This window comes from Gymnodraco acuticeps, unplaced genomic scaffold (genome assembly GCF_902827175.1).
Source record: "Gymnodraco acuticeps unplaced genomic scaffold, fGymAcu1.1, whole genome shotgun sequence".
NCBI classification, from domain to species: Eukaryota; Metazoa; Chordata; class Actinopteri; order Perciformes; family Bathydraconidae; genus Gymnodraco; species Gymnodraco acuticeps.
Genome location: NW_022989865.1, coordinates 682,075 through 754,163, shown reverse-complemented (window position 1 = coordinate 754,163; position 72,089 = coordinate 682,075). Strand labels below are relative to the sequence as shown.

At 40.7% G+C, this 72,089-nt stretch overlaps 2 protein-coding genes and 1 long non-coding RNA gene across 7 annotated transcripts; 1 reads left to right on the top strand and 2 right to left on the bottom strand.

Moving 5' to 3' along the window:
* Nucleotides 1-35,859: 35,859 nt before the first annotated feature.
* Nucleotides 35,860-39,070, top strand: LOC117532424. 5 transcript variants are annotated; one of them, XR_004566859.1, is made up of 4 exons: nucleotides 35,865-36,032; nucleotides 36,785-36,884; nucleotides 37,413-38,143; nucleotides 38,396-39,070. XR_004566859.1 is itself a non-coding variant. In XM_034195756.1 (2 exons), exons 1-2 carry the CDS (start codon nucleotides 35,966-35,968, stop codon nucleotides 38,132-38,134), a joined length of 789 nt encoding a protein of 262 aa, XP_034051647.1. In that variant the 5' UTR covers nucleotides 35,866-35,965; the 3' UTR covers nucleotides 38,135-39,070. The 5 variants fall into 5 exon arrangements, 1 of the variants encoding a protein (XP_034051647.1); XR_004566855.1 differs by having other exon boundaries at nucleotides 35,860-36,032; nucleotides 37,413-39,070; XR_004566858.1 differs by lacking the exon at nucleotides 35,865-36,032 and adding an exon at nucleotides 36,056-36,250 and having other exon boundaries at nucleotides 37,413-39,070.
* An 863-nt stretch (nucleotides 39,071-39,933) lies between these two features.
* Nucleotides 39,934-40,744, bottom strand: LOC117532467. The gene is made up of 2 exons (XR_004566862.1): nucleotides 40,687-40,744; nucleotides 39,934-40,577 (listed from the first exon to the last, which is right to left on the bottom strand). It is a non-coding gene; the product is annotated as an uncharacterized LOC117532467 (long non-coding RNA).
* A 15-nt stretch (nucleotides 40,745-40,759) lies between these two features.
* LOC117532600 lies at nucleotides 40,760-44,938 on the bottom strand. Its single transcript, XM_034195956.1, has 9 exons — nucleotides 44,875-44,938; nucleotides 43,186-43,495; nucleotides 42,969-43,060; nucleotides 42,528-42,575; nucleotides 42,237-42,304; nucleotides 42,061-42,153; nucleotides 41,644-41,954; nucleotides 41,034-41,206; nucleotides 40,760-40,901 (listed from the first exon to the last, which is right to left on the bottom strand). The coding sequence occupies exons 1-8, from the start codon at nucleotides 44,932-44,934 to the stop codon at nucleotides 41,106-41,108; spliced, it is 1,083 nt and encodes a 360-aa protein (XP_034051847.1). The 5' UTR covers nucleotides 44,935-44,938; the 3' UTR covers nucleotides 40,760-40,901; nucleotides 41,034-41,105.
* Between the last annotated feature and the right edge of the window lie 27,151 nt (nucleotides 44,939-72,089).

Here is a 72,089-nt window from a genome sequence, read left to right as displayed (position 1 = left end):
TTAATAGTAGCAGTTTATATTAACAAGAAGCTGGAGAGATGAGAAGTGAAAACTTCCCTGTCAGGAGAAGAGGACAGAGAGGAAATACCCTTATATAGACATATGCTATAGGCAGCAGAGAGAAGGGTGTGTGTGTTGCAGTAAGCCATGGTCTGTATAATAACTGCTCAATTATACTGGTGCTTGTGTTTTTATTGATTTCTTTCTGTTTCATTCTTTCATGTTGTGAGTACTAAATGGCCACAACTTTGTGCAGTCGTTGGCTTAAATGTGTTTAAATTACTTATGTGAAATAAGGAGCAGGTTGGCATGACAGGAGACTAAGAAGATGTGGGGAGAGGATACATTCTTATCTAAACACAGAATGCCAAGTAGCTAGAACGATACATGTCTAAAATATATGTGTGTGTTTAATTACTTTGTATCAATAATAATAGGGAGTTGGAAATATGAGGAGTAAAAACCATTATTTAAAGTAAGATGTGAGCAGGGGAATGCCCTTATTTGAAGATAGCTCAGATCTCTGAAATGAGTGTGCGTTCTCTGTATATGTTATGCAGGGTTCGTGCAGGACACCCAATGTGTCTGTGTTACCTTAAATGGTAAAAGAAGGAAAATGAGTGTGCGTGACACGACCTAAGGAAAAATGAGTGTGCGTGACACAACCTAAAGGCATGGTCACACTGCCCAAAACGCATGAATTACGTAAAAATGTTGTTAAGATTTGGTTGTGCGTGATTGTTAGTGGAGAATTTGACAATTTTTGCTGATTTACGTGATGAAAAATCACCGATGAATTGCGCAAGAACTACGGAAATGTCACGTACAAATCACTAACAAAGCACGCACTTCAGCGCAAATCAGAGCATAGCCCCCAAACATGGCCAATAGGTGTTTGTGAACGACGAAAGCTCCACGCATAACCTGCGCTCTATCACTAATGAACTGCGTATAGGTCGCGCATGAATCACGCAGGAATCACTTATGGATCGCTCATGAGCCGCTAACAACGGGCGTCACTATCGCATCCGCTCCGCGCATATATAAGCTGGCACTCACGGGGGTGTGGCATTACCGTTTCAACAGTCGAAGCCACCACATCATACTATAGAGAAGAGACCATGCCTCCCAAGAAAGGCCGTCAGCCATCCAAGACCAGGGAGAAGAAGAGGAAGGCCCCAACTGCTCCAGTAGATGTTCCTGTAGATGCTCCAGTAGATGATGTGCCTGCTCCTACTGAAAATAATGCCGCTGAAGATGAAGATGAAGATGAAGAGGTCGCCAGGTCCCCGAGCCCTCCACCTGCTCTTGAAATCCAAGCCGAGGTGCATGCTCCCCCTGCTGCTGCTGCTGCTGATGACGCTGCTGCTAAATCTGGTGCTGAAGATAACCGTCCTGAACCCTCTGCAGGCAAGGGCAAGGGCAAGTCCAAGGGGAAAGCAAATCCCAAGCATAACTACTCCATTGAAGCAGAGAAGGAAGAAAGTCTGCTTGAGTGGATGGCAGAGCATGAAGCAGCGTGGCGGCAGGGCCATCGAGACTACAAGAAGCGCAGGGAGATCTGGGGTGCCAAGGCTGCTGAGATTGGTATGTCTGTAGAGCACATCATGGGCTGGTGGAAGTCTGTGAAGGACTGGTATGTCCGGCTCAACAAGGTGAAGTCTGGCCAGGCATTGAAGAAGTACACAGACCGGGAACAATTCATCATCGACAACTGCAAGTTTTACAAGACCCAGTTGCCATCTACCAAGTCAGCACCCATGGTCAACTTGCAGATGACCACGTCCACCCAACCAGCCCGTGTCAGTGACTCTGAGCCAGACAGTGACCAGGAGCAAGCACCGACTTCCCTTGATGCCAACCTGGAGGTGGTGGAGAGGATTTCAGCCGAGGCAGCCGAGGCAGGACACAGTTCCAGACCCATGAAGAAGAGGAAGAGGGAGAGGGGCGACCAGGAGGAAGAGTGGATGAAAGAGCTGAGAGACACCATGAAGGCGAACCAAAAACTGCTAGCTCAGCTCATACAAGAGAAACCGGCCCAGTCCTCTGAGCGTGAGGTGTTCATTAAATATGTGTCGGACAGCCTGCGTGCAGCACCAGCAGAGCAATACCAGCAGCTGAAGACCCGCATCTCTAATCTCCTTGACTCTGCTTCCCAGGACACTGCTCCAGCTCCTCAGCCTGCAAGACCTGCCCAGGCCACGTCTGCTCCACCTGTCTTCCACCAATCACAGCAGCAAGTTCCTCTGTACCAGCAGCAGCAGGATCCTCACTACCAGCAGCAGCCGGCTCCTCAGTACCAGCAGCAGCCTTTACAGCAGTACCAGCATCAAGGTCTTCAGTACCAGCAGTACCAGCAGCAGCAGCCTAGTCAATACCAGCAGCCTCACCAGAGCCAGAGTCACACTTCCTCTGCTGCTTCTGGTGAGCAGCGCTTGTCGGCATCCAGTTTCAATCTTCTGCAAACAAGCCAAGAAGTTCTCGATGGGTCAATAAACCTCTCTGCCTTCAGCCTTGACAGCCAGCTCTTGCCGACCCCCAGCTCCAACAGACCCAGCACACAGTCCCTGAATACACCTCCAGCTCCTCAGCGTGATGAGAAGGACAGTGACTCTGACTAGAACTAGTTGCAGCAGAAGATTGTTATTGTTATTGTTGAATAAATGAAATTTTCTTTAGCTACTAGTTATTTGTTTTGTGTGGAAGTTGGTATGCTTGACATGTGAATATGAATAGACATGGTGGTGTGAAGTGTTATCAATTTTGTAATAAATAGTCTTTAAAATAAATGAAGTACAGTACAAAACACTAGACAAAACATGAAAAAAGTTCTTCAACATACCACAATAAACATATACTACATATAACAGAAACATACAAAATAAAAATTATTTCATATTCCATTATAACAATAAAACATAACAGCCTCCTGACTCCAGGTTGTCTAGACGTCCACCATCCGGTCTTGCCAGGGGACAGCACCTGCTGGAGAGTTGCACCAATGCCTCAACAAGTTCCTTTGCCTCTTGCCTTCCTTGGATGCTCTGTTGGGTGCCTGAACAACACGCTTGTCTTCCAAGTTTCTCCCCTCTCGCCAGGCACCAGGTTGCATGTTGCCATTCGGGCCTTGCACATCGACCAGGCGATTCTGAAGCACAGGGTACCGAGTCCGCATGAGGTTGTGTAGGAGCATACAGGCCTTGACGATGAGCCTTACATTATCTGGGTGATGGTTCATGGTGCTCAGAAGAACTTGGAATCTGTTGGCAAGGATGCCAAAAGCATTTTCCACCACTCTTCTGGCCCTTGACAGCCTGTAGTTGAAGATTCTTGGTTCCCTGTCAAGGTTCCTGGTACCGTAGGGCTTCATCAGGTAGGTTCTCAGGCTGAAGGCGTCATCTCCCACCAGGAAGTATGGCACATCTTGAGTGTCGTGGGGCAAAGGCTCTGGCTGTGGCCATCCCATGATGTTGTTGTGCTCCAGGCCTTCACGCAGCTCGCTGTTGTTGTAGATATGAGCATCTGAGGAGGAGCCATTACCAGACACGTCTACCCACAGGAACTTGTAATCAGACGTCACCATAGCAAAGAGGATGATACTGAAGAAGCCTTTGTAGTTGTAGTACTCAGAACCAGAGTGAGGGGGAGCCTTGCATGCCACGTGCTTGCCATCAATAGCGCCGATGACGTGGGGGAAGTTCCATCTCTGGTACCAGTCATTTTCCAGTTCCAGCCAGCCTTCTTGAGTGGTGGGAGGTGACATCTGCTCATCTCGGTACTCCTCTATGATGGCCTCGCAGACTTCTCTGACAACATTGCTGATAGTGTTGTGGGGGACCCTCCAGGCATACTGCATGTCACGGTACTTGGCGCCAGATGCTAGGTGACGAAGGGTAAGGGCCACCTTCAGACCAGGATCAAGGGGAGCTCTCCAGTTGGTTGTCTTCTTGGTAATTCTGGGGGTCAGCCTCTGGACAATCTCGTCAAACATGTCTGGAGGCATACGCATGAAGTTCTGGAAGGATCTTGGGTCTTCATTGCGGAGCTCCACCATCAGTCGATCATACAAGCCCAGCTCTGGTCTTCTAAAGATCCACTCTCTCACCCAGATGTTTCTAGCTTGTCTTCTCCTCCTTCTTCTCCTTCTCCTGGCCAACATCTCATGAACATGCAGCAGCTGATCATTCTGGTTCTGGAGCAGGAATACTAGGACATCTCTCCTCTGGGGGTTCATGCTGATGAGATGTGTACCCCTTGGCAGCAGGACAATAATGGCAGGACTTGAAAAAATAGCCGCTTTTATATAGTGCCAATCATACGTGAGTTGTTAGTGATACATCAGTGACTCATCAGTATTTCATAAGTATTGCATGCGCTTATTTACGTGTTCTGTTAGAGGTATATACGCCAATAAAGATTTTTTTAAGTGATTGTCAGTTATTTTAAGTGAAATATACGTGTTACTAGTGCGGAACATGCGTGATATGTCTGTTATTCTTCAGTGAAAAGTCATCGATGAACGCGATAGCGGCAACATTTTCGCGAACAATCACTAATATTCTACGCATATTTCGCGCATTGTCCACGTAAGAACTACGCAACCTACGCAGAAATAACGTAAAAACAGCTTAAAACTGCGTAAAGTCTTACGCAAACCGATTTTTGAGCTGCTCAAAACCAGGAATCGTGTAAAACGATGATCGGGCGTACATCCACATACAACCACTGAGGTTCCACGTCAGAAAAAATGATGAAATACGCAAATGACAGATGTATCGCGTAAGACTAAAAATGTGTGCGAAATTCATACGTAATTCATGCGTTTGGGCAGTGTGACCATGCCTTAAGGGAAAATGAGTGTGCGTTCTTTATAGAAGCTGATATTCTACTATTTTACTGCTTGAGAGCAGAGGTAATGTTTCCCTCGTTATTATTGATATTAAAGTAGTACATATATTGTTTGTATTAGTCAACTATAACAAAAGTATGTGAAACTGTGTGTACATTGAACTAAGGGGAGAGGGGGGCCACAGAGAGGGAAGTCTCTGCAAAATGTGTGGGTGTTGCGTCTGTTTTACCTTAAATGGTAAAAGACTCTTGTTTCTGTGAGTCCTCTGCTGGCTCGTCGCTTTTATATCAACCAATGAATGGACTCTATGGGAGGAGAATCCGGCACACCTCCTCCCCATTCTTTTTGCATATAAGCAGGTTGTGTCTTTAGATCGCTCTCTCTTCTCCTGCTGGAATCTGAACAGCACGCGAACCAGGGCAGGAGTACTCCTTATTGTATTGTATTGCATTGTATTTTTACCTTTTATAATTAAAACAGATGATTGTTTAACTGGTATCCTGGTGTCTTCTGATTTCCTTCCTGTTTATGATTTTAAGCAGGCTCGCCAAAACGACACGCGGAGCCGAGGTGGGTTGTAAAAACCTCTCAGCTACAACAAGTGGTGACCCGGACGTTTGCGAGTGGGAGTTCAGAGGCAGCCAGCGGACGAAGTTGTCCAGGGGTGACACCTCGAAATACTTTCTGACAACTAAAAACAGAGCTCTATACAAAATACCAGGTAAGCACGGATACCCGTACTCAAAATCTGTGATTTGGCTATATTCAAATTTTTAGAGTTGTCAGGAATATTTCCCAGTGTCATAGTCTTCACGCTAAGATAATGCAATACATATTTTAATATAAAAGTGAAGCAGCATAGTATTTCAGCGTAGGGTATTGAGTCTCGGACGGCTGAAAGGGCACAACGTCCCTAGCTTAAGTGCTGGTATTGAGTCCACACAGGCTTTACTTGCTGACGGAAGTCAAGTGGAAGTATCGAGTCTCCATCTATGACAAATTTGAATAACAAATCCAAGGTTCATATGAACTGGAGGTGAGTTATAAGTACAAAGATCCAAAGGGAGATACGCAAATTTCAAAAAGCCATTTTGAAAGGACCGGAATCTCGTCATCCTTTGTTCTGTGGGGTTAATCTATCAGGCTAAACGTGACGATAAAGAGATTCTGTTGACCTGGGTTTTGACTCCATGTAAAGGTCACAGCACGGCAGACAACTATTTGTCTTGGGGTAACAATGCAGCAGACAAAGCAGCTAAAGCCAAAGCAGGGTATATACCCCAGTTTCAAATGCTGGTCTCAAAATCTGCTGACTTACTGCCTGCAGTAACATGATACTCTTAAAGAAGCTCAAGCAGCAGGGTCTCCTCAGGATAAAACAGTATGGTTAGACAGAGGAGCTACCAACAAAGACGGGATATGGTACTCCCCAGATGGGAGACCAGTGATACCCCCAGGATGGATAAGATCAATGCTTAAAGAAGCACACGGCCCAACACATTGCGGTAAAACTCAGATGAACAGACACCTCACTCATTGGTGGCACCCCTACCTACCTGACATGATAGCTAATTACCTGGAATAATGTGTAATTTGCCTAACCCATAACATCAGAGCCACAGTAAAACCACACCAGGGAAAGTTCCCTTTACCTAAGATGGCAGGAGAGGAAATCATCATTGACTACACTGACATGATTGACAAAGTAAGAGGGTTCAGGTACTTACTAGTTGTGGTAGATGCATACACAGGTTGGCCAGAAGCTATACCATGTAGGAGAGAAGATGCAGACTCAGTGATCAAGTTTTTAGTCACGCATTACATTCCACTACATGGGTTTCCTAGGAAAGTGAGGTCAGACAATGGCAGCCATTTCAAGAACCATGACCTACGCACAGTAGAACAGTCCTTAGGACTGAGACACAGTTTTGGAGCAGTCTACTATCCACAGTCACAGGGAAAGGTAGAAAGAATGAACCAGAACATCAAACAGAAACTCAGCAAAGCATGTGAGGAGACAGGCATGAACTGGCTAGATGCCTTGCCTCTAGCCCTCATGTCAATCAGAAGCTCCATTAACAGAGGGTCAGGTTTCTCCCCATTTGAGCTGACACATGGCCACCAATTCCCGGGCCCAGGAGCCTTGAGCGTAGGAAAGGAAGTAGAGGTCATGTGTTCGAAACCATACTACCGGCAACTTAAGGGCTTGGTATCAAGTTTCTCCACACAGGTTACGGATGCCAAAGGGGGACCCGAGAAGCACGAGGCCAACACAGCAGAGTTCGTCTGGCTGAAAGTCATCAGGCCTAAGTGGCTCAACCACAGGTTTTACAGCCCCTACAGAGTGACTCAGAGGACATCCCATGCCGTCCGCCTAGAAGGAAAGGGGGACAACTGGTACTACTGGAGCCAGTGTGCGGTCGGGAAAACACCTGCGAGGACCCTAGACGACATCAGGACAGACCTGGCCCTCGTCAAGGAAATCGACCCGGGAGGCATCATCAGCGGGCCGGAGGATCGGGAGGACATCTCTCCAGCAGTCGACCCGGGAGGCGTCATCAGCGGGCCGGAGAAGGAGGATCGGGAAGACATCTCTCCAACATCGACCCGGAAGCCGCCATCAGCAGGCCGGAGGAGGAGGATCCGGAAGACATCTCTCTTGCAGGCAGCCCAGAAGCCGCCGTCAGCGGATCGGGGGGACAAAGACACGGCAAGCCAGGACGGCACAGGGGACTCCACTCTCCGCTGAAACAGGTTGATATAGCCGGTGTGGAGTTTGTTTTAATATCCCATTTTTTGAGGAACTTTGTTTCAATATCCCATTTTTTTTGAGGAACTTTGTTTCAATATCCCATTTTTTGAGGAACTTTGTTTCAATATCCCATTTTTTGAGGAACTTTGTTTTAACCCATTTTTTGAGGGACTTTTTATTAACCCATTTTTTGAGGGACATTTTATTAACCCATTTTTTGAGGGACTTTTTATTAACCCATATTTAAGGGATTTTTTATGTTTTAATGACCTCATGTAAGGCTGACACAGAGACCAGAACATTTCAGAGAAGAATAGAAAATGTCTGAAGGAGCCCTGAATTTCCTGATAACCTGTTGGTCGCTACTACTATTGGGAATAATAGTGTATTTGTTCGCCCTACTGTATGTACATTCTAACGCTTAAAGAGTCAAGGTTGAATGACCCATTGGTCCACAGCACTCTTAATAACTTGGGTTTTAATACCATACGTTAGCATAGACGTTTTTTACTGACACTAGAAGAGTTGGAGCTAACAGCATAATCATGTATGAGAACTGGAAATGTTTCACAGGCTTAGTCCTGTTTTCTACTGTGACAGTTGCCATTATTTTAATCTTATGTGATTCCATTGACCACCCAGACTCCACTCCCCCGCCAGATGAATCCGTAACTAGGGTCAAACGGGCCAAATATGAGGTAGTAGTTACCACCATGTCTCCTAAACAAATCTTCTCTTTACAAGAAGGTAGTGATGGAATAATACAAATCGACCTGTGCAAAATTGCCCCCTGCGGAAACCTCGCCAGGACCTATTCCAACCTAGCCAAATACGTCTGCTTAGCCCCAGCGGTATGTAACAGAAGCATCCAAGATAAGGTCAAAGGCAGTCCTTACGTTTACCAAGGGAGTACAGTTAGAATCAAAGGTGATCCTCATGTGTTCGTCAAATACACCTACGGTTGCTCCTGCGAGTCCTGGGCCGGTGTCATAGTAAATTCGGGTCCTGATTGTAGAGGAAACTTCTGTGTAGCTATGCAGTGGGAGTCACCGACTCAGGAAGGAGACACGGGAAGAGCAGTAGCTTTGATGTCAAACACATGATGGTTTATTTGGAGTTAACGGCCGGAGGATTCACATCACAAGTCCAAGAGTCAGAGGTTCTGACTTCACGGTAGAGTTGCCACGTCAATTCTGGAGAGCCTCTCTCTTGCCAGCCCATCTAACTGGTTTCGCAGAGAGTAAACAACATATTTGAGGAGATAGCCTAAACAGTGTGGGAACACAGAGCTACTTGCCTCGGACACTTATGACCTCGAAGATTTTACCTTGGAGTCCACAAATACAGAGAAGGAAGTGTCCCAGTGTACCCACAACACAGACCATCTGTGACCCAGTATTGACCGGTCACAGAATGGGAACAATAACATTATTGGCTAAGCCGCGTCTAAGCCTGTGTCCTTAAAGAAGGTAAACAGACATCAAGGTATGTTACTAATTGGCGTCTTATGATAATTATTTCCACAACACTGATGACTGGGGATACATGCCACCTTATCGATCGGCGGAAATTGTTAGATCCCTCAAATATAGAATGAAAGTGGTTAGGAGAAACCCAGGCGTTCCGTGCTCCGCTAGGTTTTTAATCCGGTACTCATAACGCTAAAGAATGTCGTGCTCTCCGACGCTGGACTTTATGTCCTCGCAGTACATGCAGGAAGGGGTTCGCCACAAGGCCTCTTCGAAATTAAAGTTATACCAAAGGTAAAGCAAAACCTTCCTCAGGCAGGATCTAAGGTTAAATACCTGTCTAAAATTACATGCACAGATAAATGTACGGGGGATTATAGCCAACTTCAACCTCTAGACGTCATCCAAATGGCCACAGGATACACAGATGACAATCTATGGTTAAAATGGGTGGCTCGGACAGCCCAAGAATAAATGGCAGGGGATTGCCTAGCCTGTGCCACGGCCCGCCCGCAATTAATCACTGACCCTGCGCCCCTGTTTCCCACAGATACCTGGGGTTACAACTGTATGTTACAGCTGACCAAGATGGCTAGTCCTCCTAACTGCACCACCCTGGCCAAGGTTTTCCCTCTAATTGATAATGGTACTAGGACAGGCCTATTCACGCCTGGGTGGGTACACCTGTTTCACCATGGTCCAAAAATCTCCACATTTTGACCTAGGAAATATCCCTACGGATTGGTGTAACCACACCGTGTCTAGCACTAGTATAGGACATTGGGCCAGGGCTGGTCTCTACTATTATTGTGGGGGCCACCGCCTGTACACCCGTATCCCCGAATTATCTGTAGGATTGTGTGCTATGGTGCGTCTCCATGCACCCCTAATGTTATTAGGCGAAAAACTGGTGCCCACGGACCCTAAAGCCTCCCTACATGTACTGGCTAAAAGGGACACCAGAAACACGTTTGATTTATCCCTCAATTCTCCCACCTACATCGATTCCATAGGAGTTCCACGAGGGGTCCCTAATGAATACAAACTAGCTGACCAAATAGCTGCAGGGTTTGAAAGTTTTCCAGTTATCTCTGCCGTCTTTCCTGTTACCCCTGTCAAAAATGTAGAAAGGATCAACTATGTACATTGCAACATACTCCGATTGGCCAATCTCACTAGGGACGCGGTAGAAGGCCTGGCTGAACAATTGGGTCCAACGTCCCTTATGGATGTGCAGAATAGGATGGCGTTGGATATGCTTCTGGCGGAGAAAGGGGGTGTTTGCTCAATGTTCAAGGTTATGTGCTGTACGTTTATTCCCAACAACACGGCGCCGGACGGTTCCGTGACTAAAGCCTTAGAAGGCCTTCGTACCCTATCTAAAACTATGCATGAGCAATCAGGGATACACAATCCCCTTGAAGAGTGGTTTACTAACATGTTTGGTCAATGGAAAGGTTTAATAATGTCTCTTTTTATTTCTGTAGCTACTTTTTTGGCCATTTTAATAACATGTGGGTGTTGTTGTGTGCCGTGCATCCGCTCATTATGTGTCAGACTAATCAGTTCCACAATTGAAGGAAAAGCTGCTTCTCCCCCTCCGTATCAAATGCCCCTGTTGGCCTATGCCTCGGAGGGAGAGGACAAGTATGGGTGCTCAGCAGACAAGGACGCAGTTTTTTAACATGTTTTGGTCTCTCTCTCCACTGTCATAAGAAGTTGGTATGATGGGCTGTTCCCAAAGGTTTAAAGTAGCCTACTCTAGGTCTCAGTTTCTGATAGATATATACAAAGTTGGGACAGACACAGTACAAAAGAATGACTGTAGTTATGTTTCAAATGCCTTGTTTAAGTTGATCTTTGGAAATAAGATCAAAAGGGGGAAATGAAGAGAATTAAATTAACATATTATAGCAGGAAGTTTAATACAGTGTAATTTTTGGTATTTTCATTTTAATGTCCCCTGATATATAAGAAGTGTGTTTCTATATATTCATGTGTGTACTTAATTACTTTGTATTTAATAGTAGCAGTTTATATTAACAAGAAGCTGGAGAGATGAGAAGTGAAAACTTCCCTGTCAGGAGAAGAGGACAGAGAGGAAATACCCTTATATAGACATATGCTATAGGCAGCAGAGAGAAGGGTGTGTGTGTTGCAGTAAGCCATGGTCTGTATAATAACTGCTCAATTATACTGGTGCTTGTGTTTTTATTGATTTCTTTCTGTTTCATTCTTTCATGTTGTGAGTACTAAATGGCCACAACTTTGTGCAGTCGTTGGCTTAAATGTGTTTAAATTACTTATGTGAAATAAGGAGCAGGTTGGCATGACAGGATACTAAGAAGATGTGGGGAGAGGATACATTCTTATCTAAACACAGAATGCCAAGTAGCTAGAACGATACATGTCTAAAATATATGTGTGTTTAATTACTTTGTATCAATAATAATAGGGAGTTGGAAATATGAGGAGTAAAAACCATTATTTAAAGTAAGATGTGAGCAGGGGAATGCCCTTATTTGAAGATAGCTCAGATCTCTGAAATGAGTGTGCGTTCTCTGTATATCTTATGTAGGGTTCGTGCAGGACACCCACTGTGTCTGTGTTACCTTAAATGGTAAAAGAAGGAAAATGAGTGGAATGTGCGTGACACGACCTAAGGAAAAATGAGTGTGCGTGACACAACCTAAGGGAAAATGAGTGTGCGTTCTCTATAGAAGCCTATATTCTACTATTTTACTGCTTGAGAGCAGAGGTAATGTTTTCCTCGTTATTATTGATATTAAAGTAGTACATATATTGTTTGTATTAGTCAACTATAACAAAAGTATGTGAAACTGTGTGTACATTGAACTAAGGGGAGAGGGGGGCCACAGAGAGGGAAGTCTCTACAAAATGTGTGGGTGTGTGAAAGTACACCCAATGCGTCTGTTTTACCTTAAATGGTAAAAGACTCTTGTTTCTGTGAGTCCTCTGCTGGCTCGTCGCTTTTATATCAACCAATGAATGGACTCTATGGGAGGAGAATCCGGCACACCTCCTCCCCGTTCTTTTTGCATATAAGCAGGTTGTGTCTTTAGATCGCTCTCTCTTTTCCTGCTGGAATCTGAACAGCACGCGAACCAGGGCAGGAGTACTCCTTATTGTATTGTATTGCATTGTATTTTTACCTTTTATAATTAAAACAGATTATTGTTTAACTGGTATCCTGGTGTCTTCTGATTTCCTTCCTGTTTATGATTTTAAGCAGGCTCGCCAAAACGACACGCGGAGCCGAGGTGGGTTGTAAAAACCTCTCAGCTACAACAGTCTTCACAGGTCTCACTAAAAAATCTATTAGAAAGCTGCAGCTGATTCAGAACTCCGCTGCTCGAGTCCTCACTAACACTAAGAAAGTGGATCACATCACTCCTGTTCTGAAGTCTTTACACTGGCTTCCTGTGTGTCAAAGAATATATTTCAAAATACTGCTGCTGGTTTATAAAGCACTGAATGCTTTAGGCCCAAAATACATTTCTGACCTCCTGCTAAATTATGAACCATCCAGATCTCTCAGGTCTTCAGGGACTGGTCAGCTTTCTGTCCCCAGAGTCAGAACTAAACATGGTAAAGCAGCGTTCAGTTATTATGCTCCAAATATCTGGAACAAACAACCAGAAACCTGCAGGTCCAATGCAACTCTGACTACTTTTAAATCCAGGCTGAAGACTTTTCTTTTTGTTGCTGCTTTTAATTGAACTATTCATATCTTAGACTGCACTGTAACTTTTATCCATGTACTTTTTCTTTTAATGTTTATTTTATTAGCCTTTCTTTTTAATGACTGATTTTAAATGCCATTTTCTTAATGTTTTTCATTTTTTGTAAAGCACTTTGAATTGCCTTGTGTTGAAAAGTGCTATATAAATAAACTTGCCTTGCCTTGCCTTATGTACTATGCAGAGTTCAGATGAAGAACTCATTGATTACAGTATTATACACACCTTTTAGGTGTGTAAGGAGGGACTGTTAGAAATTCAAATCAATGTTTTGATAGCATAATGCACCTTAAACATACCGTCAGTTTAAATTATGTTTTATACTGAAAAACCAGAAGTTCTTGTGCACAACCAGTTGTTAAGCTTTTATTCTGAAAATCCTTCATCTCCGGTTAGCATGAGGCTCATATACCATTTACTATAGAGGTGAATTTAGCAGCAATATGATATGATGTTGCACACCGAAACCTACTGATTTCAACACTACAACTATAGACGTCGAGATATTATTATTGTTGGATATTAAATGAAGGTACAGTTTATTTGAGTACGTTATTGTTTACAGATGTGGGTAGCATGTGACAACATTCGGAACGACCGGAAACCAAACTGCTGTGAAGTATTTCCTGTATTTTTGGAGTATTGATTACAGCGTTTAGAATGTGTTAAATGAAAAGTCATGAAAGAGTTAAGGAGGAGAAAAGGCGTGTTTAAATATATATTGAATGTACAATGTCTGTATCCTCTGATATGCGCAACAACGGACATTAAAACGTGGAGAGCCGGCCCGCAGGGAGGAGCCAGCAGAGGATATATAAACAGCGAGACCTGAGGGGTTCGGGCTCTTTCTCTGCTAGCGAGAGCCAGAGGACAGCTGCTTTTCTGTCCGAACAATATTCTGTTTGTGAACATAACCGTGCCATTATTTTTTAATTAAAGTACCAATTTGAAACCATCTCAGAGACTCCATTTAGTCTCCTTTTTAAGCTTCTCTCCTGGACGCGAGAATAACCAACACAGATAACAATTTGCTTTAAAAACAATTTTTTTGGGGTTTGGGTGTTTTGTTTGATTTTAACCCTCCGGTATCATTCGATTGGACTACCCAAATTAGTCATTCGAGACAAAAATATCCACTGCAAAATGCTTTGATAAAAACATTATATTAAAAGGTTTTTTTCACAACTTTGTTGGGTTCAATCTTTAAAGCAACTTCCGCCCTAACAGAAAATACCAAAACAATTTCAGGATTTTAACCCTTTAAATGCCATTTTGAATACATGAAACCGCTGTTTTTTTTCATGATGAAAACAGAAAATTAGTTATTTTCCAAAAAATACATATCTGGGGACTGGCTCTTTTTTTTTTATAACAGTCTTGGATATATCAAAGATTAGCAACAAAATGGATTTTTTGCATTATTAGTTTTTGCACAAAATCAGATTGAACAAAAAAGTTACAAATTAGTCATTCGGGACAACAATTTCCACTTCCAAAAACTGCTCTAAAATGACAACAGATTAATATTTTTAAAAACTTTTTGGAGTTAAATCTTTCAATCAACATCAGTCCTGATCAAAAATACCAAATGTTAAATTATGTTCAGGATTTTAACCCTTTAACTGCCAGGTTGAAAACATGAATTCGCGTTTTCTATGAAAAACATGCACAAAAAGGCCGTTTTATCACAGTCTTGGATATGTCAAAGATTAGCAACAACATTGATTTTGGTGGATAATTAGTTTTTGCACAGAATCAGATTAAACAAAAAAGTCACACTCGCCACTCGCGGACAAAAATGTCCCATCCACTCCCATTATAACCACATATTTTGATCTCTCCGCCATACCGGTATAAAATCATGCATTTTGTAATGTCAGGGTTTTATATTGGAGGAAAATAGTTCAATTTGTCCTTTTTACTCTATATCACCAGATGTGACATTTTACCATTGAATTACATAACCCTAACCTGGAGCTATTGGAGCTACAACGAGCCGTTAAAGGCAGAGAGTGAAATTCAGTGAATACACGTAGTTTACAGAGATGCTGTATGAGAAACCAATGTGAGTTTCGTTTCTCTTTACCCATGGATGCACAATAAGAACGGACCCATATCGTCTTACTGCCATCCCACGGAGCTGTAATAATGGATATATTGCACATGTTTGCTATAATTCATTATCATACTACATGGGCTGTATGATTAAATATTGTACCGTAAATGTTGTATTAAATAAAGTTAATATCACTTATTATTATAAGTATATATATATATATATATATATATATATATATATATATATATATATGCGGCAGACCACACTTCCACGCTCACCGGCAGGCACCGACTGGCCATCGGGAGGACCGGGAGGGTGTGTATGTGTGGCAGAATCCTACACGGGTCTGATTTTCAAGACCCGCTCCCGCCCCCGCGACATGCAATACCGAACCCGCCCCGCTACCCGCACATATTGCCAATTAGTTCCGCAACCCGACCCGACCCGTCGGCACAAGATCCGCAACCCGACCCGAACCCGCATATATATGAGCAGTGAAAGAATTTACAGAATTCACAGAGCACGATTAAAGGGAAATGGAGCTCCCGAGGGAGAGCGCTGCGCTGCCTTAAATACAAGCTGTAGGACTTTGAGGAGCTGTCCAGTAACACTTACTGAAAATAAACTATTCATTTGTTGCGTTTCCCCTAAATGTTCAGCTGGACGATGTATTCGAGCAGCTAACATCATGCAATTATGAACACACGCAGTTGCGTATTTGGCTCAAAAAGCGTTGGATGTTAATAATAATAATAATAATCAAGTAGCCTAACCTATGGCGTTTAAAGTGATAATTGTTGGCCATTTCATATGTGAAATTTGGATAGTAAATTTTAAAACGAAGGTAGCCTAATCCAGGAAATACAATGCCTAAATTATGCCGCTCATTCCATTTCAATATATTCATGTAGACACATTAATTAGATGGTCGTCCGCCCTCCCAAAAAACGTGACTTATTAAAAACGTAACGTTATCATATTGTTATGCAACAATCACGTGCATTTATTTGGTTTCATAATGTTACAGTCATTATGGCTGACGATATAAAACAAATTGAAGCCAACTGAAACCAGTGCAATTGCAACAAGGCGGCCACGGCCTATGTCTGACACTTTTAAACTGTTTAGAACAGTACTCCTCTTCACGCCTGAAATAATTAAATGGAGGCCCACTTTAGAGAACACGTGAATTGTAAATAAATACAGAGACAACATAACAATTTGGAATGAACATTTTATTGGGGTCACAAAGGTCAAAAACAGGATTGAGAAAAAACGATGGATACTCACCTACTCACCTGCTCACCGTGACATACGGAGGTTTCACGAAAGTTACATAAGCCCCTCACCTGCGAGATGGAGTTCATGACTTTATGAGCTGTTCATGAGCACTCATGAAACATTCATGAACAACTCATTATATGTTCACTTGTGTTAGAAATTAAAATCAATGTTTTGATGGCATAATGTACCTTAAATGTACCTTTAGTTTAAATGCTGTTTTTTACTGAAAAACCAGAAGTTCTTGTGCACAACCAGTTAGACTTTTATTCTGAAAATCCTTCACCTCCGGTTAGCATTTAGCATGAGGCTAATATACCATTTCCTATAGAGGTGAATTTAGCAGCGATATGATATGATGTTGCACACCGAATCCTACTGATTTCAACACTACAACTATAGACGTCGAGATATTATTATTGTTGGATATTAAATGAAGGTACAGTTTATTTGAGTAAGTTATCGTTTACAGATGTGGGTAGCATGTCACAACATTCGGAGCGACCGGAAATCGAATTGCTGTGAAGGATTTCCTGTATTTTTTGGAGTGTTGATTACAGCGTTTGGAATGTGTTGAATGGAAAGTCATGAAAGAGTTAAGGAGGAGAAAAGGAGTGTTTAGATATATATTGAATGTACAATGTCTGTATACTGTGATATGTGTAACAACGGACATTAAATAGTCGGAGAGCCGGCCCCCAGGGAGGAGCCTGCAGAAACTATATAACAGCAGCACCTGGGCGGTTCGGCCTCTTTTCTCTGCTAGCGAGGGCCAGAGACAGCTGCTTTTCTGTCGGACAATATCCTGTTTGTGACTTTACCGCGCCTTTTTTATTAATTAAAGTACCAATTTGAAAACATCTCAGAGACTCCATTTAGTCTCCTTTTTAAGCTTCTCTTTCCTGGACACAAGAATAACCATCACAGTTAACACTTGTCATGTTCATGAACCAAAATTCTTAAAATGCTCATGAACCATTTTAAAGAGCAGTTCATGAAATTTTTATGAACATTGTTCATTCATATAAAGTTCCTGTTTTGCTCATGACAGACTTTTATGAGCAATTTATGAACTTTTCATGATCCAGCCAATCACAAAATTATAATTAAAACCCCAAAAAGTTTGCATGAGCATTTCATGAACTTTTCATGACTATGAGCATTTCATGAATTTTGGATGATTGTGGCAAGTTCAGAATATTTTTGAATATTCATGAGCATTTTATGAACTTTTGATGATCAGTGTGATGATTTTAAAGACCTCTTGAATATTCATCTACTATTTGAACATTTCTTTATTTTTTAAAACTTTTAATCTTAAAACAAAACAATAGTGCATTTGAAACTGAACATTATCTGTATTTATTTTTGGTGACATTCATATCATTTTATGGTTTATCTGTACTGTTTGAGAAGCAGTACGAGTAAGTAGCGCCAAGGTGGAACCTTTGGCAGGTGAGCGGTGACATATGGGTTATCTTAGGGGGGACACTTCTGCCCCTCCAGTCAGAAGCAATCCAGACGATCAACCGGATCCTGTGTATAATTATTGCTGCTGCACTTTTCTGTTTTCTACAGGTCAGTACATGATGAAAATAATCGATGTTAACTTGTGTGAATTATATATGATGTTGGAGATGTTTAGGAGAGTGTGTCAGAAAGTTTTGAGCATGTTTGACATAGTAACGGTATTTTAAAAATACTAAACTGTCGGCAACAATAGATGCCATTTTCGCGGGCTTCAGCCGCGCCTGGGTAAATGTGACCTGAGCGAAGGCTCGCAGGCAGGTTAGCTGCTGCGCACGGGTAATATGTTTTGTTTACCTGAGTGCAGTCTTGCAGGCACATTGCCTTGTTTTTTGTTTATTAACATTGACAGTGTATTTTTGTGATCTCCATAATATGTTATATTTGGTAAAGATAGATATATTGATAGAAAGTATTATTTGATAGCGTTATGTGTTTATGTTGAATTTCTCCTTGAGATACAGTAATGGACTGTGACAGATGGATAACTTAAATGGAGAAATGTGATGTTTGTAAAGTACAGCTATTTGAATGTAACTGTGTACTTTGAATTTTGAATAAGAAGCAATCCAGACGATCAACCGGATCCTGTGTATAATTATTGCTGCTGCACTTTTCTGTTTTCTACAGAAATCATTTATTGTTGCTATGGTACCCAAGCTTTTGGGACCCGTAACAAAAAAATGTGTGCAGCTCAGTGTCAAGAACTGTGCTTCAAATAGTGATAGGATTAATTGTAGTGCTCCACCTGTATACATGTATGTTTGTTAATTTGAATAAAGTTCCATTGTGATTGACATAATTGTTGTTTTCTATGGTTGCCAATTGACCCACAGTCAATGGTTCATGAACAGTTCATGTACATGAACAGTTCATAGCCAGCCATTGAATTATATTCAGTGACTGGGTATGAACAGTTCTTGATATGTTCATGAACCATGGTTAATTCATGAACAATTCTTGAAATGTTCTTGGTTGAATACTGAATATCCCTACACACTCACTGAAAACTCCATTTCATGAATTGTTCATGAACCTGCCTAAAACCATATTCCATGAATTGTTCATGAACCATTCCAGCACAGGAGTTTCATGAGTAGTTCATGAACTGCCCTAGTGCCATTTAATGTTCATGGAACTTTCATGAACAGTTCATCAACTTTGTTATGAGCTGTTTATGAGCTGTTCATGAATATGGTTCACGGAATTTCCATGAACTTCTCATGACAAGTTCACTATCATCTCACTGGGGCTCCTACACCTCTATATAAACAGCGTGTGGAATAGTGATGGGAATTCCGGCTCTTCTTGGTGAGCCGGATCATATGGCTCGGCTCACCAAGAAGAGCCGGCTCTTTTCGGCTCCCAAACGGCTCTTCAGTTTACCACTTATTATACCTTTTAATTAAATCAAATGTAGCCCTGTTTTGACTAATGATTTATATGTGTACTGTTAGAAATTAAAATCAATGTTTTATGGCATAATGTACCTTAAACATACCGTCAGTTTAAATGCTATTTTATTCTGGAAAAAACCGGAAGTTCTCAATACCAAGCTTTTATTCTGAAAATCCTTCATGACGACATCCGGGACTACCGCCCATTAGTATCATTAAAGTGGCTATTGACGCCGTTAACATGTATTACATATAAAGTTATGAAAGAGATAAGGAGGAGAAAAGGCATGTGGAAGTAAGCAATGAATGTAAAATGTCGAAATCCTCTGTTTAACGCGATATCGGACACAGACGAACGAGGGGGGGAAGTCTCCTACGTCACTACAGCTCACAGAAAGGAGGAGCGAACAGCCAGCAAGCGGGAAGGACGAATGCTTGTAAGCTCTCTTCTGCACGGCCAGAAGCTGCAGACTTTCTCTCCTGTCTGAACAATATCCTGTTTGTGACTTTACAGCGCCTTTTTTATTAATTAAAGTACCAAATTTGAACCTCCAGAGACTCCATTTAGTCTCCTTTTTAAGCTTCTCTTTCCTGGACACGAGAATAACGATCACAGTTAACAGTACACATATATCACTTGAATTATTCAATACATCCTTTGTACTGAAGTATTCAAAAGTAAAAATTACATGTTTAATATAAATGATTTGCTGTGGCCAATTGTTTTCATTGCATTTATAGACCCGTGCAACTCTCTGATACCACCCAATGAATGCATTGACTTGCTTGTAGAACCACGCTACACAAAACAGATAGCAACACCTATAAAAACGATTTAAAAAAAGGGGCTACTGTATCGACATTTTTAAATTATATTTAAAGAAAAGGCCCTGACAAAACAGCAGGGCTCTATTTCAGTAACTATTAACTATAGAAAAAAAGACAGCAACAGCTGACATCAAATCTTTGCTGAGCCTAAGGATAATCATAAATAAATAACATAGTGAAAATAAATATATTGCAATGCTCAAAACAGCAGCATCCAACCGTCTCTAATCCTTGGATATTACATGTCACCTGCATGCATGCACGGAGCAGCTGTAGCGCGGAGATCATCATCATCATTCTGTCTTGTATTACTTAAAGTGGACCTATCATGCTATATTTGAACAATATATTGTAGGGCCATATCTATATAAAGTATATATATGATTCTGTGAGCTGCAGCTGACCACGCCCCCCTGCAGGAGAGGGCAGCGTGCTCTGAGATCAGCTGCTGGGCTGTCAGAAGAGGGGGAGAAAAAGAGATCTCCCTCCTCCGTGTTTTATTCTTATTGAAGTAAGAAGAGAAGTAATGGGGCAGAAACCCTCCTTTTTACGCAGCGGTCCAGACATAGACATCAAACGGCGACACATATTTAGTTGCCAGTTACTTTGGCATTAGGGCAGGGATATCTAGATACTTTCCAAAGTTTGACATAATGAATTGTGCTACTTTTAAAGCAAGCAACGATGTTTTCAAATCTGTAATCAAAAAGCTCCTCAAAAACACTCTCGAAGCAGTTCCTGCCGTTGCTACGTTAGTTCAAACAGTAACAACGGACTATTTTTCTTAGCGGATGCATGTCAATTTAAATACATACAGCTCAATAAATCAATAAAATAATTTTCTAAATCCATAAAAGCATTTCAATTAATGTGGCCATGTAATAAGCAGGATAATGTGCACATTGCATAATGTGCCTTCATGTCGATCTAGATCCCTCCGCAAAAAAAAAAATACGGCTCGTTCGCGGGTGCGAGCCGCCAGCTCCCGTCGTTCACTTAAAAGAGCCGGCTCTTTGAGCCGGCTCGTTCGCGACCGACACATCACTAGTATGAAAGTGGCCATGTCGGCAGGCCACATCATGTATACAGCCAGTCACACTCTGTGAGGCAGTCAGACCCACATTTGCGCAGCGTTGCGTTCACAATACATACTGTTTAGAGTCGGAGAGGTCCTGATAATTTTATTCCGGTAAATTACTCTGACCTACTAATTGACCTTTCCGAAGTTATTGAGTCTATGTAAGGTTGCTGCTTGGCTCAGATCCACCAACGTCAGCAAGATCTCACCTCTATTAACTCCCCGAAGAACCAAGGTTTCAATTAACTGCTGTTTCAATTCAGACAACTCTTTTTTAATCTGTTTAAGGGATCCCGAAGAATTTTGATATCAGTAAATGGAGTGTGCTCCTACCTAAGTGTGTGTGGCAGGGTGCAATCTTACCTTTGAAGCAGGAGAGGAGAGCACAGGTGTCTTTTAAATTATCCCAATCCAACTGGTGGGATTCAGTTTATTTGAAGAAAAATAGGTCCAAACTAATACAGGGTTTTTACCTTCTCTCTTTACAACATTATAATCATACTAAAAACCTGGTGCTGTGATCATGTTCAAATATGAAACTTTAATTAACAGTCTTACATTTATTACCAAAATGTTTTAATTTCAACTGCCCAATTCAGTTGTGACATTTTAAAAATTCTCCCGATAGAATTTAGAGGTATTTCCTCGTAAAAAGACCGGTGACCATAAAAAGCGCATTCAACTTTCCATTCACCAATCAATTCACATCAGTTTCATACCTTTTTTCCGACACAGACAGCGGGTATAACATTCAAAAACCCATACCTGTCCGCAATTTCGGAGGGAGAGATTTTCCTCACAGATGGCGGTATTTATAATATTCACAAACACATCTCTCATCAAATCATTCCACTCAGCCAACAACCAAGAAATTCGAGAGATATTTACCCCGTCTGGCAGAACCTTACCGAGAGCTAGTTACCCAGCTCTGAAGCACACAGCCTACCGGGAGAGAGTCTACCAGGGGTAACCCCCCCCTCTCTCGCGCTCTCTCAAAAAACTGGATCGAAACCCCTAAAAACAAACTCCTCCTCTACACCCAATTCAGTTGAAAACTGCGCATGCCCTCTAATGTACAAGGCTGAACATGCCTCGACATGTTCCATAGCTTTATGACATAAGACCCACCTTCTCATATTAGTGTGAAAAGGACATGAACTCTTTTTGGCCTTTAATGTGTTTCTCCTTAAGCCTGGAGCCCCCCCTCCCTGTGGACTGCTGCCAGAGGAGACACCCATAACTCATATATCTTACACACACAACCTAAACAAACCACTTTGTTTTGTTTATACTGTAACTATAGAAAAACCTAAAATATGAAGCATTTTCATTGTGGGTTATACAAGAATATAATTGATTATAACTAACTTTCGTTTTTAAGTATTAAACATACTATGAAAACTCACAACACCCTCTTTTCAAAACGCAAAGTTATCAAAATAGCAACAGAAAAAATTGTAAGCATACATACATATTCAAAAACCGTCAAGAAGCATTCTCATTATGGGTTTATACAAGAATATGATTGATCATGTATGATTTATTAAGTAACTTTCGTTTTTAAGTATTCACTTCATACCATGATCTCAATTAACTTTCGTTTTAAGTATTCACTTCATATGAAGATCTCAACACCCTCTTTTCAAACGCAAAGTTATCAAATATCAACAGATAAAATCGTAAACACACATACATATTACATCCGTAAAACTCCAAGCATCAATATCATGAAAAGTTCTTCAGTATGTGTAATCAGGACGACCCTTTGATGAACCTGGTGTGAAAAAACACCGAAAACATAGTACCGTACAGGAATGTCCTTGGGCGAGGGGCCCATCTGTTGTAGACTCCTAAATCCATGTTGCTATCTGATGTAAATCCTTGACCCTGACCATGGAGGGGTTGCAGTTTTTCGCTGGACGACATCTCCAAACGAAAACCAGATAACTCGGTCGACAGTTGTTATGGATTTTTTAGACCTCGTCAATAATCGCTCATGACTTTGTGACAAGGTCAATGAGTCCCCACACAATGATAGCACAAACGAGGAACCAGAGGCATATGAAACAGCTTAGCTGGCACTCGCTCATGACATCCTGTGTGCAGTGTGAGATTAGGTGTATGTGGTGCCAGTGTGGTGCTGGTGGTACTTGTTGTCGTCTTTCGTTGGTGACTAGGACACATCACTTGTTGTCGTCTGTTTCTACCGTCTCTCCTGGCCTGTGACTACGACCTTGCAGTGGCTGGCGTGGACCCACGTGGCTCTCTCGGTGACCTTGACCGCTGTCTGGGTGATGAGGAGCACCTGGTAGAGACCTTGCCAACGGTTGGATTTCCAGCTCTTTCTCCGGAAGTCCTTGACCAGCACGAAGTCGCCGGGTTGGAGATGGTGAAGTGGACCAGTGGCAGGGGGTAGGTAGGGCTGCTGCTACCTGGCGTCTGATATCTGACCATGCAGTTATCAGGTAGTCGTCATCCTTTTCTGGGAAATCCACTGCGATCTGAGTGGCTCAGCGGGTAGAGATGCAGCCTGTCCCACAGAGCTGGAAGAATCGTCCTCCTCCTCTGGCGGGGTCATAGGTGACTCAGCCGCTGATCCATTCTGCACCAGTTTTCTGGTTTCAGGAATTGGCTTTACTGGAAACCCTGTGCCTGAAGTAGTTCCGCTTGGCAGGATCAATTCCTCTTTGTAGATTCCAGAGGTACTAATATCATCCATATAGTTATGATCATACACGTATGCGACCTCTGATTCATTAATAATTGTTTCAATTGAAACAATTTCCCCCAGGAATCCTTCCAAGGGGTCTGTTACTCCATGTTCCTCTATTGACAGCAAGGACATCTTTTTGGCTCTGGCACCCGGGGAGACCTCCGAATCAGATCGCTTTTTTCTCTTACGAGTCTTCTCCTTTTCACCGCTTGCCCCTTCCGGTCCTTCTGCACAGGTTTCCTGGGTCCAGGAGTCTACTTGGCTTCACTTGAGGCACTGTGACTGAAGTTTCCCCGCTAGGCAGGTTCAAATCCTCTTGGTAGATTGCTGAGGTATTAATCTCAACAATATAGCTAAAATCAAGTTTAAATCATTTCTCTGATTCATAAAAAGTTGTTTCAGTTAAAATAAAAACTTCCCCAAGGGTTTTCTCAAGAGGGTCGTGTATTCCATATTGCTTTGGAATTTCTATATACAGCAAGGTGATTGTTTCTCCTCTTACTCAGTTGGCCTCTAATGGCAGAAAGCACTGGGCCATAATTTACTCTTATCAGTTTAACGACCTGACAGCCGTGCTGTGTGAGAACCAGCAAAAAAGAAGGAGAGATGTGCTCAAAAAAAATCAAATTTAAATGAATACTCTTTTTAGGGTGTAAGCGTATAACAATTAAAAATAACTGAAAAGAAAACTAATAGTGTAAAGTTAAAAAACAATGAGAAAAATAATATAAAGGTTATTTTCCATTTCCTTTTTGATACTGAGGTATTCTCCATTCAAGCTCTAATGATCCATATGCTAATAGACAGAGTTTCGTCTTGCCATTTTTCTGCATAATTCACTATAGATTCTAACAGTTCTACTGCTAAATCCTTTGCATTGGAGCTATTGCTTGTTACTCAGATTTAAATTCCCTCTTTTGCTCTATAAAATATCCCTTGGCACAGAATTTACCAAGACAAATTTTAACTTATTGCGGGAAGATCCCACAAAAAGCCATCCTCTCCTGTGGAAGAAAGCACATTAACTGCCACGTGTGTGTGCAAAACATGTCATGTGATGTGAGACTGATAGCATCAACAGTGGATGGGTAGGCCGCAGTCATATTCCTATCTGGATTCTAAACTCAGTTGGCTTGGGTGAACCGGTCCTCTCCTCTGGAGTGAAACTACTTTCCCAGAAATTGACTTCACTGTATCCAAACCTTCTGATTTAGTTTTAAGCTAACCCTTCTCTGGACTTTGCCCCTTTCTGGTCACCCATACACGATTTCTGAATTTAAACGGAAAAAGTGTGATAGTTAGATATGACCTGACCTTTGCCCTAGGTAGCTTTTCCATACTTATAGGAATATATTCAGCCTTGTCAAATCGATTGGAATGTCCCAATTTGTTTTACAGTTTTTTATACTCCACTCTTTGGCTGCTCTAACGCCTGATACTTCTATGGTAAAGACCAGATAGGTGTGATTCCCTTTATCCTGCAAGGGTGACAAAACTTTCTCATTTTTAAAGTGAGTGACATTATCCATTCCTATTTCCTCAGTTTTTAGGAAAAATACTTATATGTTCCGCCATTTTAGCAGACACTGTGTTCCAGTTACTCTGGTCAGAGGATAAACATGTTTATGACTCCCTCCATTTATCAAAGGTCACAAGGAAATACTTATTCCCACTGGGAGTGCGGGTCAGAAAAGGACCTGCTATGTCAGCACTAAAAATGGTTAGTGGTTCTTCCTCTATTATTTTAAGATGCTCAGGATGAACTTTCTTAAACCCATCCACTTCTACACATTGAAGACATGTTGACCATGTGTGTTTTAGTGCAATCGCAGTTTTGGTAAGAGGATTTTATTGTGGAGACAATATTTTCTCATCTGAAATAGGCCCACATGGCCTAAACTGCCGGTGTAATTCATGCACAACCTAAGGAGCTTCTTCAGGTGGTACGTGAATGCTTCCACCCTTTTTCCATATTCTAGGGAATATGGCAGTCAGGTGGTTAACTCGTCCCGTGCTTTAAGCAAGGTAAAACTTCTCTATTACCCTGATAGTCAAATGATATCTTATATGTATGGCTACGGACATGATTCCATTTTACATGCCTGCCTTTAACTCTGCAATAAGACCCTCAATAGATGGGCATGTGTCAGCGCTTCACCTTTCACATTTTTGAACTGCCTTTGTTCCCAATTATTAAGCTCTTCTTTACCCGCTTTTTAACAATAATCACTATCAGTAACAATACGGATGTGTGCTATTTTTCCTTTTTTTTTTTGCAAAAGGAAGTCCCTCAACAAATGGCCTTTTCCTCAGCAGGCTGTACCTGGTATTGCACCCTTTTGCTTGCAAAGTACTTCACCTGAATTAGTTTTCATTATAAAGGCCCAAGTGGCTGCTTGGTCACCTTTTCGCAAACTCCCATCTGTAAACAGTGTTATCTGTGGAGTAGCGGTTTTCTGTAAGGGTTTCAATGTTTCCCTTTGTGGCTTACTTCCTGTGGACCTCTACACCCCACATCTGGATCAGACATTATCATCTTCCATTTTCTCCTTCTACTCATCATTGTTTTTGCTCCCTGAACAGTTTGTTTAGTAGCTTCAGATATTGAAAAATAAAGAGTGTATATGCACATTCTGGTACCTTGAGACATTTCCCTCAGGGCTGGATACAATTTGAATGCAAGTGCAAGATGCTTCTCTTCAGGAGATAATTATTCCTCTGTTCCTTATCTCCACACCTCCTAAATCATTCGTGGCTAGATGAACTTCCCAAGTTTTCTTCTTATCTCGCATTGTTAGTTTCTGAGAATTGGTCTCAACATACTATTTTGGTTTTTGATATTTGATATTATTGTTCTGGTGTTAAGATAATTTTTTGAATCTCCCTCTTTTCTTAACAACTGGAGCTATGTCTATTTTAGATTCGACTTGGTTAAGAGTTGATTTATTCATTGGTGAGAGGAACACTATTTCCCTTGTGCTGGGGTGGGGGATGCTTTGGGAGAGTTCCTTAAAATCTCCAGATCTTCCTCTGTGCTGAGGCCATAAAACTTTTAATGGTCTTTTGTGGTCTGCTCAAATTTTCTTCCCCTCCAGAGGTCACGCCTGTCTCTGACCCCGTGTGCTGCGTGTTTCTGCAGCACCTCGGGAGCAGAGAAAAGAGGAGACCTTTTTTCCAAAAGTGCAAGCTCCATTCATGAGCAAAATAGCACCACATTTAACTCTCATTGACTTGTCTTTAAAGCGTTCTTTAAGGCTTGAATTGAGTCTTCTGTTGTGTAACGGAAAATCCCATTCCCAAAAAGGGGTCAAAAACAAATAGTTTAGTTGATTTTGGTAAAGTATTTCAGCTTTAGCTTCGCAAAAAACGTTCTCATATTAGTTTTGAAGATATTGTTGGGGCTTGATATCTGCTGATAGTTCCCACATAGGTTTTTTCTTAAAAGTACATTCAAAACAACCAGTATTTGTGGGTCATCTGATCACCACATTGCCTTCTGACAGTTTAATAGTCCTTTTCTTATTATCACACTGTGCTTGCATGCTAGGGACCTATTCTCTTTGCCAGAGCTACTGCTATTTCTCCTGCATGTTTTAGCTTCCTATTAGCAGGGTTTATTAACATGGTTTGTTGATCCAGTTTTAGGATTTTCAATATTTGACATTATTATTTCCAACATTCCTTTTTCCTGAATATCATGTCTAACAATGTGTTTTTTTCTAGGAGTAGTAGATGGGATACTCCTAAATGGCAATTTTTTTAGCTTTTATCCCTGTATGGTGGAGGTAGGGTCTCAGACATTATACCACCTGCTTGTTGCTCTCTGTCCAAACGGTACGCCCGTGGGTCTGGGCTAAGCTGACCAGGGCGGGCAGAAGCTCCGGATTTTGCTTCTGTGTATCCCTCCCTGTGTGGTTGGCTCCGAGTCATTAAAAACTGCGTTCTAACCTCGTCTGCCATTTATTTATTTATTTTTGTTTGTTTGTTTTAAAAAACAACACAAACATGTATTTAAGGGTTTACGTTCACTCTTTTATACACATGCAAGTTCCTAGGCTTTACTCCCGCCGGGTGATCAGTCTGACTATACCGTCACTTGGTTCTAGGTTCTCTTTCTGGATTCAGCTAGTACATGCGGGTACCTCAGCTAAGAGTGTTATGTACCGAACTTCGAGTTTTTTCAACAGCATAGGGACCTTTAGACCCATGTTTATCTTTATTAAATCTCCCATTAACTCTTCCCCACGTTATGTTTTAACGCAAAAGTTCAAACCGCAGCTCTTTGTCAAGTCCTACCTATAAGTTTCAAAGTAATTGGACAGGTACTGAGCAGTGCTCCTACGGCTGACTTCACTATAGCCACCTAAACCTGTGTTAAAGGGACCACAGGCTTCTCAATTTGGCTAGGGGAAGAAGAACCTACTTTAGCTTCTTTATCAGACAGCAATATCCGATATAATATAACCCTCAGTCCGGTGCAATAGTATTAACTTAAATTACTACACTTTTAGGTTTAATTATATATTCTAGGATTTGGGGTAGGTATTTTAACAAGACTTTCAGCCTGTATTTAGCTGATTTGTACTCATCGACTTTTTTCACTAGGTCGTTTTGGTTCTTGTATTTTGACTCTGTAAAAATATTACTTTTCACAGAGCCCCACGTTGGGCGCCATGTTTAGAGTCGGAGAGGTCCTGATAATTTTATTCCGGTAAATTACTCTGACCTACTAATTGACCTTTCCGAAGTTATTGAGTCTATGTAAGGTTGCTGCTTGGCTCAGATCCACCAACGTCAGCAAGATCTCACCTCTATTAACTCCCGAAGAACCAAGGTTTCAATTAACTGCTGTTTCAATTAAGACAACTCTTTTTTAATCTGTTTAAGGGATCCCGAAGGATTTTGATATCAGTAAATGGAGTGTGCTCCTACCTAAGTGTGTGTGGCAGGGTGCAATCTTACCTTTGAAGCAGGAGAGGAGGGCACAGGTGTCTTTTAAATTATCCCAATCCAACTGGTGGGATTCAGTTTATTTGAAGAAAAATAGGTCCAAACTAATACAGGGTTTTTACCTTCTCTCTTTACAACATTATAATCATACTAAAAACCTGGTGCTGTGATCATGTTCAAATATGAAACTTTAATTCACAGTCTTACATTTATTACCAAAATGTTTTAATTTCAACTGCCCAATTCAGTTGTGACATTTTAAAAATTCTCCCGATAGAATTTAGAGGTATTTCCTCGTAAAAAGACCGGTGACCATAAAAAGCGCATTCAACTTTCCATTCACCAATCAATTCACATCAGTTTCATACCTTTTTTCCGACACAGACGGCGGGTATAACATTCAAAAACCCATACCTGTCCGCAATTTCGGAGGGAGAGATTTTCCTCACAGATGGCGGTATTTATAATATTCACAAACACATCTCTCATCAAATCATTCCACTCAGCCAACAACCAAGAAATTCGAGAGATATTTACCCCGTCTGGCAGAACCTTACCGAGAGCTAGTTACCCAGCTCTGAAGCACACAGCCTACCGGGAGAGAGTCTACCAGGGGTAACCCCCCTCTCTCTCGCGCTCTCTCAAAAAACTGGATCGAAACCCCAAAAAACAAACTCCTCCTCTACACCCAATTCAGTTGAAAACTGCGCATGCCCTCTAATGTACAAGGCTGAACATGCCTCGACATGTTCCATAGCTTTATGACATAAGACCCACCTTCTCATGTTAGTGTGAAAAGGACATGAACTATTTTTGGCCTTTAATGTGTTTCTCCTTAAGCCTGGAGCCCCCCCTCCCTGTGGACTGCTGCCAGAGGAGACACCCATAACTCATAGATCTTACACACTCAACCTAAACAAACCACTTTGTTTTGTTTATACTGTAACCTATAGAAAAACCTAAAATATGAAGCATTTTCATTGTGGGTTATACAAGAATATAATTGATTATATTTGATTATAACTAACTTTCGTTTTTAAGTATTAAACATACTATGAAAACTCACAACACCCTCTTTTCAAAACGCAAAGTTATCAAAATAGCAACAGAAAAAATTGTAAGCATACATACATATTCAAAAACCGTCAAGAAGCATTCTCATTATGGGTTTATACAAGAATATGATTGATCATGTATGATTTATTAATTAACTTTCGTTTTTAAGTATTCACTTCATACCATGATCTCAATTAACTTTCGTTTTAAGTATTCACTTCATATGAAGATCTCAACAATACATATCAAAAAAATCCTCAGGCCAGCATGCCACTTAACAGGCCAGGCCATCGGGAAACCTCCCGGTCCTCCCGATGGCCAGTCCGGGCCTGCTCTCCTGTCCCCTCATGACATTAAAGGAACACCTGTATCAACACGTATACCTACAGATGAAGAAATACTTGACTTTGTTGCAAAACGCGTCAGATTTTTTAGGACTATAAAAAAAGATGAAACCTCTGCCTCGGAAAGAGAACACATAGGGAGGCAAACTCTCAGCAATGCTGCAAATGAGGAGTGCACTGCACAAAAGGCTAGCTCAGAAGAGAGGTCTCAGGCAGAACCTATAGAGCAGAGGTTCTCAATTGTTTTTTAGCCAAGGACCCCTTACAAGATAGAGAATACACCAAGGACCCCCTCATTCTGATTTGTGATTTTGGGCTATATAAATAAAAATGTACTTGACATGTATGCCCCTTGGAATAATCTGACGTAGCCTATTTTTTACACTTCTATAGTCTTAGTTATGTGAAAGAACAACACAAGAGAAATGTATTAGAAAGATATTAGATATGTATTACAAATATTTGCACCATCTCAACACAGAATACCCATAAAACAATCAATTAGCTGCAAGTAACGCTGTACCTAAAGAAAATATCAAAGGGAAATCAAAAGAAAAGTGATCATTTGAAGTGCATTTCAGAACATACACACACACACACACACACACACACACACACACATAAAGATATCAAATCAAGTGTTTCACTCTTAGTTAAAATTAAATTATTTATAAAAGTCTAATCACAAAATAAATGCAGGCTATAAACACAGGGTTCGTACGGGTGCTTGAAATCCTTGAAAATGCTTGAAATTTGATGTGGTGTTTTCAAGGTTGGGAAAGTGCTTGAATTTTGGGAATGGTGCTTGAAATTGAGATAAAGTGCTTGAAAATGTAAATGCTTTACTTTTACAATAAATTGCTGTCTGACTGAATAGTTCGCTTTTTAGATTAAAAGAAAAGAATTGCTTCGCTTCTATATAAAACAGCTCCGCTGCGGCCTTTCCGCGCTATGCGCGCGACCTGCAAGTGTTTGTGTTACGTGTGACCTGGGCATTCTGATGAGAGTGATAGATGACTGTGTGCCAGGAAGTTGCAGTTTCAACGAGCGTTGGCTAGCAGAAGACAAAGCCAAGCCATGGCTAAGACGAGGGTCAAGCCCACGAGTAGCCTCCTGCAAAGTTTGCAAAAATAACGATGCAAGAGTCTGCGCTGACGAGCCACATGAAAGGTACGCCGTAGTAGAGCATTTTAGATTAGGCTAACGTTGCATGTTACGTTTGTTTAAGCTAACGTTAGCAAGCTGAATAGCGAACTCGATGAGGGATAATAATAATAATTGCAGGGGACAATCATTTCAGAGGAGCGTACCTATGTTATGTGCGTTACAGTCGCCATCGTGTGGTGTTCAGAGGATGAAGCACTCACGGCATTTCGTGTTATAGTCACGAAATATAATCTAGTGATTCGACACAGAGCGATTTTGAAAGCAATGTATTTCTACTGGTAGTATGTTTCGTGCCTAAATCAAATGTGACTTGCTCTATCGAAATCAGTCACATTGACCCGAAGACACATTTTCGTTTGTATTACTGGTCTGGGGGAAGCTCGCGAGTGTGTTTGTGTATTTTGGCGTTTGTGTACCGGGGAAACACTTAAAAGAAACACCGGCTGTTGTTATGCTTGCTGTGATGTTACATTAGTCCGTTCTCTGCTTGTAATTATGCCGTTACAAGCTTCAAAGTTGTATTTATCATCTGAATTTGCCGAAACAAGTTTAATATTCTGAAAGCCAATACTTTGTTTATTTTAAAACAGATGAAAACAAACTGTCTTTTATATAAAATTGAAGTATTATACAAGTAAAACTACATTTTTCTTTAATCCCATGTAATTGTAGAATGAACACAGTCTTCCTTTGTCCTTTGTCAGGTGTCTTGAGTAGTCAAAATTACCTACAAATCATTGTACACATTTGTAAATATTATTTTCCACTTGTTACCATTGTGAGTCTATTTTTATGCAGCTCTGCATGATTTTGTGGCTTCACATCAGACTAATACACTACCAGAGGTGGAATAAGTACTCAGATATTGTACTTGAGTAAAAGTACAAGTACTCAGATCTTGTAGTGAAATTATAAGTACTCAGATCTTGTACTTCGTAAAAGTAGATGTACCAGAGTGTAGGAATACTCTGTCACAGTAAAAGTCCTGCATTCAAAATGTTCCTCAAGTAAAAGTAGAAAAGTATTATCATCAAAATATAGTGAAAGTAGCGACAGTAAAAGTAGTCATTGTGCAGATTGGTCCATTTCAGAATAATATATATGATATGTTTTATAATGATTGTTCATTAAAGTGTTCTCAAAGCTGGTAAAGGTGCAGCTAGTTTGAATGACTTTGTATACTGCAGGGTAGCTTGTGAATTTACTCCAGGTGGAACTAAAGTCTGATTTAACACTTGATAATATATTTCACACCATTCATCCACATCTGTGAAGTAACTAATGCCCCGGCCACACGAGGACGAAAACGGTCGTTTGCGTTACTGTTTAGTGTCATATAGACCGTTCGGCCACACGAGGACGACCGAATACGGCACTAAACGACTGCGGAAACGATAACGGGTCCCAAGGTGGATAGAACGGCATACGCAACGCTCTGGGGGGTCCAACGGCTCCGTGTGTACGCCCTATACGATCATTTTCTGATAATGATGAGGCAATAGCCCCGCCTCTCCCCACCTCTGCTGCTCACCCCCGCGTCAAAGTAAACTGCACACTGAATTCAAATTACATTACATTACATTGCATTTAGCTGACGCTTTTATCCAAAGCGACTTACAATAAGTGCGTTCGACCAACAAAATATAAACTTGAAGAAAACAGAATCATATAAGTACATCAGGCTTCATAGAGCAAAAACATTTCAAGTGCTACTCAACTGGCTTTAGCTAAGCCAGCCCTTTATTAGTATATAAGTGCTTTGTTAATAGTTATATCGCTTGAAGTGGAGTCGAAAGAGATGAGTTTTCAGTTTGCGCCGGAAGGTGTGTAAGCTATCTGCTGTCCTGATGTCAATGGGGAGCTCATTCCACCATTTAGGAGCCAGGATAGCAAACCCACGTGTTTGATTATTTATCTTTCTCTCGATATGGACATAAACGCGAGTGAAGTCTAATCTGACAGGACGGAGACACCTCTCAAACTACCTAAACTAGTTATAAATATGTTTATTTTTACTGTCGGCCGTGTCACTCATTACTGGATCAGCTGCTGCATGAAACAGACACTGGCGCTGTCCAAAGAGAGGGAGGAAAAAGAGAGGCTCCGTGTATTTTATTATTATATAGAGTCGTTATTCATTTGTTTTAAAGCTCAATAAATAACAAAGAAGACCTTTGACCGGCACTTTTATAATTTTGTCGGAAGATTTAAACTTTAATACACGTTGACTGGAGAAAAACTCTGCCCGGTTCCCTCTGCCCCCACCGCGGAGAATAAACAGAAGGGCAACCATGACAACCATGCTTCTTCGCTGCTTTTGTGGAGGAAGTTACAGCGCCACGTACAGATGAAGCACTCCAGATCAGACTCAGATGGGTGTGTCCCAGTCAAAAGCCCAGCGGATGCCAGTGGCTGGGGGTGTTGCCAAATTGCTAGAGGGCGTTGCCCAATTTCCCCATTTGTTCAATTACAGGATTTAACCATAAGATGGCGCTAAGATGGCGCATTTAATCACTTATTTGTTACTGTATGGTTTTCACAAGCTACTATAATGAAAAAACATCAATATTTTAGATCAAATAAAGTATATATAGTTTGCTTTTTGCAGTATATTTCTTGTAATATTGTTGGGGTGTTTTTACACAGTACAGTAGATTGAAGTAAATCAACTTATACATTAAGATAAGATAAGATGGACCTTTATTAATCCCGTGGGGAAATTCAGTAGTTCAAACAGCAACAGGGTGAGAGTGAAAAACAGGACAGCACAGATTCACGCAGATTAATAAAATCAAAAATAAGATGAGCGATAAAAATAATGAGAAACTATGAAATAACAAATGAATAAAACTAAAATATAATTATCATATCATATATTATAATGTATTGTATTATTAAGTAATATCATACATTAACCCCATTATAGCAGATGCCACATTGAATGGATGAACACATCTATGCATCAATAATTACAACAGAGTATTTCTAAATACAAGTTGTAAAAATACTTATATGTATTTAATATTAATCCTTTGGAGTCGACCGTCACGCCGGCGTGATCAGATCACATGACCTGTTCAAGCCGGTGCCGCATAAAAACAACAGTCCGGACAACATTGCCGTGTGTTTTTGTCGAAAGTACTGGCTTGAAACTATATGCCAGTCTTTGTTTCATGCAAAAAGACCCAATAAACACGGACATACGATGATATAAAGTTAATACAGATATATTTCAGAAGTAGGAATAATGGAAGCACATATTTTAATATCTTTGCCGTATTTTATCATTTTACGAAACGGAAAATACTGGAAACTGTAGATTCTGCTCAACAGGATGTATTTACCAGGGAGGGAGGGGGTGAGGTAATCAGGTAAACGGAGTGATACGAAACGAGACGAAGAGGGACGGCGGGAGACTGTGATTGAAGTAAAGTGACAGACAAACATTCAGAATTTAGATATAGTTAGATAGATTTAGAGTTTTGAAGATTCAACTATGATGAAGAAAACTCTGAACGTGAGTCAAGCTTTAAGCTTGTTTTTTGACATGGAGGAGGAGGAATCTGTGATGTTGCCCTCTGTGTCGTATTGACAGAACCGCTTTGAAGCGTGGCACAGATAAAGACAGAAAAAACTGATTTTTGTACATAATGTGTATATATTTGTATTATATTTATAATAACACTTTTGCCTTATCAGAATGAAATCCCATGCTACCTCAATCAAACTTTCACATTATCATAGTGACATCCCATGTATATATTTCCAGCTTTTAAATGGTTTCGTTGTGTATGTTTGTGTTACCTATATGAAAAATAATATCATTTTCAAAATCTGTTTTTACGTTTTTTTTTGTTGTGATTTTGGGTCCAAAATGTTCATAGGCCTATAGTAGAAGATCACTGCTCTAAACAAAGTCAAAAATCCTACATCCAAACGAAATAAATATAATTAATTATGATGAATACGTTAAGTCTTGTTCATTGTTTTTCACTTTTATTAAATGTTTGATATTTCTGGTGGAAATGGTGGACTATCGGACATTCAAAATGCAGCATATTTTCACTCTTACACATATATTCTCCTTTTACATACATACATTTTCACTCTCACACACATATATATACTCACACATTCATACATTTTGCTCTCATATTATCATATTTCAATGCACACATTCATATATTGTCACTCACACATTCATGCATTTTGTTCTCATATTCATATAATGTAATGCTCATATTTATACATTTTGCTCTCATGCGAAATCTACTAAAACAAAGTATGTCATGGTAGTGGTCAGCTGTTAAAAACAAAAGTGTATCTTAAGGGCTGTAAATATAATAAGCCTGTTGTCAATTTTAGACACAGGCTTATTATATTTACAGCCCTTAATAACATTCATTTTCTGGACTCAATGTGTGTCTTGGCCGTTTTCTTTGTTCCAAGCAAACGAGTGCTTTTTGTTTTGAAATCACTTCCACAAGTTTCGCGGGCCTCCCCCCTCGCTCCACTGACCATTAGACCATTTAGTAAGGTAACAAGCAAAAGGGCAAAAACGCCTCTCAGACGCTCTTCAGTTTACTTTTTTAATAAAGAAAAACAAATGGTCCGTAGATACACGGACTCATACGCTGCAAATAAAAAGAAACAGAAACGCCGCGCAAATAAAAACGCCGCGATGCAAATAAAAAAGCCACAACGGAAGTGAATTACCGGGGACTATTATTGCTGATGCACATGCGGTTTGTTTATGTGAGAGAAGAAGAAGTCTGGGGGATCTCCAGGAAACATCTCTTGGGTAAGTTTATAATGTTAAAGTTACACAGGATGTAGATAATATCTGTCGCTGCCGTATTTATAACTTCAAATGACGTTATTTTGTGTGTGGGAGCAGATTATGTGTGTAGTGTATAATGTTAGTAGAACATAGCTACTTTTATCTGCTAACGTTAGCTGTTTTCTAAACAAACGGATCTGAGCCGACCGGGACTTAAAGATGATGCTAAGACACTCAAAGTAAGTTGAATATGCCTTTATTCAACAGACGAGCTCGGGTCCTCTCCTCAACATGCTCTGAAGGAACAACTTTTACTGAATTAGGGCTGGGCAAGTTAACGCGTTATTAGCGCGTTAATCGCAGGAAACGCGATTTAAAACTTGTAATCGTTGCCCAGCCCTATATTGAATACATATTAGATCTTCACTAACATCCTGTAGTCAATCTTGACTCCATCAACATGTCATCTAAATGTGCCTGTCTAGAGATAAATGATGGTCTCTTATCCTGCTTAGAGATAGAGAAGGGTCTCTATCATGTCCAAGACGTGCTTCCTTTGGGAAGTTTACTGGCTTTAAATCTTTCTTCTTTTTTTTTAATGTATTTTGACATTGTAGATGGATGCATGGTTCAGATATTAAGTGATTGCAGCTGATATCTGCTGTTAAATTAGTGTCAGCTGTTTGCAGGTAACATTACCTGCTGCAATAGCTTACCAAGTAGCTGTTACTTCATTGCAAATGAATAACATTCACATTGCTCCTTTTCCACAGGCAATGTATTGTCCATATTGTGGGACTGGTGGGTGTTTTGGGAGGTGTTGCGGCTCCTGTGGCAGCAACATTGAATGTTTGGCTCCCTTTCTCGAAGATAGTAAGCTCCTCCTTAAAAGTCAAGAATTTCACCAGTACAGTGATAATGTCTTATTTGTATATGATTTGTTGCCATTTTAATATATGCTATACACATATTATTGTCAGTCATGGCAATTTCAACATGATTTAGAACTACTGATAAAAAAAAATGCCAACAAGTAAAAAAATCAGGTGAAATACCAAAGTTGACCAATTATGTGCTCCTTCATGTGAGGGTTGAGCCTTCTGATGCGTTTATGCACAAATACAGGCATTAAAAGGGTACCTTTTTGTTCGCTACCTCTAGATTGATATGTATTTTTATCCTTACCAATTATGTAAGTATCCCAATATTTTGTCCTTTGCCTGTTTATTTCTCTTATTTTTTGCTCCTCATGTCTGGAATTATTGATATTGAACATACTGAAAAACTGAAAACATACACTTATGCATCAAACAGTTCAGGTATTTTCCTCATTACTGATACATTTTCATTTTGTTCTTATTAAGTTTCATTCCTAATGACACTGTTGTCTTTTCCCTTCAGTCACAGAATCGAATGAAGGAATCGAGGCAGGCCTCATCCACAAGTACTTCACAGAGGGACACGCTTATGAAGTGATACTTGATTTTCTAGAAAAAAGACACAACATTGTTCTTAGTCTGAGGACCTTAAAGAGGAGGCTGCAGAACGCTGGCTTAACAAGAAGGACAGACTACACTCCCATTGGCACTGTACACCAAACTGTTGCACATGAACTGAGAGGCTCGGGTCGGCTGTTGGGTTACAGAGCTATGTGGCAGACATTGCAACAAAAGTATCACCTGACAGTAAAAAGGGAGGATGTTAGACAGACGATTTCCAGACTGGATCCATCTGGTGTTCAACTTCGTTCCAGGCGAAGGTTTGTCCGAAGGGGATACGTCACAGCAGGACCAAACCAAGTGTGGCACGCTGATGGATATGATAAACTTAAACCCTTTGGTATTGCCATCAGTGGCTGCATCGACGGCTTTTCAAGGAAAGTTATGTGGCTCAGGAGTGGCAGCACTAACAACGATCCGGGCATCATTGCGCAGTATTACCTGCAGTGTGTATCGGAGTTTGGACTACTTCCAGCGAAAACGGCACTATGGCAGCCATTAACTGCACGTTACGATCTCAACACACAGATGATTTTGCAGGAGCCCTCAGTCACATGTATGGTACCTCAACTGCAAACCAGCGCATCGAGAGTTGGTGGTCTTTCTTCAGAAAGCAACTTATAGCCTTTTAAGGTCAGGTCCAAGAATGTATGTGTGTGTGTATATAGTACAGAGGTGCCCAAATACTTTAAATCTATCATTAGAGCTGTACACTAACATTTTCCCAAGGGAGTTTATGTGCTCCCAAATGAAATAATGTAGGAGCGCACCAAGAAATGTACAACATTTCTAGAAATATTGTGACTTTTTAGCAAAATATTGTGACTTTTTACTTGAAGTTGTCTTTTTTTCATGAAATACAAAAGTTTTGAATTCCACCATTAGGACTCAGTTCTGGATCGAGCTCTTCAGTGACCTTAGAGAGAGGCACCTCTTCAATGGGAGCCATGAGCACAAGTGTCTGCTGCGATATGTGTTTTTGGGCATCTTACAAAAAGACCTCGATGAGTACAGACAGCTGTGGAACAACCACACCATCCGACCTGTTCGCCTGTCTCAGTGTCCATCAGGTAAACCTGATGCCATGTACCACCTGCCTCACAGGTTTGTATTGAAATTGTTTGGTAATATTACTTTAAAATATATCTGACTTCATATAATTTGGTGTATCAGCCCAATATGACAAGTTTGTCACTTGATAAATAACGTGATTCATTTAGTCTGAAAACTCATTATTTCAAAATGATTTCAAGTCTTAAACGACTAAAAATGGATTCCAACACAACCTAAATCAGAAAATGTCCAAAGCTATTCTGTCGATTTATCTTACTCAATTCCAAAAAGTACCTTGTGTTAGAAAGTGAATAGAATGACCATATTTGACTGAAAGAGCTGCTGTCAACCTGAGATTAACTTCTCAAGTCAAAGCTCTTTGTTTAGGATTTAATTAACGAAGAACTGACTCAATGGAGTTTTAGTTATAATGCTTATCTAGCATGTTTGGGGGGGTTAAATGATCCATTTGTAATCACTTGACTCATTATGTTTCAATTTATGACTGGTCTTAAGTTTGGCGGAAGGGAGTGTGGATTTCCAGTGTCCTGGGAAGCCCTACACCACTTTGATGGCATCATGCAAGCATCATCCCAGTACAATTTGTGTGGTGATGAGAATCTGGAGATGCATTTTGTGGACTTGCAAAGATGGAGTGGGTTGGCTCCACCAGTGAACTGGACAGCTGCTGTTCAGAATTACATTTCCATGAAAAACATATCTGGAGTGTAGAATACATTGCCCCACCAGCCCCCCAGAACCTTTTTTGTGTGTACAAGTTTCCAATGTAGGTTGAATATTATTTAGAATGCTGCAATTCTGAGTAGATAAGTCCAGTGAAATATTCAGCTTGTATCTTTGCATAAGTCATTAGACTGAAACCTTTCTTTGTTTAAATAAACATACAGCATATTCATGTATTTTGTAAAACATGTTTAGTGTTACATCCGTGTTATCAGTTGAATGGTCGATTGTCAGAAAATTATACACCTAATTGATTTTAATTTTGTTTTGAATATAAGCAGGTTCCAGCCTCTAAAATGTGAATATTTGCTGGATTAATTTGTTCTCTGTGAGGCTTCACTTTCTGACATTTTAAAGACCAAGGCGTGTCCGAAATCACTCTCATTCACACTATAGGGAATTCTATATAGTGAGTAGTGAGTGATTTCAGACACAGCCCATAACAAATTGATGAATCAACAATAACATTCATTCATTGCATCAGTCACATATGCTACTGTTATTTCTGTTTTCACAGTGGATCTGAGAATAAAATCTTGTGAACCAGCTACAGCCGTGTCATCTTTGTAGCGAGTGTGTAACATATATGCTATACGTAAAAAACAAGTCCTTACGTTAAAATGAAACACTTTTAAACCATTTAATGAAGAGTCATTCAGCTTTACTCTTTCACAAAGTCCATGTAAAAACATGATCAAATGGCCAAAACAAAATTGGCACATTTGCACGACAAGGTGCCTTTTGCAGTCTTTATTTACTGTTTATGTAAATATTTGTAAAACATCTTAACACATGTTCTGAACTCTTGATTTAACCACGGTCTACCTTACCTACCTAACGAGAATACAATAACAATACAATACAAATGTGTGGTGTTGTTCACATGTTAGATATGAAATAGGACAAATCTGCCATGAAAAATACTCACATCTCTCTTACGTCACAACATTTTGGTCGGACAGACCGCAACATTAAAACAACGGACTGTGTGTGGCAACATTAACTTTTACCACAAGTTATTTAATTGTTTAAAGGCACCCAAAGCCGGGGGAATTATTAATGCCAAAGTTCATGTTGGCTTTGAAGGCACCATAAGTGTCCAAAAGAGGAAGCTTTAAAATGTTGGCACAGGTATTTGCCATTGGGAATGTTGACGTTGTAGAACATAGGAATTGAAGGCGTGGCAGAGGACTCATACCAGCAGGAGGCACACATGGCACACCTGTAGCGAACATTAACACCTCCTCCAAGGTCACTGAGCTGTCATTTTCTAAAAAGTAGAGAACATTGGAATCAATTGACAGTAAATACTATCTACATCAACACCGGAACTTTTTATAATCTGTGTGTATAAAAATCAGACGAGCAAATTGACTAACCTTCACAATCGAGAAGATAGTCTGCCCAGTAACTCATAGCTTTCTCTTCCTGAGCCCTTATGTTGCTTCCCTGTTGACTAAATTCAGGCTGGAACAGATTTTCCATCTCTGCAGCAGACAGCTTCATATCGGCATGACAGAGAGCAGGGGTCAGAACCGTCGGATGCTGCTGCAGAGCTGTCAGAAACTGCAAACTTTCAAGTCCAGCCTTGAATCTAAAATACAATTAAAAGATGCATGCAAAGATACATGTGCATCATGTAGAAGTAAGTAAGCAAGAAAATGGGACAACAGCAACACGTTTTTCATAATTATTTTAGCAATAACAATGAAATACAAAAACCTACCTTTCGATTGCAGTGTTGTTCCTGTGGATTATGTACCACTTCAGGTAATCCTCTACAATCATTTTTTTTTCTTCACATGACCTGACATGTCTGAAGCACCCAGCAGTCTGCAACATGGCACTGTTCCGTATCATCAAGTCCTGAAGGATCTCCACTGAGGGTGAATTCTGAATCTAAAAGAAGAGATAACAGAGTCCCACACATTTCAAATATGACACGTAATTATAAAAAAATGGTAATGCCAGAAGTATATCTTGAAAGAATGGTTTAAGTGGACAAAACTCTCTCTTTACCTATTCTAGAATTTCACACCCTTCTCATACCTCTTGTAGGACTTTCCCTATCTCCTCATCTGTAATGTCTCCGACAGATGCCTTGAAACTGCTCTGCCCTGAGATGTAGCTGACCAGATCCTCTGACAGAAAATTAGGACCAGGTCCACCATGCACAATGGACACAGCAATCATCTTCCCTGCTAAATAATACTCATCCTCTCTGATAGCTGTCCAAGATAATGCAGAATAAAGAAATATTAAATCAGTTTCCATATTTGAAAACACTGCAAGGTTGAAATATGGGTTCTTTTAAAATATTATACACAAAACAGAACCTGTTGAATTGTAGACCAGGTAGCGGCTCTCCACAGGTCCATCAAATATGGGCCGTTTGTTCAGCTCTTTCATGAGAAGGGAGAGGAATTCTCTCTTGGGGCCACCTGTATCGAGACCTTCCTCAAACCTCCCTTCATCGTCAGAGAATTTCACCAGGATGTCTTTCTTTTCTGAGAATGTTGCCCTTTTGAATCCTCTGACTGCTCCATCCCAGATGTTCGAGCGACAGATGTTAAATCTGCTGACAGCTCGATGGTCAATCTCTAGGGCCAGGTTTGCAGTTATCTCAGAAAGTGATTGCTGGTCCACCCTGTCATCAGATAAATTATGACCATGTTAAATGGTACACCATAGCACACATTTTTGATCAGGAAAAATAACAACCACAGTTGAAGTAAGGGTAACTTTTCTCTTACTTTGTATCCTCTGGAATGTCATGACTGCACTCAACACTGTCTGAGTCATCCTTATCCTCTATTACAATGGGCGCATACAGCTGAGTATATTTGCTGAGAAATTGACATACACAAGTTTACATTGTTGATGTTTTCATATAAAACATACTTGAATTGTAGAAAGGAAAGTATGATACCTATAGCACGCAGTTTCCAGCACACCTCCTGATGTTCCTGGGCCCTCTTGTGAGTCAGAAAATAAGACCTGAATCACAAACCATGGTTTGTGACAGGTAAGTTGAAGTATTTTAAATCATGGCTATCAGAGGGCTGATTTAGAAAGAAAAGACTATTCTAATGTACACAAACGTGGATCTCTGGGTCAGTGTGACACATTATTTCATGTAGTTTAAGACATTAATTGTTTGACAATATTTTCAGACAAGGCTGAATGTGAACAATAGACAATGTTTAGGAGCCACAATTACCGGAGCTGCTGAATCAGTGCCTGACTCTCCATCTGCAGGTTCCCATACCTGGAAGTAAAAAACAATATATCAGTGTGACACTTCAAATTTGACAGAACTTAACACATTTGAACATAAATATTGAATTCTATTATTCTGACTGATAGTGTATGTGATTTGCGACAGGGGGAATGATCCTTCTTACATTATCACTTTCAGTGAAAAACATACAAATTATTATGGTGTGATTTTGCAGGGATCTGCACTAAATAAAGTTGTTTTCTTAAGTTTGTAAAATATGTGTAGGCCAGGACGCTGCAACATTTACCGCAATTTAAAATGCTATTTTGGGACATGTTTCATCGTAAAAATATGCCTTCTATGTGAAATCTAGAAACATTTTCACTTCCAGATATAATTTATAATATAAGCGATCTAAGATACAACAAATGTAGTACTCACTAATGTATCAGCTGCATTGAATTCTGCAGAAGTTGGACTCATGATGATCACCTCTGAATCCGATGAGTTGGATTCAGAGCTGGTTTCCTGAGCTGTGAAATACAAGAACAGGTATAAGAGGATTTTAGACTACTCAGAACAACAGAGTGCTTTCCTTGACAAACAAATCAATTAAAAAAGCTCTTCTTGGTTGGTAATTCATTTCACAATTACTTACAAGATGTAAAGAAATCTTCAGCTGTACAAATGTACAGTGTGATACGTTGGTAGGCCTTCCCCACTACTTCTTTGTACTCGTTTAGAGTGAAGGGTACTTCTGTTCCTGGTATAGTAGTTATCTTTGTACCGTCAGGGTAGAGCAGTACGTAGGGACCGCCATGTAAATTTCTGTCGAAGGTCTTCATTTTTTGCTCAGCAGCTCTCTGCAATTCGTCCGCATCCGACTCTGGTCGCATCAAAAGGGGAAGTACTGTTCCTCTTACAGTCTTCAGTACACCATCTTTCAGCCTCATAAGGCCTACTGAAATCTACAGAGAAACAATGAAATAGGCGACTGTTAACTAGTTCAGTGACACTATAAATACATGACAGAATGGACTGTCGGCAAATTATTAGTATATCTCAGCAAAAAAATGTACCTTCACAACCTTCAGGTTGTCTTTTGATGGTGTTTTTTTCTTTCTTAAAACCTGCTCGTCTCTCCTTCTCTTTTACACTCCGGAAAGTCCGAAATAACTCCAGTGTGCTTTTTCCTGTAGCCTCTGCTTGAAATAAGAGTCCAATCAATCGTCAATGACAAAGAACAGAGAGACATACAGTGTTCTCACCCATACTCATAAGATATAGAGTGTACATTGCCTAAGCCTAATAAAAAAAAAAGTAAAAAAAAAAATTACCTCCACTTGTGCCTGTTTTATCAACATCACACAGGAATTTGATGTCCTTGCCACATGAACAGCAAAAGGCTGATTTAGAAGCCTGCTGCTGTCCACAAAAAGGACAATACATTATGACCTGCAACAAAACAAATAAAGTATCATTAGGTTGCTTTGCGCTTCAATTGCATGAACATCTATCTATATATCTATAAAGCAAGAAATGTCTGTGTGTGTGTCTCGCATATCTCTCTGACTGTTTGTCAGATCGATCTAAACTTTCGTATATGGCTTGCGGATTGCACGATGATGTGCATCCTTCATTTAGAATTTTTTGGGATTCATTTTTCTAAACCTTTATTTTTGACGAATCTACGCGCTCCGATCGGGTACGCCCCCCGGACAACATTGCAAGCAGCAATTATGGGAGCCAAACAATCGGTCCGCTTAGCTCTGAACGGCCATGCCCCGAACGGGCACTGCACTAGTTTGTAAATAACACGAACACATTTGGAAAGACTAATCAGTACTACTTTCAACGCTGGCTTAATACAAGGAATATCCCAACATGGATTGCAAGTGTGTCTTAATCACGACATTCCCCACTGACAAGGGCAAGACAAGCCTCAGGCAGTTGAACATGCAATAATACTGTGTGTGTGTGTGTGTGTGTGTGTGTGTGTGTGTGTGTGTGTGTGTGTGTGTGTGTGTGTGTGTGTGTGTGTGTGTGTGTGTGTGTGTGTGTGTGTGTGTGTGTGTGTGTGTGTGTGTGTGTGTGTGTGTGTGGTAGTCTAGATTTAAAACGGTTCAAGCTGCACGGATAAATCGAGCAGAATCAGAATCAGTTTTCACAGACAAGTAAGCAACTTCAAAATAGCTTTCTGCAGTTTTGATCAAAGCTATGTTCTACTAACATTATACACTACACACATAATCTGCTCCCACACACAAAATAACGTCATTTAAAGTTATAAATACGGCAGCGACAGATATTATCTACATCCTGTGTAACTTTAACATTATAAACTTACCCAAGAGATGTTTCCTGGAGATCCCCCAGACTTCTTCTTCTCTCGCATAAAAAACCGCATGTGCATCAGCAATAATAGTTCAAACCGGAGAGACGTGATGTAAGAATTACATATTTATTGTTTACACGTCATATGAATGAAATGATTGCCATGATAGTACAACAGGAGAATGTAATGGTGTTTGGCGATTAGGCCCCCGGTTTGCAGGATAATCATTCAGGAGGGAAAGCACCGCTCCGATGAAATCCCCGGGGTCTAGACCGGTAATTCACTTCGGTTGTGGCTTTTTTATTTGCATCGCGGCGTTTTTATTTGCGCGGCGTTTCTGTTTCTTTTTATTTGCAGCGTTTTTTTAATTTGCAGCGTTCTTTTATTTGCAGCACCCTGGCCTCTCAGGGCCACCGTAGTTGCACGGCCAGATACGGCTCGAGAAGCTGACTCAGATAAGGAAATATTGTGATATCGATGTGAGATCGATGATCTGATTGATGATGTGATGTCAGTGTGATATGAATGATAAGTGCGACACGTCAGCGTCTTCTCTGCATACGGCAGTTTAAACTGCATTTCCTTTATCCTGTAATATGACTTGATAGATTTAAACTCCGCACACTGAGCTCTGATCGGTCAGCAGGCGGTGCTTTCACTGAGTTGATCTCTTTTCTATAGACGCCGGAGGCGGGTAGCGTAAGATGAAAAAAAAAGTTATTTAGCCTTCCCAAACCTGAGCCTCACGCGCCGCCTATGTGTAGGCCTACTGTATACATACAAAGGCCATTCAAGCTAGAGTGCTTCTGGAAATGTTCACATCAGGCACCTTCAAGTTAAACAATACTAAACAATTAACACAGTAGGCCTAAATTATGTGGATTAAACCACATTTATTTCGTTAAAAATAAACTAAATATGATTTTGTTTGAATGATTAAATGTCATCAGGCACCTTCAAGTTAAACAATCAGGTGCACACTTTAATGTGCCGCCACCTCCGGACTCGGCTTGACTCGGTTTAAAGAATGCACAAATGTGTTTAATCGTTTATGTCAGATATGTACTAAGTAGCCTAAATAAATGTGTTCCTGCTCAAGATTAGATTCAACTTGATTGTTATTGCACATATTGCAGGTACTGAGACAACAAAATGCAGTTTAGCTTCTAACCAGGGGTGCAACAAGCAGCGAAAAGTAATGTGCACAATACTACAGTAAACAATTAACACAGTAAATTATGTGGATTAAACCACATTTATTTCGTTAAAAAGAAACGAAATATGATTTTGTATGAATGATTAAATGTAGGGTGAATTGCCCTAATGTGGGACATTTTTGTATTTCAGACTTCGGGAATATATTGCGATATGAAGCCGATACAATAAATCAAAATCCAGTACCATTCCGAAATCCCCAGTAATATTAGACACTAATAATACAGTAAACTATTAACACTGTACATATTATTGTTTGCCCGTGGAATTAGGATGATCGGTAGTGAGACCCGTGCTGCATTTTCCTCCGGTCGGATGTGATATAAAAACAAAGCGATTATTTTTGTTGTTGTAAACTCACGTGAATTAAACTACATGTATTAGTGCATTCATTTCAACTCGCGAACATATGATACATTAAATGATCGTGAGGATTGAAAATCGTTTGTTTGAGCCTGGATGCATTTCCTGATCTAAAAACATAGCGATGGTTTTGTACTTACGCCAACCTGAATTAAACATTATTTTGTTAAATAAAAACATGGGGATGTTTAGTAAATGATTACATGTCTCTTAATTAGCACAGAATATGATCCTATCCGTGACATATGGATCTTAACAAATATCCGCTATATCAGATACCTGTAGATCAGCTGTTTATTTCACATGAGTTCCAGTGTGGCAGCTTTTTAATCACGGCTCCCCCTGGTGGATCCATGATCCATTGCAGCTGGTTTCATTATAATTACATTTATTTATCAAGGGGGCGTTTCAAGTCCTAAGGGGGGTTTTCCTTTTCAGCAGGGGCCCACCCCGTGCCGATCACGGACCCGCACGGGTAGGCGTCTGAAATGGAGCGCTCCATCTGTACAGGCTCCTGCATATGTACTGCAGCTTCTCCAGCGGTTGGAGCTAAACGGAGCTGTCTCGTGTGCGCCGGAGTCTGATGAGAATATTCGTGCTGGTTAAACGGCGGTACTACACTTCCTTTAGGTAGCTGGGCCCGGAAACACTTTTTCCCATTGACTTACATTAGGAAAGAGTGGTCTGTAACTCGTTGGATAATTTTTTTTAAACTAAATAAACTACCCAGTATGAACACTTGTATAGCCCTTATTAAAAACATTCGTTCCTCAAGTTGTAAAAATGTGCTAATAACGTTATTCTGAGAGTTATTTCCCTCGGTATTATGAACGTGCATCTAACCCACGGGACCGCGCTGACCGGCACGTTCATGTTACATGTCAGTACTACATGAGTTTCTCTTTACCCATGGATGCACAATAACAACGGACCATATCGCCTTACTGCCAGCCCACGGAGCTGTAATAATGGATATATTGCACATGTTTGCTGTAATTCATCATTTGTAAAATATTATACTACATGGGCTGTATGATGTAAATCTTGTACCGTAAATGTTGTATTAAATAAAGTTAATATTACCGACGTTAGATTAACGTTCCTGTAGCTTCTTATTGCACTTGCAATATTTTTAGTTACTTGTGGGCTACTTAACATCAATAATCACAGTTACTATCCTTTTACTCCATCACATTTCAAAAAGAAATAGGCTATTGTTATTTGAACTCCACCACAGTAATCCATCATCAGCTTTACTTTTTAGATAAAGTTTTAACTCACAATTGATCATAACAGGCTTCAACATATACATTTTTATATATTACCAAGTGGTTTTATGTACAACCCACCAGGCGCGCCGGATTCATTTTAGAAGTGGGGGGGGGCGAAAAAAGTGCGTGTGTATGGCCCAATCCCAAACCACGCCCTACACCTACACACACACCCTCCGTGACGGAGTGAACTCCGTGGAGTGACACATGAGGCTCCCTCCTGTCAGATGGAGGGAGTAAATACAGCAGCAAGCTTTGGGACAAACTCCCCTCTCTCTGGCAGAAACAGGAAATACGTAACTGTATGTAACAACGGTTTCAAATCAGCATCTCTTAGACAAAAAGTTTAAATGAATAACTCAAATAAAACTCCAAACATCTTTGGTTACTTTTTTGTAAAGCTCTTTTAGTTTTAAACCTGATGTTTATAAGCTTCTTAGTGTTTGCAATAGTCTGTAAATATACACAACTTTATAATAAAATGCACACATTTACCTTTTTCTAGACTAAACACAGGTATGATCCTAAGTTAAAAAAATATGAGGTTATCATGAGGTTGTTAACATCGCAATTTATCACTATCGTTTAGTGGTTTTGCAAAGAATGAACCACTCTCTGTTTTTGTACCATTCTGCGTTGAAGTACCTTCTCTTTGCTCAAATAATCTACTAGCGGTCTCCTTTTTTCCGATAGTTAGCTGTACAGCTTTACCCGCCTCAATGTCCCGACAACAAACCTCCATGCAGTCGGAACCAGCCTGTTTCGGTTCAACGGCGGCGGTGGGGGCGGCGGCGGTTTTGACAGTTTCTGCGGCCGCAGAGGTGCTGCTTTTGGGTTCATCTGGCTTCGCTATTTCTATGATTGATGAAGGTCCAGGCTCCGGAGATGTGGATGTCAGGGATGTGACCTTCCAGTTGTTACATTTAAGTTTAGATTGACTGTATTTGTGACCTGCTCCATCGAAATCAGTCGCATTGACCCGAAGACACATTTTGAGTTGTATACACTGTTGGAAAGAGGATATTCCTAGCTTTCTAATGATATCAGGATTGTTTTTGTACTCCAAATATTAAGCGAAATATGTCACATTATATAATGACTGTCACCGAGTCATCATTTTGAGAAAAAGGCCTTAAAAGTTTCCTCTTCTCTGGAATCCATCGATCTGATTGATTATTAGTGGAGCAAATGATCAAAATACTACGGAGGGAAGATATTTTCGTTTGGAGGGGAAGCTCGCGAGTGTGTGTGTATACGTGTGTGTGTTTGTGTAATTTTGCGTTTGTGTGTATTGTGTTTGTTTCCCGGGGAAAACACTCACGAGAAACACCAGCTGTTGTTATGCCTGCTGTGACGTTAAGTTACTCCGTTCTCCGCTTGTAATTATGCCGTTACAAGCTTCAAAGCTGTATTTATCATCTGAATTTGCCGAAACAAGTTTAATATTCTGAAAGCCAAGACTTTGTTTATTTTAAATCAGATGAAAACAAACTGTAACGGATCCCTGCCGTGTTATCTATGATTACTATACTCTTACATTCATAATTTCAGCGGAGGGAGGGGGGCGGCGCTGCTGGAAGAGCAGATTGCGAGTGAGAGGTGCCTCTTCGTCCCTTTACAAGCTTCAAAAATGTATTTATCGTGTGATTTTGGAAATAAAAGTTTCATATTCTGAAAGCCAAGACTTTGTTTGTTTAAAATCAAACAAAACACCGGAACCCTGAACAAATAGTTTTTTACGTAAATCCACGTTTATTCTGAAATGAGCCATTGCGACTTCCGACTGATTTCGATAGAGCGGGTCACATTTAGTTTTCTTCTGCGCTGGTTCTTCTGACATGTTTGCAAGTGTATATATTATTTATAGGTTAACGGCTGACACACACAGAACAACGTAACAAATAAAGTAAACAACGTAACAAATAAACAAATCTAAGCTTTTTTATTGGTTGTAATTTACATGGATACATTTGAATGGTGTGACAATGTCCTATTTGATTGGGTTAAAATGTACATATTCTTCCCGTTATGTCTGCCTGCTTTATTGTACCTAATGCAAAGTGACCTGCTGCTCCATCGAAATCAGTCGCATTGACCCGAAGACATATTTTGATTCCTAGCTTTCTAATGATATCAGGATTGTTTTTGAACTCCAAATATTAAGCAAAATATGTCACATTATATAATGACTGTTACAGAGTCATCATTTTGAGAAAAAGCTCTTTAAAGTTTTCTCTTCTCTGGAATCCATCATTTCTCATCATCAATCATCATGATTGATTATTAGCAGAGCAAATGATCAAAATACTACGGAGGGAAGATATTTTCGTTTGGATTACTGCACTCACGAGAAACACCGGCTGTTGTTATGGCTGCTGTGACGTTAAACTACTCCGTTCTCCGCTTGTAATTATGCCGTCACAAGCTTCAAAGCTGTATTTATCATCTGAATTTGCCGAAACAAGTTTAATATTCTGAAACCCAAGACTTTGCTTATTTGAAATCAGATGAAAACAAACTGTAACGGACCCTGCCGTGTTATCTATGATTACTATACACCTTACATTCATAATTTCAGCGGGAGGGAGGGGGACGGCGCTGAGGAACAGCAGAGTGGCGAGAGCTGTCATCTTCCCTTTACAAGCTTCAAACATGCCTGTAGCTAGTGAGATTGAATATAACAATCAAAAATAACAAAATATACACAGCTAGATCAGATCACGTTTTAGATGCGACTTTAGAGTAGAGGGGAATTATTGAAACGGGATTTGTACAGTTTTCCGCGGCACAGTTTCATGGAAACACATCAGCTTTTGGACGACAGTCAATATGGATTCAGGAAAGATAGATAAACATCTATGGCACTAATGGAATTAAGTGAGGAAATAGCAAACTGCATGGACAATAAAAAACAAGCAGTGGGAATATTTATAGACTTACAAAAAGCATTTGACACCATAGATCACAATATTTTACTGATAAAACTGGAACGGTATGGCATCAGAGGGGTGGGGTTAATTAAACTGGGTGAGAGATTATTTAAGCAACAGACAACAATTTGTTGAATTTGTTGAAAACATAAAACAAATCCACAGATACAATTAATACTAGATAACATACACATAGAAATAGTATATGAAATGAAGTTCCTTGGTGTGGTTTTAGACCACAAAATCAGCTGGAAACCTCATATCACTCATGTAAAAGCAAAACTGGCTAAAACTATCGCAATATTGGGAAAAGCCAGATACATTCTGGACAACAACTCATTGCATACTCTATATAACACACTAATATTGCCATATCTGATTTACTGTGTGGAGATTTGGGGAAACACGTACAAAACCAACCTACAGCCGTTATGCACATTACAAAAAAGGGCTATAAGAGTTATCAATAATGTTGGATATCTTGAACACACTAATGTATTATTTTTGAAGTCACACATATTGAAGTTCATTGATCTGGTTAAATTTAAAACGGCACAAATCATGTACAGTGCCAGACATAATCTACTTCCTAGGAAATTAAAAACATTGTTCATAGACAGAGAGGGTGGGTATAATTTGAGAGGAAATCTACATTTTAAACAACTCAAGGTCAGAACAACTCTGAGAAGTATGAATATAACAATCTGTGGGGTGATTGTATGGAATGGTTTGGAGCAGGAGTTAAAACAAAGCACAAGCATAATTCAGTTTAAAAGGATGTACAGAAACACTTTTTTGGAAAAATATGAGAATGAAGAAAGGTGATTGAAGACGAGAAATTATTGTATATGTGTAAATGTAAATCTAAGTAGGAATAACTTGCATAATGATTTAAAGGACAATCATTGATCAAGTAAGGGGTGGGAATTAATAAGCATTTGCTTCCTCCTACTCCCTTTCGTACACATATGATTTATTATTATAGACCTATTTCCAATCTTCCGTTCCTCTCAAAAATTCTTGAGAAAGCGGTCGCAAAACAGTTGTGTGATTACTTAAAAAACAATGATTTATTTGAAGATTTTCAGTCTGGCTTTAGAACACATCATAGCACAGAGACAGCTCTGGTTAAAGTCACAAATGACATTCTAATAGCCTCTGACAAGGGACGTGTCTCTATTCTTGTTTTGCTCGATCTCAGTGCTGCATTTGATACTATCGACCATGATATCCTATTGCAAAGACTAGAGCACTTAGTTGGCATACAGGGAACTGCTTTAGACTGGTTTAGGTCCTATCTATCTGAACGCTCTCAGTTTGTACGTGTCAATGATGAATCTTCCACGAAAACCAAAGTTAGCCATGGAGTGCCACAGGGCTCAGTGCTCGGACCTATTTTGTTCACATTATATATGCTTCCGTTAGGCAATATTATAAGGAATCATTCTGTACATTTTCATTGTTATGCGGATGATACTCAACTATATTTATCAATCAAGCCTGATGAAATTAATCATCTAAATAAAATTCAAGACTGCCTCAAGGACTTAAAAACGTGGATGACCTTAAACTTTTTGATGTTAAACACGACCAAAACTGATGTTATTGTACTTGGCCCGAAGAATCTACGAAACAAATTATCTAAGGATATACTAACTATGGATGGCATTAATTTGGCCTCCAGTGAGACTAAGGAATGTTGGTGTTATATTTGATCAGGATTTATCCTTTAACGCCCACATAAAATCAATTTCAAGGACCGCTTACTTCCATCTACTTAACATTGCAAAAATCAGGCATATCTTGCCTCAAAACGATGCAGAGAAACTAATCCATGCATTTGTTACTTCAAGGCTGGATTATTGTAACTCTTTATTATCAGGGTGTACCAAGAAGTCAGTCAAGTCGCTTCAGCTGATTCAAAATGCTGCGGCTCGTGTACTAACCAGAGTTAGGAAAAGGGACCACATTACTCCTGTTCTGGCTGCCTTACACTGGCTCCCTATAGAACACAGGATAGAATTTAAAATTCTTCTTCTCGCCTACAAAGCCCTTAATGGGCAGGCGCCATCTTACCTCAAAGAACTCATTATACCCTACTGTCCTACTAGGGCATTGCGTTCCAAGAATGCAGGGTTGTTGGTTGTTCCTAGAGTCTCTAAAAGTACAATGGGAGCCAGAGCCTTTTCTTATCAAGCTCCACATTTGTGGAATCAGCTTCCAGTTTGTGTTCGGGCGGCAGACACCCTATCCGTTTTTAAGAGTGCGCTTAAGACCTTCCTTTTTGATAAAGCTTATAGTTAGGGCTGATTAGATTCAGCCCCTAGTTTTGCTAATATAGGCTTAGTTTGTCGGGGGACATCTTACTTCTTCCTTCTCTCTGTCTATACTTGTGTACTGTCATGTTCCGATTAACCCAGCTTCCCCAAATGTCTTTCTTTTTGGTGTCTGTATACGCCGGGATCCGGAGTCATGGATGATCCTGCGCTCCTCTGTCCTGGATCTTGAGTCGTGGCTGTGGTCCTGGATCATAGGTCCTGGATGGATATCCTCGTGGATTCATCTTCCTTAATCTCTTTCATTTTTTGTGTTACTAAAGCGTGCGCACGAGTTAATAAAGCGTGCGCACGAGTTACTAAAGCGTGCGCACGAGTTAATAAAGCATGGCCTCGTTTTGTGTGTGGGGGGGGGGGCATTTGTTTATGATAGTATCGTTCGTTCCGGTGCACTCCGGCAGGACTATAGCACATCGAGATTAAGATTAAACACATTTATTTCACTTGGGAATACACTTAACTATGGGGAACCAGATTTGTTTAAAGTACTGTTCGTGGTAATTTGAAAACAAATGCCGGTGGTGTCGGATACACACGAACACGCACACAGAGCGGAGCTGAGCACACACACACACATCATGCGCCCCGGTGACAGGACATCTCCTTCATAAAGCGAGGGGGAATACTCTGGTAGTTCGATGTGTGTATAGGTGTGTGTGGTTAAACGTAGCAGCCTCAATCTCTATTCAGTGGTTCTAATGAAGGGAAACGCAGTGAAGTAAACAGTAAAAGGCACAGCTCTTTGCAGCTGGTGCTGCTCTTCTCAGATTCTGATGAGTTACACGTTATTGCCTCCAGTGCCCTGTACGACGAAGCCAGTTAGACAGACCCTGGACCTGAATATGTTCGATTTACCCGGCTTAACTGACCCTAACAAACGCGATGTCGATAAGCGGTCCTACGAAGCTGGTTATCAACTCAGTAAATCAACCAGGGTTTCTCTGTCCGGCTGAGAGCGCGCTCAGGTGAAAGGGACGGGGTTAGCAACATTTGACCAATCACAAACATGGAGACGCGTTCTGAAAGCGCAGCGTCATACTTCATGAATGAATAGTGTAAATAGCCAATCCTGCTTCGTAGTACAGGCCACTGGTGCCGCTGAGATTTCATAAAGTGAAGGAGGTTTTCCTTCTATAAAACAGCTGTGGGCAGCAGATACTGTGAGTCACGGACAGGAATCCCTCAATTTAAATAAAACGAGGCCACGCTTTATTAACTCGTGCGCATGCTTTAGTAACTCGTGCGCACGAGTTACTAAAGCGTGCGCACGAGAAAGTAAAACGTGGCCACGTTTTATTTATTTTTCTCTCTATGAACCCTCCAGGGCTCCGTATGAAATAAAGACTGAAAAGAAAAAAAAAATCTGCTGCTGCGAAAATGTGGGGCAGGGCTGAAAAGTGGGGGGGCCAATGGCCCCCTGGCCCCCCCGCTTCCGGCGCCCTTGCAACCCACACAAGTATCATGCTAAATGAAGCTCTGTTGCTTGGATATCACTAGATCCTGATGTCAGCGTAATATAAAAGTACATAACGATTGATGTGTAATTTAGCATAATTTACTAGCTGCCGCCTCGTTAATATAAATCCAGTACCATGCTGTCATGAACGCGTGGTGCTGTTACGTGTACGCATATTCACGTGCTTAATGTGAACGAGCCTTTTGGGCGGCGTGGTTAAAGTTGCGCATGCTCTATGAGTGCACATACGGGTACTTCTCAGGCATGCCGGGTAATCTGTGACGTTTCGCTCTCTCAAAAGTTGGGCCATTTTGTCATCATGCGCTATTGAGCAACTCTCATAGGAATGAATGAGGCCCCGCCTCCCACGCTGTATCCAGTTCTTATTATACATCCATGGTGTGGACAGACACTATCCGGATGACTATTGCGTGTGGACGTAAGCTTTTTTGCGATTGCATTTGCGTTAATCCTATGCTTTTAGCCGTTTTCGTCCTCGTGTGGCCGGGGCATAAAGGTATTAAATACATGTAGTGGAGGAAAAGTACACCATTTACCTCTGACTTATGTTTACTGCCAACCTAAAAGTACCTCAAAAATAGTAATCAATAATGTATTGAAAGGTTATTTGGCTGATTGTTTTATATTGGCTCAGACAGGTTATATATGAGAGGCCTAGTCTACGTACAGATCACTCATTTTGAAATATTAAACTTAGTTATTTTCTTTAATTTGTCATCCTCATGTAGAATGCTATCACGAAACACACATTTGGTTGTTTATAGCATAAAGAACATCTGATTTAATGTGAGGTAGGGAAATAATCATTTGAGTATAAGTACGTGTATATAAATATGTAATTTACAACAGCTGTAAGATGCTTGAAAAGCTGGAAAATGCACCTTGAAAAGTGCTTGAATTTGACTTTGGAAAAGGTGTAAGAACCCTGTAAACAATTGAACACATGCCTGCATTGCAAAACAACTGCAACTGCATTGCTACAATCCCAAACCACTACTTGTAATGGTAGCCAGCTCTGGACACTATTGGAGTGATGCAAGGCAGTCCATGAAGCTGATTGCTTCTCTCTGCAAGTGAAGACACACATATCGAACTAAATCAATAAATGCAACATATCTGACATTTCTGTTGCTCTCACACACTCTCTCACTCACACACACACACACACACACACACACACACACACACACACACACACACACACACACACACACACACACACACACACACACACACACACACACACACACACACACACACACACACACACAGGTTAAAGTGGGCCAGAACAGCATATCGGCACCTTCGATTGATAAGTAAATAAATCTGATTGGCAGTTTCATACATAATAATGTCAAGCGAGTTCACAGGGCTGCCAACTCTCACACAATTGACATTTTTCACACGCTCTCAGCCACAAGTCCATTTTCTCAAGCAGTGAAAAACAAATTCATAACTGATAATGTCATGGTGCGAAAAGAGGACACTATTGCACATTGCGCAACAGCAGCACATCTGAATAGCGAGAAATATACACAAATGTATTTATTTATAACTTAATTTATATAAATGTTTTATATAGTTTTTTTCCCCCATGTTCTGGTTTTTGAAAATAAAATGTGCCAAATGTTTCCCATCTATTTATGAACCCTTTAAAGTAGCCATTCACACTATCTATTACTAGGTGTGACTGTGGCTCTGGGGCTGCATTGGTCTCTCAATTAGAAGGTTGCAGCATCGATTCCAGCAGTCATAATGTCAATACCTTAATTCAATTGATCCGATAACTATTGCCTTGATTGAAGTTGAGGTGAGTAAATGACTAAATGTATTGTATTTATAATCCTTAATATCAGAAAGACAAGTCCATATAGCAATATTTCAATTTAACATTTAAATAATGACACTTACACTTCAACAAACATTACAACACAAAATTAGGCAAGGTCTACTTTGTCCACCTTCGACACCTTGCACATTTCAATGTTCACCCATGATGGCATGGCAACTACTGGAATTGTGTATTTCTCCAACCAAATGGCTCGATCTTTGGTGATCCTGTTGCCGTTCTCCTGTAGCAGCTCCACGTCTCCACATTCTAGGATGCGGAGTCCCTCCACCTTGAATGTTGTGGTCATGGAAAGAAGCTACAGAACATAAACATACAAGTTAGTCATTGTTGCATGGTGTTGCCAGATGTTTAGTAAAATACTAGCCGTATAGGGCACATGAGTAAAACACAGAGTACTTTACTCACCTCTATCTCTGTGAAGGATGTGGAGTGGAAGGACAACCCGTAGTTCGGGGACTTTTTGCCACGCAGATGGCTCACCTGGATCTCCCCCTCATCCTGCAAAAACAGAACGGGCTACATAAGTAATGCTTCGTCACAGGTACAATGTCATTTAGGCAGACACTTCCCAGAGCATTTCAATTGCACTTGAGTGATAAAATAAATGTTGTTTTTTTTACAGATTATAAATCAGTTGTTGTACATCATTTTCACTTTTCCCTACCTCTTTTAGTGTAATATTCCTCAGTGGGACTGGTGGTTCTGACCCGGTATTACGTTCCCTACTGGGCTAGGGGAACCAAAGGGAAGCAACACAATCAGAATGGAATTGGTAATAATTATAAGTGGCTTTATTATAAACCTGTGTGAAACAAAATGTCAGACAACAGTCTGAAACAAACAAAAAGGCCAACGGGCGCCGACTTAACTGTGGAACAAACAAAGGAGGACTCCACAAGGGAGTTTGTCAGAACATACAGAGTAATAATTAAATAAAAGGGAAAACAAAAACCTCACGTTAAATGTGGTACAAGTGAAACTGAAAAGGCTGCACAAAAACACAGCTGCAGCTGATCAACAGGTGCTAAGCTAACCTGGGTCTAAGCTAACATACTTCACTAAACACAAAACACTACTTAACACCCTGCTAAGCAGTATAACTAAGTACAGAACACTACTTAACACCCTGCTAAGCAGTATAACTAAGTACAGAACACTACTTAACACCCTGCTAAGCAGTATAACTAAGTACAGAAGTAAGGGATAATGTGCTTATGTGCTTATTACATGGCCACATTCTCAACAAAGTACCGACATGAGTCCCAATATTAATTGAAATGCTTTTATTGATTTATAAAATGTTTTTAATGATTAAAATCATAGTTTAACTGATTTAAAATGACATTCATCCGCTACGAAAAATAGTCCGTTGTTGATGTTTGAACTAGGCTGTTGCAACGGCAGGAACTGCTTCGATAGCAACTAACTCTGTGCATGTTAGCATTTGAGCCTTAGCTGTAATTAACATTAACCTGAACGTTTCCATTAATAGTGCAATGTAACATGGTGAATAGGAAATCTTTAGGGATATTCAGATCGACGTTTCTGTCCTCGATCCTCTCTCCTTGCGGGGGTTTCGCAGATGACACATATGTAAGCACAATTCCCAACATGTAAAAAAACGGGAAACAATATTGCTACAGTTGTATCGCTACCGCTAATGTGTGTGTAAGGACAGACAACATGGAAAGGCACTAACCCGATGTGGTGCTATTTCCTGGGTTGGAGGACAGGATGTTGCTCCATTTCTCCCTTTCGGTTATTGACGGAGCCCAGTAACTCTTCAGGCTGCCCTCGCACCTGTGCCCAGTCACAGACATGATCTCTTTAGATCCAAGATCAGCCTGAGAGAGCAGTTGTACAGCCGTGCTTCTCAAGCTATGGTTTGTGTAGCGCTTTGAAAGCTGGGCTGCCTGGCTTATTGTGGGTAGCATTTGCCCAAGGAAAGGATGTCCCATGGGCTCACGTGAATACTCCACTGATTCACCGTTGAGAAGCTGTTGGTCCTTTTTTAGTGGGTGAAGGTAGAAGGCTTTGGCGTCAGATGGGCACAGGGAAACCTACTTTTTGAAGCTGGCAACGGGGCAGTTTTGGTTGTCAGTTTCGGCGAAAATAAAACCTCTGTCATTCTCTTTATTCGTGTCTTTTGGATCTTTATGATTTTTGGTATCTGCGTTGTGGCCAAGAGATATGTGACCCGCTCTATCGAAATCAGTCGGAAGTCGCAACGGCTCATTTAAAAAATAAATGTGGATTTGCGTAAAAAACTATTTTTTCGGGGTTTGGGTGTTATGTTTGATTTTAAACAAACAAAGTCTTGGCTTTCAGAATATGAAACTTTTATTTCCAAACTCACACGATAAATACATTCTTTAAGCTTGTAAAGGGACGAAGACAGGCAATCTGCAGTTCCACACGCCGCCCACCCTCCCTCCGGCTGACATTATGAATGTAAGCGTAGAGTAATCATAAATAACACGGCAGGGTCCGTTACAGTTTGTTTTCATCTGATTGTAATTAAACAAAGTCTTGGCTTTCAGAATATTAAACTTTTTTCGGCAAATTCAGATGATAAATACAACTTTTAAGCTTGTAACGGCATAATTACAAGCGGAGAACGGAGTAATTTAACGTCACAGCAGGCATAACAACAGCCGGTGTTTCTCGTGAGGGTTTTCCCCGGGAAACAAACGCAATACACACAAACGCAAAATTACACAAACACACTCGCGAGCTTCCCCCAGACCAGTAATCCAGACGAAAATATCTTCCCTCCGTAGTATTTTGATAATTTGCTCCGCTAATAATCAATCAGATCGATGGATTCCAGAGAAGAGGACACTTTGAAGGCCTTTTTCTCAAAATGATGACTCGGTGACAGTCATTATATAATGTGACCTATTTCGCTAAATATTTGGAGTACAAAAACAATCCTGATATCATTAGAAAGCTAGGAATATCCTCTTTCCAGCAGTGTATACAACTCAAAATGTGTCTTCGGGTCAATGCGACTGATTTCGATAGAGCAGGGCCCATATGTATTTGCATCCGTGATCATCAAGTATCAAAATAAAAGAGCTTTGCATCAAATGCCGATTTCCCTCTCTGCCTCGTCTGGCAAGATGCAGTTGGACATCCATCCACACTTTCCGGACCAGTCCGCCGGCTGTGTCCACAGACAGCGCCTGTGAAGCCCTGAGCAGCCGTAGATCCGCAGCTGAGATAGGCGGGTGGTGCTGCTAGCACATAGCTGAGCTGATCCAACTTCGGTTCAGCTGTTATTAGATAGATAGACAAAAGCCGGAGTGGCTTTGTTCTTCATTGTTTTGTCTTTATCTGTTTTAAATAATGTAGATACAATTAAATTTGGCTTGATACCTACACGCGTTCTGTAGTGAGGTAGGGGGTGGGGGTAGGGGTAGGGGTAGGGGGGGGGACCGGAGTCGCTTTGTTCTTTATTGGTTTGTCTTTATCTGTTTTTAATAACGTAGATACAATTACATTTGGCTTCAGTAGAAGCTGCTGGGACTCCCAGCAGCTTCTACTGAAGCCTTCCCCAACTCCGGGGACTTCCGGCCGGGGACTTTGGGCGGCAGTATACGCCGTGAAGTGGTTTGCGGCCTGCCAGTAAACCCAAAGCAGAAGAAGAAGAAGTGACGTCAGCGGCTTCATTTGCCTAATCCCCCCCCAGGTTCAAAGAGTTCTCATGAACCTTTGTGGGAAAAGTACTGCGGTGTGAATGCGCCTAATGGTATACTAAAATCCATGTGAAAAAAATTGCTTCTCACTGTTCTTAGGTCAAATATTTATATGTGATTAAAAATGCGATTAATTTCGATTAATTAATTACAAAGCCTCTAATTAATTAGATTAATTTTTTTAATCGAGTCCCGGCCCTAGAAAAAACATCAATATTTTAGATCAAATAAAGTATATAGTTTGCTTTATGCAGTATATTTCTTGTAATATTATTGGGGTGTTTTTACACAGTACAGTAGATTGAAGTAAATCAATTTATACATTAAGATAAGATAAGATGGACCTTTATTAATCCCGTGGGGAAATTCAGTAGTTCAAACAGCAACAGGGTGAGAGTGAAAAACAGGATAGCACAGATTCACACAGATTAATAAAATCAAAAATAAGATGAGCGATACAAATAATAATAATGAGAAACTATGAAATAAGAAATGAATAAAACTAAAATATAATTATCATATCATATATTATAATGTATTGTATTATTAAGTAATATCATACATTAACCCCATTATAGCAGATGCCACATTGAATGGATGAACACATTTATGCATCAATAATTACAACAGAGTATTTCTAAATACAAGTTGTAAAAATACTTATATGTATTTAATATTAACCCTTTGGAGTCGACCGTCACGCCGGCGTGATCAGATCACATGACCTGTTCAAGCCGGTGCCGCATAAAAACAACAGTCCGGACAACATTGCCGTGTGTTCCTGTCGAAAGTACTGGCTTGAAACTATATCCCAGTCTTTGTTTCATGCAAAAAGACCCAGTAAACACGGAGATACGATGATATAAAGTTAATACATTTCAAAAGTATGAAAAATATCTTCGCCGTATTTTATCATTTTACGAAACGGAAAATACTGGAAACTGTAGATCCTGCTCAACAGGATGTATATGTGTATTTCTGTCGAAAGTACTGGCATGAAACTATATGCCAGTCTTTGTTTCATGCAAAAAGACCCAATAAACACGGACATACGATGATATAAAGTTAATACAGATATATTTCAGAAGTAGGAATAATGGAAGCACATATTTTAATATCTTCGCCGTATTTTATCATTTTACGAAACGGAAAATACTGGAAACTGTAGATTCTGCTCAACAGGATGTATTTACCAGGGAGGGGGTGAGGTAATCAGGTAAACGGAGTGATACGAAACGAGACGAAAAGAGACGAAGAGGGACGGCGGGAACCGAAGAGAGACGGCGGGAAATGGAGAGAGACGAAGATATACGAAGACAGGCGGCGGGAGACGAAGAGAGACGAAGAGAGACGAAGAGAGACGGCGGGAGACTGCGATTGAAGTAAAGTGACAGACAAACATTGAGAATTTAGATATAGTTAGATAGATTTAGAGTTTTGAAGATTCAACTATGATGAAGAGAACTCTGAACGTGAGTCAAGCTTTAAGCTTGTTTTTTTACATGGAGGAGGAGGAATCTGTGATGTTGCCCTCTGTGTCGTAGTTGACAGAAACCGCTTTGAAGCGTGGCACAGATAAAGACAGAAAAAACTGATTTTTGTACATAATGTGTATATATATATTTCTAGTGTGCATCTGGACCGGGTGACGACAATACCTATTGACGCAGCAACCACTGTAAGTTATATTCTTGTTTAATTAGACTTCTCGGTTTCATTTATTCTACTCTGTATAATTGTTCTGTAGTTATTGTAGCTAAAACGGCGCTTTTGAGAGATTTTAAATCTCAGATCTGCTCAAGCGAAACCTGCTACACAGGTCTCAGTAGGGGCACTCAAGCCTGCATTACAATATAGGCAGGGCCAGTCTACTGTCGCCCATCAGCTGTAGAGAGTTAACTAATTAGAGGGGTGTGGCCCCACAGCTGTGAGAACTCAGCAATCAGGCGTCCATTTTAGGTAGCTCTTTCCTGGAGCGTCAGCTTAAGCGTCAGACAGCCGAAGACTGACAAAGACATTGGAGTCCTGCGGGAGTAAGACTGGCAAAGACATTGGAGTCCTGCGGGAGTAAGACTGGCAAAGACATTGGAGTCCTGCGGGAGTCACGAGGGAGGCAAATCCTACTCTGATTGAGCTGGTGTCTTATTTCTCTTTTCTTTAGTTTTCTAGCCCCTCATGCTATAATCATGTGTATTTTCTCCATTCCTGTTCATGTGTCTTCTCGCAATTATCACTGGCCCCGTGTATCTCCTAATCGCTATAACCGGCCTGCTCTCATCTATCCCACATGCTCCACTGAGATCCAACATCTAGTTTCAGGTGGCCTGTGGAATTGCCAGTCAGCTGTTCCTAAGGCTGACTTCATCTCTGGCTACGCCTCCCTGCAGTCTCTGGATTTCCTTGCTCTCACTGAGACGTGGATTACTCCATTCAACACATCCACCCTAGCAGCTCTCTCCACAGCATATTCCTTCTCCCATACACCCAGACCCACTGGCAGAGGAGGTGGCACTGGTCTCCTGCTCTCTCCCAAATGGAGCTTTTCCCTCTTCAAGCTACCTAACTTCACTCTTTCCACCTTTGAATTCCATGCCGTCACAGTAACCCATCATATACAATTAACCATTGTTGTTCTCTACCGTCCACCAGGCGCCTTGGGCGACTTCTTGGAGGAATTAGATAATCTCCTCTCACACATCCCTGAAACTGGCCCTCCCGCTGTACTTCTCGGAGACTTCAACCTCCAGACAGGGAAGATAGACGAACTAACATCTCTGTTAACCGCCTTTACTTTCTCACTGTCTCCATCCCCACCAACTCATAAAGCTGGCAATGTCCTTGATCTCATATTCTCAAGGAACTGCGCTACTTCTAACCTCTATGTAAACCCGCTCCACACTTCCGATCACTTCTTCATTTCATTCGCTCTACCCCTTTCCAAACATAACAAACTAATCTCTTCTCATCCTGCACCTGTCCGCCGTAACCTTCGTTCCCTCTCCCCCTCTACCTTTGCCTCATCGGTGCTCTCAGCCCTCCCTTCCTCGGACTCGTTCCAACTACTACCTCCAAACTCTGCTGCAGAAACTCTCCTCTCTACTCTCTCATCCACTCTGGACTCTCTCTGTCCTCTCACATCTCGGCAGGCTCGTCAGTCCCCTCCTGCTCCCTCGCTAAATGATGCACTGCGTGCTAATAGAACCGTCCTTAGTGCAGCAGAGCGGAAACGGTGGAAATCCAAACACTGTGACGACCTCCTAACCTATCAGGCTCTCCTCTCCTCTTTCTCTGCTTCGATCTCTCAGGCAAAAAGTACTTTCTTTCAAGATAAGATCCAATCTTCCTATTTCAATCCCAAAAAACTATTTTCCATCTTCTCCACCCTCTTGGACCCTCCAAAAGCCCCTCCCCCTCCTCACTTCTGTCAAGCGACTTTGTTACCCACTTTGAAAAAAAGGTTGATGATATTCGCTCTTCTTTTTCTGACTCACCTTTACTCACCGCTGGGTCACCAGACCCTCCTTCCACCCACACACTAACCTCCTTTTCCCCTCTCTCTCCAAGTGAGGTTCTCACCCTCATTACCTCTGCCCGCCCTACCACCTGTCCTCTGGACCTCATCCCTTCAAACCTCCTTCAGACTATTGCTCCTGATATTCTACCGTTTCTCACCCATTTCATCAACACTTCTCTAACTTCTGGTCACTTTCCAAACAGTCTCAAGGAGGCAAGAGTAAACCCTCTCCTAAAGAATGTTAGATGTTACAAACTACAGGCCTGTCTCTCTACTCCCGTTCCTGTCTAAATCACTTGAACGCGCTGTCTTTAAACAACTCTCCTGTTATCTCCATCAGAACAACCTTCTGGATCCGCACCAGTCTGGTTTCAAGGCAGGTCACTCCACAGAAACTGCTCTCATTGCTGTCACTGAGGAACTGCACACTGCCAAAACTGCATCCCTCTCCTCTGTCATCATCCTGTTGGACCTGTCTGCTGCATTCGACACGGTGAATCATCAGATCCTCCTTCGCACTCTCCAAAAACTTGGAGTTTCAGGCTCTGCACTTTCCCTCCTCACCTCATACCTCAAAGACCGTACCTACAGGGTGACTTGGAGAGGGTCTGAGTCCGACCCTTGTCAATTAACTACAAGGGTCCCTCAGGGCTCTGTTCTTGGTCCCCTCCTCTTCTCCCTGTACACAAACTCGCTCGGATCAGTCATTAGCCCGCATGGTTTTTCATACCACTGCTACGCTGACGACACACATATGGGTGTGACCCTAGATAACAACCTGTCCTTCACTGCAAACATCGCTACGACAACCCGTTGCTGCAGATACACGCTTTACAACATCAGGAAGATACGTCCCCAGCTGACACAGAAAGCGACGCAGTTTCTGGTCCAGGCTCTCGTCATATCACGCCTAGACTACTGCAACTCCCTCCTGGCTGGTCTACCTGCATGTGCCATCCGACCTCTGCAGCTCACCCAGAATGCAGCGGCTCGTCTGGTCTTCAACCTTCCTAAATTTTCCCACACCACTCCGCTCCTCCGCTCCCTTCACTGGCTTCCGGTAACTGCTATAATCCACTTCAAGACACTGGTACTTGCTTACCATGCTGCGAATGGATCTGGCCCTTCGTACATCCAGGACATGGTTAAACCGTACACCCCAGCGCGTGCACTACGCTCTGCATCAGCCAAACGACTCGCTGCACCCTCGCTGCGAGGGGGACCCAAGTTCCCATCAGCAAAAACACGTGGGTTTGCTATCCTGGCTCCAAGATAGTGGAATGAGCTCCCCATTGACATCAGGACAGCAGATAGCTTGCACATCTACCGGCGCAAACTGAAAACTCATCTCTTTCGACTCCACTTCGAGCGATAGATTTATTAACAAAGCACTTATATACTAATAAAGGACTGGCTTATCTAAAGCCAGTTGAGTAGCACTTGAAATGTTTGGCTCTATGAAACCTGATGTACTTATATGATTCTGTTTTCTTCAAGGTTGTGTCTTCCTGGTCGAATGTACTTATTGTAAGTCGCTTTGGATAAAAGCGTCAGCTAAATGCAATGTAATGTATTATATTTATAATAACACTTTTGCCTTATCAGAATGAAATCCCATGCTACCTCAATCAAACTTTCACATTATCATAGTGACATCCCATGTATATATTTCCAGCTTTTAAATGGTTTTTTTGTGTATGTTTGTGTTACCTATATGAAAAATAATATCATTTTCAAAATCTGTTTTTATGGTTTTTTTGTGATTTTTGGTCCAAAATGTTCACATAGTAGAAGATCACTGCTCTAAACAAAGTCAAAAATCCTACATCCAAACGAAATAAATATAATTAATTATGATGAGTACTACGTTAAGTCTTGTTCATTGTTTTTCACTTTTATTAAATGTTTGATATTTCCGGTGGAAATGGTGGACTATCGGACATTCAAAATGCAGCATATTTTCACTCTTACACACATATATTCTCCTTTTACATACATACATTTTCACTCTTACACACATATATTCTCCTTTTACATACATACATTTTCACTCTTACACACATATATTCTCTCCTTTTACATACATACATTTTCACTCTCACACACGTATATATTTACACTCGTACATTTTGCTCTCATATTATCATATTTCAATGCACACATTCATATATTGTCACTCACACATTCATGCATTTTGTTCTCATATTCATATAATTTAATGCTCATATTTATACATTTTGCTCTCATGCGAAATCTACTAAAACAAAGTATGTCATGGTTGTGGTCAGCTGTTAAACACAAAAGTGTATCTTAAGGGCTGTAAATATAATAAGCCTTTTGTCAATTTTAGACACAGGCTTATTATATTTACAGCCCTTAATAACATTCATTTTCTGGACTCAATGTGTGTCTTGGCCGTTTTCTTTGTTCCAAGCAAACGAGTGCTTTTTGTTTTGAAATCACTTCACTTCACTGTTTCACGGGCCTCCCCCTCGCTCCACTGACCATTAGACCATTTAGTAAGGTAACAAGCAAAAGGGCAAAAACGCTTCTCAGACGCTCTTCCGTTTACTTTTTTAATAAAGAAAAACAAATGGTCCGTAGATACACGGACTCATATAGCCTATGTATGTATACTGTAAGGAGAATGTATGTGCGTGAGAGGACCAGTATGAATTACGGCATAGAAATATGCAAACACAAACCTACAGACTGGGGGATGGGAGTGTGGGGCGGGGGGGGGGGAGCTGTGGAATGTGACCCTTGGGAGAATTCCTCTACACATTCCGATGGCCAATTCGTTTTAAACAAAGAGTTCGCAGCACAGGACAGCATAGGCAACATGGGGGGTGGGGGCTGGTGAACGGTCTGGTCAATGTTTGTAAACACAATCCCCAGGATGTGTCCTAATCAAACCAAAAGAGAAAATGCAGATATCATTCTCTCTCTCGACTCACTGGTATATCGAGCTGAGCGCTCATTGGTGTTCATACTGCTCACAGGCTGGGCTGCTGTGTATATCTAGTATATTCATACTGTACCCCTCCTCACTGTTTATTCATCATTCAACCATTTATACCTTCCTTTTTTCCCGTCAAGAGGTTGAAAAAGATTGAGTCCTTTGTTTCCAATTGGTTCCCAAATCTGAACATTGACCAGTGGCATAAGATCAGGAGCCGGGTAAATGAGAGACTGAGGAGCCCCCGGAAAACAGATCCCGAAATAGCTCGTCCTGGTTTCCGCAGCAGATAGGCCTACAGTATGGTGTCTGTTATTTTTTTAAATAAAACGTTGAAAACTGAACTTGAAAATGGTTTCCTCTTTTTGTTTTATTTATCATTTTCGGGACGGGGAGACGTGGGGAGACGTGTGTGATTAAAAATTAATTTGCAGAAATGTGAATTTGTGATCTAACTAAGTTCTATTCATATTATTGACGGGAAGAGCAGTGTAAATGGGTGGCCATATGCATTTGAAAAGCAATATAAATCACACAGTTATTATACAATAGGCTATAAAAGCACCATCGATAACCATTACCTTTATCCAATTCAAACTTTGGACGGGAAAAAAGGAAGGTGTACATGGTTGGGCTATACTGTAGGCCTACTGTATACATACAAAGGCCATTCAAGCTAGAGTTCTTCTGGAAATGTTCACATCAGGCACCTTCAAGTTAAACAATTAACACAGTAGGCCTAAATTATGTGGATTAAATCACATTTATTTCGTTAAAAATAAACGAAATATGATTTTGTTTGAATGATTAAATGTCATCAGGCACCTTCAAGTTAAACAATCAGGTGCACACTTTAATGTGCCGCCACCTCCGGACTCGGCTTGACTCGGTTTAAAGAATGCACAAATGTGTTTAATCGTTTGTCAGATATGTACTAAGTAGCCTAAATACATTTGTTCCTGCTCAAGATTAGATTGAACTTTATTGTTATTGCACATATTGCAGGTACTGAGACAACGAAATGCAGTTTAGCTTCTAACCAGGGGTGCAACAAGCAGCGAAAAGTAATGTGCACAATACTACAGTAAACAATTAACACAGTAAAATATGTGGATTAAACCACATTTATTTCGTTAAAAAGAAACGAAATATGATTTTGTTTGAATGATTAAATGTAGGGTGAATTGCCCTAATGTGGGACATTTTTGCATTTCAGACTTCGGGAATATATTGCGATATGAAGCCGATACAATACATCAAAATCCAGTAGCATTCCGAAATCCCCAGTAATATTAGACACTAATAATACAGTAAACTATTAACACTGTACATATTATTGTTTGCCCGTGGTATTAGGATGATCGGTAGTGAGACCCGTGCTGCATTTTCCTCCGGTTATTTTTGTTGTTGTAAACTCACGTGGATTAAATTTAGTGCATTCATTTCAACTCGCGAACATATGATAGCCTACATTAAATGATCGTGAGGATGATGATTGAAAATCGTTTGTTTGAGCCTGGATGCATTTCCTGATCTAAAAACATAGCGATGGTTTTGTACTTACGCCAACGTGAATTAAACATCATTTTGTTAAATAAAAACATGGGGATGTTTAGTAAATGATTACATGTCTCTTATTTAGCACAGAATATGATCCTATCCGTGACATATGGATCTTAATAAATATCCGCTATATCAGATACCTGTAGATCAGCTGTTTATTTCACATGAGTTCCAGTGTGGCAGCTTTTCACGGCTCCCCCTGGTGGATCCATGATCCATTGCAGCTGGTTTCATTATAATTAAATGTATTTATCAAGGGGGCATTTCAAGTCCTGCGGGGGGGTTTTCCTTTTCAGCAGGGGCCCACCCCGTGCCGATCACGGACCCGCACGGGTAGGCGTCTGAAATGGAGCGCTACATCTGTATACGAGACCTCCTTTCTGGCTGGGTTGAAGGTGATGGCTGTGGTGGAGCCTTTGTGCTGAGGTGTATCTTGACCTGGTGGCAGCCGCAGATGGAGGTGGAGGCAGCTGTAGTGATGCTGGTCTGCTGGTCCTTGGTGGTGATGGCTCTGGTGAAGGCCCTTGAGCCACAGTAGATCTTTACCTTGGGGCAGGCACAGATGGATGTTGTGGCTGCTGGATAAACGCCGCCTGTGTAGGACAATAATTACAACTAATTTCATTGAAATAAAGTTCAAGTAAAATGTTGCTCAAGCACAAATAACAATGCACACATAAAAATAAAGTTTGGGAGGTTGCAGAAGGCGTCTCTCTCGATCTCTCTCTCTCTCACACACACACACACACGCGCACACACACACACAGGTATTTCCAGTTACTTTACATTCAGTATAAAATCATACACACATATACATAGGCTACATCTGATTACAAAGTCTGTACAGGATGGTAAAATAATAACAGGCACACATATAAATAAATCTATGACAAAGTCTCATCTGTACAGAACAGTATGATAAAATAATCGATGGCAAAAACATGTCACTGTAAATGTCTCCGTTGTGGGACGAATAAATGATTCATTTAATCATACACATGTAATCTCACTTTTACACACCAAAATAACGTTAACACAGAGTAAACCTTTGCTAATGGAGAGTCTATTTTGTTCCAATAAAAAGTTCATGACTATCGATAAAAAATATATATCAATAAACCTATTGTTCATTTTCGCGGTATTCCACACACATTGCCAGTACACTATTACTGTAATATTTACACTTACCCATGTCCAAATGGATCCTTGTTGTTGTCTTTGTATTCTTCTTCTTCAGAAGAGTCGAATAATTCAGGTTCTGAGGCTCTATCTTTACTGCTGCTAGCGGAAAAAATCTCTAGCGAAGTCGGCAACTGTAAAGTTTTTTTTAGCCATTTTATCTGTCTCTCTCTCTCTCTCTCCTCACAGATGTAAACTGATGGGAGACACGTGGTTTATGTTTTTTTTACTTGGTGGGTAGGCCCTTAGTGATTTCTCGATGTCCATTGGTCATTTCAGACCATGATGGCTGCCGGCCGAGATTTCCTTGACGGACACACAAATCCACCAATCCCACACAGTGTAAAGTCAAGCTGCTTTGAGCGGCCATATTGGCTGCTGTGCCCTGGTTACAGTCTCACAGGAGATACCGCTGGAAAGCTACTCATTCTAATTCTTTCTAGATACAACCATGGAGGATTCAAATATAACGCATGCATTTCAGCGTGTCACATTAACTATCGCGGGCCGCCAGAAACATTTCCGAGGGCCGCCATTGGCCCGCGGGCCGCACTTTGAGAACCCCTGGTTTAGACGTATCAACTACAGTAATAGTAATAATGAAAAGAAAAAGGAGAAACAAGCTGTGGAGTCCTTGCGATTTACTGATTTTTTTTGGAATTGCAATATGATAAACCATTAGAGGTATGATCACTTTTGCACCAAAATACACCATTAGATAAATAGATAGATATATACTTTATTGATCCCTAAAAGTAAAGGGAAACATATAAAAGATTCTGGATCATTGAAATGTTCTAAAAAAACTACAAAATACTTCAGTTAGGCCTAGTAAGTAGCAGGAATATGTGCTTACAGTATATAAGTGCTTTGTTAGGCCTAGAAAGTAGCAGGAATATGTGCTTACAGTATATGTGCTTTGTTAGGCCTAGTAAGTAGCAGGAATGTGTGCTTACAGTATATAAGTGCTTTGTTAAGCCTAGTAAGTATCAGGAATATGTGCTTACAGTATATAAGTGCTTTGTTAAGCCTAGTAAGTAGCAGGAATATGTGCTTACAGTATATAAGTGCTTTGTTAGGCCTAGTAAGGAGCAGGAATATGTGCTTACAGTATATAAGTGCTTTGTTAGGCCTAGTAAGTAGCAGGAATATGTGCTTACAGTATATAAGTGCTTTGTTAGGCCTAGTAACAGGGGCGGCGGGTGCTGTAGGCTAGGGAAGGCTAAGCCTTCCCAAAAAATTGTGTAACTGCATCCTGGTAAAATAAAAATATAATGTCTTTGACATTAGCGCTGCTATGCAGCCACCTGTGCCCTGTACCACGAAGCCAGTTCAACATACCCTGGATATGCTTGAGTTATCTTAACTAACCCTAACAAACGAGATCTCGCTAAACGGTCCTACGGTGCTGGTTATCAACTCGGTAAATCAAGCCAGGGTTTCTCTCTCCAGCTGAGAACGCGTTCACGTGAAAGGGGCGGGGTTAGCTACATTTGACCAATCACAAACAGGGACAAGTGTACTGACAGCGCAACATCATACTTCATTAATGAAAAGTAAACTAATATTAGACAAATATGAACTTTAAACATCCATGATGACTTAAACATATAATCCAGGATACAAGCCACATAGTTGCACCTGCAAGGAGAATACAGAACAACTCGTTAAAAAAGAAATTACCGAGTGTTTGAAAGCGTACAACAGTTTTATGATACTGCCCCATCTAAAACACGAGGGGATCTGACTTTATTACATTTGAGTTGAGTGTTTCGTCAACTTAATGTGTTGCTTAAAATAATACGTCTGCATACAGTATGTGACAATGTAACTAAGTGTTGCACGGCCAGGTACGGCTCGAGAAGCTGACTCAGATAAGGAAATATTGTGATATCGATGTGAGATCGATGATCTGATTGATGATGTGATGTCAGTGTGATATGAATGATAAGTGCGACACGTCGGCGTCTTCTCTGCATACGGCAGTTTAAACTGCATTTCCTTTATCCTGTAATATGACTTGATAGATTTAAACTCCGCACACTGAGCTCTGATCGGTCAGCAGGCGGTGCTTTCACTGAGTTGATCTCTTTTCTATAGACGCCGGAGGCGGGCAGCGTAAGATGAAAAAAAAAGTTATTTAGCCTTCCCAAACCTGAGCCTCACGCGCCGCCTATGCCTAGTAAGTAGCAGGAATATGTGCTTACAGTATATAAGTGCTTTGTTAGGCCTAGTAAGTAGCAGGAATATGTGCTTACAGTATATAAGTGCTTTGTTAGGCCTAGTAAGTAGCAGGAATATGTGCTTACAGTATATAAGTGCTTTGTTAGGCCTAGTAAGTAGCAGGAATATGTGCTTACACTACAGGAGCAAAATCATGATGATGTCACATGTACAGGGGGTTTATACCTCATAATAAAAACGTATGTTCGTGACTTAACCATGATCTTATTCTGTTACTTACCTTTGGTCAGGTATTTTTTGGATGCCCTCCGAATTAACGCCTTCCTTGTATCAGGCTTTTCAGCGGCGATGGTGAGATCATGGTAACCACCATTGAGCACGTAGTGCTTTATCTCAGTATAAAAACTCTCCATTTCTGTCATGAAAGTTAAGAACAAAAGAAAATATTACATATATACCTATAGATGAGAGTAACACCTACGTCACTTCCGGGCAAAAATTACGGCCCCGCCCACTTTTGGGGGAAAACAACGCTGTCATTTGAATGGTGGTCAATACAAATTCTGAAGTTTTTGCCAATCCGATCAAATTTTTTGGAAAACTGTGGATTTTTGGATCTTCAAAGAGCCCGATTACGATGGCCAGTCAGGCAAACAATTACATTCGATCATTGGTAATCGACAATC

Excerpts from the sequence above, each read along its gene's own strand:
- LOC117532424 (XM_034195756.1), top strand. The coding sequence starts at position 35,966 with ATGCACATGCGGTTTGTTTATGTGAGAGAAGAAGAAGTCTGGGGGATC. Across the intron at positions 36,033-37,412 it reads CTCCAGGAAACATCTCTTGG|TCACAGAATCGAATGAAGGA; the intron begins GTAAGTTTATAA and ends TTTTCCCTTCAG.
- LOC117532600 (XM_034195956.1), bottom strand. The coding sequence starts at position 44,934 with ATGCGGTTTTTTATGCGAGAGAAGAAGAAGTCTGGGGGATCTCCAGGA. Across the intron at positions 43,061-43,185 it reads TGAAGATTTCTTTACATCTT|CTCAGGAAACCAGCTCTGAA; the intron begins GTAAGTAATTGT and ends TGTATTTCACAG. Across the intron at positions 41,955-42,060 it reads GACATTCCAGAGGATACAAA|GGTGGACCAGCAATCACTTT; the intron begins GTAAGAGAAAAG and ends ATCTGATGACAG.